The 72,089-nt window shown below is 33.4% G+C and overlaps 2 protein-coding genes across 2 annotated transcripts; both read left to right on the top strand.

The window, feature by feature from the left end:
• The first annotated feature begins 5,941 nt into the window (after positions 1–5,941).
• LOC133193649 (uncharacterized) lies at positions 5,942–8,474 on the top strand. The gene is made up of 2 exons (XM_061329603.1): positions 5,942–6,039; positions 6,635–8,474. Exon 2 carries the CDS (start codon positions 6,647–6,649, stop codon positions 7,685–7,687), a length of 1,041 nt encoding a protein of 346 aa, XP_061185587.1. The 5' UTR covers positions 5,942–6,039; positions 6,635–6,646; the 3' UTR covers positions 7,688–8,474.
• A 9,715-nt stretch (positions 8,475–18,189) lies between these two features.
• On the top strand, positions 18,190–38,319 carry LOC133194054 (sterol regulatory element-binding protein cleavage-activating protein-like). The gene is made up of 24 exons (XM_061329989.1): positions 18,190–18,277; positions 19,092–19,276; positions 19,472–19,628; positions 19,917–20,077; positions 20,491–20,628; positions 21,269–21,348; positions 21,476–21,590; positions 22,229–22,410; positions 23,709–23,835; positions 24,451–24,563; positions 24,889–24,983; positions 25,453–25,551; positions 25,872–26,159; positions 26,555–26,877; positions 29,593–30,100; positions 30,700–30,815; positions 30,991–31,460; positions 31,856–31,992; positions 32,443–32,528; positions 32,866–32,972; positions 33,606–33,781; positions 35,107–35,187; positions 35,830–36,042; positions 36,299–38,319. The coding sequence occupies exons 2-24, from the start codon at positions 19,164–19,166 to the stop codon at positions 36,542–36,544; spliced, it is 4,131 nt and encodes a 1,376-aa protein (XP_061185973.1). The 5' UTR covers positions 18,190–18,277; positions 19,092–19,163; the 3' UTR covers positions 36,545–38,319.
• Positions 38,320–72,089: the final 33,770 nt, after the last annotated feature.

Genomic DNA, 72,089 nt, shown 5'->3' with positions numbered 1-72,089 from the left:
TAGAATGCTTATTACAAGAACAGATTTAACTGAAGATAATAAATTAGGTTAAGGTGTTTTTATCAATACTATGAATTATATTGTCCCTGATGCTTCTTTTGCATTGCCTCCAGCAGTTTTCGAAATGAGGTAAACACGCCATATTGAGGTTTCAGTTTTTCCCATGTTTGAGAGTGTGATTTTTTAAATTCCGGTTTCAATGGGTTATTGGAGGAAGTATCGTAATAAGTTGTAGGTTCTTGGTATGTGTCCCAGTTGAAACTTAGATGTGGCCCCAACAGAAAAGGGCGTTCCTGAGAGTTGATTTGAATCGTAAGCATAGAAAATAAGACCACTGACAGCCACTTCATAATGGTTCCGTGTTCTGTAAATTATGGGACAAATTAAAACGTAATAAAACTTGTACGTATACAGTACAAAAAAAAATCAAAGTTTGCTTCATTACTGCAAGTATATTCCTATTCTTTGTATATTTATTTATGTGCATACGCATGTATAGAACTTATTTTGGAATTACATACAAATATATATATATTTCAAAATTGTCAATGAAATGAATTATACTTTAATTAGAATGTTAAAGTATATTAAAGAAATTAATAAAATAAGCATTGTATTTCAATACATAGCAAAAGATAAAACAGTATAGGATCCTATTAAATATTCAATATCTGTTTCAATCACTGATGTCGCTACTGCCCTTCCTGATATATTTTTAGCAAATGAAATATACAACATGACTAAAGATAGTCATGTTGTATATTCTATTTGCTAAAATAAAGTATATCATGAAGGACATTACGTATATTAGGATTTAACATGAATGTAGTAAAATTCAAAGTTTTGAATTACATGTATGTGTGTGAAAACCAGTATCTATAAACTAAAAAGGAACTTACCAATTCGACAGATATGAATGCGGGATATATTACAAATGCACTGCTTCCTTTGTGAGTCCGTGTCTTTTTTACACGACTATAGCAGCAACTTTTATATCTATGCTTTATACCCTAAAATTTCAATAATGAATAGATAATATAAGTGCATAAAATGTCTGAATCTGCTTCCAAAATTGATTGATCGGACACATTTTAAGTACTTTATTTCTGTCATAATTAATTGTAAATCATATTCAGATTCTAATTAGTTTTGATAACTATTTTTCTCTGTTACCACGAACATCTTCTTAACACAACTTTATTTTGATTGTTCCTTTTTATTTATTTATTTATTAAATTTTATTCATTTAAATGTATTTATTTATTTATTTATTTATTTATTCTATTTGAGTAAGTGGAAGTGATTCACTATAACTAAACATTATTCTTTTATTACCTTAATTGGATATAGTACCAATTAAAGCTTTTAGGAGTTGTTCAATCGAAATGCATAGAGGAGAACACGATGGGAGGGATTAGGAAGGTACATGTTATCGCAGGCGACTCTCTCTCTCTCTCTCTCTCTCTCTCTCTCTCTATATATATATATATATATACATACATATTCACACCAACAGAATAAAGCTAATATAAGAAAGCTGAGGCAATAAATAGTCTAGAGATCTTATCATTCAGATTTTTGTAATAATAGATTAAAAATGGGTAAATTTCAGAGGAAATTCAGACTGGAATATTTAAAAAAGTTTAATGCTCAAACTCTAGTTGTTTATGTATATTTAGCAACACTTTTCTATTTCCCATTTTATTTCATAATCCGAAAAGTTTTCTTACTTATAATATTTTATTGATAAAGAAAATACTGAACATAGCGTGAAAAAATGTGAAATGTAATATGTATTCTGGGGCCATTAGCATAAAAAGTAGATCATTTACCTAGTTACATTTGAAAGTGAATAAAATCACTACAATCATAGGTCTACAATGTACAATAGGTGGTTTTTCATTTTTATCAGTGGAATTTTTTTTTGTTCTCTGAGTAAACATCATCCTTAAGAATCAGGTGTTTTGCTTTGTTCGTATGTGATGAAGATTAAAGTAAAAGTTTTATGATTTATCAAGATCACACTAGAGAAATCAATGTGTTATGCAACCGATAATGTAAGAATTTAATCCAGTTGACTACTAAGTATACAATATATCAAAAATGACAGTATAAATAACCCCAGTTTCAGCCTCCATAGGCTGATAAAAAATCATTTAAAAATCGTTTTATATGTTACCTCTGTATACATGTATTTCTTTATCAAGAATATATTAGGAATAAAAAGAACAAATTTAAATCAGATTTGAAAAAATTTCACAAAATTTACTCGTATATAATTCCCAAAAGGTTTGAAGAAGTTTGACATGAAAAGAAAAGTATGCATAAAACTCTCTTTGTCCATCTTAAAACTCTCATACCAATAGATACAGAAAGGCGTGTACATTGCCAGATACCCTTGCCACCGTGATACACCCCCCCCCCTTTCATATTCTAATGACCAAAAATAAATAAACAAAAGATTAACGTTTTAGAAACAGCTCAAAAAGATCTTGTTGTTTCTCAAAACAAGTTCATGTATCCAAGTTATAAATACATGTACATATGTACATACAAATACGTATTTCTAGAAAGATTGAAAAATACATTTTTAGAATTCTACTTGTAATGAAAGGGACAATACAAAACTTTTTTCTTTTAAATCAAAGTAATGTTTTGATAATGGTCTACATATATGCATGCATTTATGCAATCATAATGAAGACTTAATGATTAAGATGTTGATAAATGAGTCTGTCCCACTCGGAGATAATATAACATCATTAGCAGCAATGAATATATTTGCTTTTTACAGTCTAACTTTTTAAGAATACTTGCTAGCTGTGAGAATTTTATTAATTGCTATATTTGACATTTGACAAAAAAAATGCCATAATTCAGAAGTTTCTTTGGGCTGGTATGAAAAATATTCTCTCTGATGACAAAATATAATACTTAAGACAAGAAATGGTTTGCACTAACTGTGCGACATAAGGAATTTTAAAGCAAGTGTAGGAAAGAGTTTCCTTAACTTTTTTCTTTGCAAATTAATTTGCTTAGAATTATCTTGCACGCACTACATCGCATGTACGATATTAATTTTGTAATGATATCTCTACAATGAAAAGAAATAAGGAATACAATGTTCCACTTAAATTTCTGTGCATAGTGCATCAATGTCATTAAGAGCAATACAAATCGGCATATTAACATTTGGTGTCAATCAGGAAAAATGAAAAAAAAAGTTAAAATAAGGAATGTCCTGTAAGATCGAAAGAGTGCTTGTTAAAAGGGTTTTGAAAAGTAAATGAATACAACGTCTTGAAAAAATAATACTTTTACTGCGGCCTTCAGTTCGTTCTTTATTACAAATGGACAAAATGGCCTAATTTTTTAGGATAATCTGGCATATCACCCCTACTTATTTTTTTTCCTATTTAATTTTTTTTCTTATTTTGGTACACTATTCCGTTTCTCTCTCTCTCTCTCTCTCTCTCTCTCTCATACCACACACATACACAAACACACAGACACACATTTCTGGTTGAATTAAACTCTTCCAGGTTCAGAGATGCACATGAATTACACATATTACACTACTTGTTTATGCACGTTATTCACAGGAGCACTTCAATCAAATATTTTTTTTTATTTGTGTTGATGCACTTTTGAACAATAGCGGTATTTTCCACATTTTGCTAATATATGTTAATTACTTAACCATGTTAACACTAATATGATTTTCAAATTTGTTCTTTTCAATCTGTTTTCTTTGAAGCTGGTTCCTACAAAATTGTTACCAATCATAGTATGGAATCAAAACAAATAAATGATTAATAGCCTTCCTGAAATTAAAGTACAACAACAAAGTACATGTTTATGCTGTGGAGTTTACATTCATTTAGAAGAGCTGCTGTTATCTCTTTTTATGTCTCACGTTGTGAGAAAAATTTGAAAATTTGCGATGTCATCTCTGAAGCAAACGTACATTTTTTGTACAATCCTGTATTCGTGTAGCGGCAATTCAAATTTGGGCAAATGACGAGTCAGCCACGTTTTCTTCTTAATGAAGAATATTTTGATAGAAAGAAAATCGTTAAAAGACATTGACAGTTTTTGTTTTGGTCTTATTATGTTTTTTGATACACAGAGATTATCTAAAGTGTATAAAATGATCAATAAGAAAAATTCCAAATTTAGTTTTAGTGTCTTTAGCTTCATGCGGTGGGCAATTGATTAAGACATCCTTTTTTTTACGGCATCTGAATCTTATGTTAAACTTTAAGGAAGTCTATGCCTTTGTACACCATGACTTTGTTACTTTTCGTACTAAAGAATTCTCTTCTCTTCTTAGCAATAATATAACGTACACTGTATCTTCAGACTGGGACCTTTAGGACCTAAAGGGCCTTGTTTGTAAACCTCGACATCATACCTCTGCGAGTGTGCCTGCCTCACTTCTCAGTTCAAAAAGAAAAGAGAATGTACTGACAGAACAAATTCTGTATTATGCGCTTTGTAGGAGAAACAGTTGTGTTTCTTGGACTTGAGGCTATATGTTTTGTTCCATTTGTTAAGACATTCCTCACAAAGAACGATTTTGGCAACTGTTTCTGTACTGGTTTGACATAGAGAATGCATCTTTTAACTTCTTGTAACTGATAGCGGCAGTAATTTACCATTTCTACGCTTTTTGCAAAAGGCATAAAACAAAAACACATGCAGTATAATTCATACACTTATCCTCCAGTAATTTGATGTTAAAAAAATAAACAGCAATAGAACAAATGGCGTCCCCCTGGAAGGACATGGAAAAATATCAAAACCTAAGAATATGCATTGTATCCAAAGAAATAATTTAATCAAATATGGTATATTTACATGGCCTGTAAAGCTTTGAATATTCACGCAAATGAAATGTAATAAATTTAAGGATGTTTGTAATATCCTCCTTGCACTTGCTATGGTTAGGAACAACATGGTACTCCATTACAAGATCATTTCATAGCTCCCCGGGCTAAGGGTACATGGATCGAAGTTTGTCTGGCTTTCCTTTCCTTACAAGAATGACTCTGAGGTTTTTGAACAAGTGAAGGACCTTACTCGTTTTTATTTTTATAGTGCTTTAATGTATGTAAAATTTCTAGATAAATCACCCATTCGCGAATTATTGTTCTCGCGATTTGACGCCCTTGGGCCTTTTCGCGATATTAAGTACTCGCGTAAAATAAGGAATCTACAGTAGAAGATTAAAGTTTTTAACTACATGTATTTTTCATATGGAATCATAAATTAACAAACCTGAAAGGTAACATTGTCATCATGATTTGCCAGAATCTTAACGTATTGTATATAGTGTAGGATTTTTGCATACAATGATCAAGACAGGAAAACGACTACAGCAGGGGCTTGGATTTAAATTATTGAGACGATTACATGCAGTAAAAATGACCTTTTAAAAATTGTTTAAAATTTAAATGTGACTTCAGGCGGATCGATACGTTTTGACGTGTCATTGTGACGGAGCCATCACAGTTTTTACGACGTAAAGTAAATTTTTATCCAATCAAATGGTGCATTAAAACCAGAATTAAATTAAAGAGAGAAATTTTCCGGCGTATGTTTCTTCTGTAAATATCAGATGAAAATATAATTTGGTACTGACTTTTTTTTGTTGTTCTTTTCAATTACTATTCCTTACTAGTCCTTATTGGGGGAGGGGGGGGGGGCTGGGCTGGGGATGTTTCCTAATATATATTGTGATTCCAATAAATTTGTGTAAGCTTCAAGAAATTTTATTTTCAAGCTCTTATATATGGATTATATTATACATATCCAAACTGTAAATAGAGATTTCATGTTAATTATATTCAGAAAATCAGTAAAAATTAATACTTCTTGGCAATTTGTACAATGTACAATTTTCACAAACGGGCTTCCCTACTCTTTACAACAATGGTTAATCATAAATTAGGGACAGTCTTGACAGACAGATGAACGCAAAATACAAAACCTTAAGGACAAGCTTAAAGGAATATTCACATTAACAGGACAATTAAGGTAAATATGCCACACATCATATTTAATTTTTATAATTCCTTTCTATTAATCAATAAGGGAAGATTATTTATACGAAATATGAAATAATCTGCTTTTTAGCAAATAAGTTATTCCCTAGGTAAAGACACACACTCCCTCAGGCTGAATACGAAACATGCTTTGTTAAAAAAAAAATGCCTGGAAACACTCACGAAGACCTTTCTACGATTGTAAATTAAATGTACATTTTTCTTTCATTGATTTTTTTTTTAATTTGGCAAAATTGTACTACAGATCATTGTAGAATTCTTACTTGTATTTTATTTCCTTTTCACTATTTTTAATGCCGAAAGGAATATGCAAATTAGCTAACAGAAATATATAACCTTGACATAGATTACTATATAAGGAAATACGCACATTCTGCAAGACGTACTAAGTACTTAGCATCTAAGGCTGAACAAATTGTTTTACGAAGAACACATATTTTGAAGTTAGATCAGATTAATAAATAATTAATAAATGAATTAAATACATTAATAAATAATTCAAAGTAAATACTTTATCCTATCATTATATATCTGTATTGTTCTACGCTATCTTTTTTTCATTTCAGTTAGAGAGGACAATGGTCTTCAAATACAGAGTCTATGTGGTACTGTTGTCATCTTTGTGTATGGTCTTGTCTCAGTCTTGCCCAAAAGAATGCATTTGTAGATCAAATGACGTGAAATGCCCAGCGTCCGTCAACTTCCCCGAGTCTTTTCCTTCCAATACTGAGAAAATTGTATTTGATGAAATTACTGCTGTTGAAATTCCACCAAATGCCTTTGCACATCTTCCTAATCTGACCAGTATACACTTTAGTCGCTGCAATTTTGGACAAATTAGCTCATGTGCATTTCCAAGAAAGCATAAAAATCTACGAATTACATTTGATTTGGCTGTCATTGGTGAAGTTAAAGAGGGCGCTTTCAAGGAATTGGGAGTAACTTCCATTTCATTCACGAAATCCACAGTTACTACGATAAGGGCCTATGCTTTCTGGGATATTAAAACCGATTTTAAACTAACATTCACAAATACCACGGTGCACAAAATTGAATCATTCGCATTTTACAATGTTAGTTCAGAGAATGACTTAAAATATGAAGGTGGAACTGTAAAGTACATCATGAATTCTGCAATCAAAGACTGTGTATTTACCACGGTGAAATTGAAGAGAGTCCTTTTTGAAAAATTGGAATGCGACTCATTTCTCGCCATCGTGAAAAACAATCCACAAGTTTCAGACATCGGATTTTTGTGCAACTGCGATACAGAATGGATGAAGACAATCAACCCAGATCCGTTATTTGCAATGATGCTTGCGACCGGATCCTGCAGAGGTCCGGTAGAGCTGGAGGGAGCAAGTATGAAAGACATTCTTGAAAACAACCGAGTACAAAACTGTCCGGAAGTCAGCAATGTAGGAAGAACATGCCAACGTCCTTCACAAGATATCCCAGAATTCACATGTACAGAAAGGATTATCATGGGCCCAAGTGGACCGGATGGATCAGATAACGGATCTGGATCAAAGAAAAAACCACCTGGAGGCCATGCTAGTTTGACGTATCCTTGCTGGACTTTGATTGCAGCTGTTATAATCATATCCCTTAATCTTTAAAGAAAAAGCAAGAAAAGCAATTTTTCTATCCTTAATTGCAATAGTGGAACAGAAAGCCCGAATGTTGACAGAATTTAAGATTACACTTAATTGTAATTTCTGAATTGTCAAACATGGCACTGAATTCGTAAGAAATTATTGTTTACTTCTATAGTCTTTGAAATTTCAACTCTTCTGAGGATAAATGGAAATTAAATCACAAAACTGTTAAAATAAGATTAAATAAAACAGATACATGTATTTTAAAAACATATGGGAAAAAACTAGATTTTTATATTACATATACAATTTTAATACCAATGTCAATGCATCCTCGCAAGCCAGAGGTTCTGAGTCAACACGTTGCCGTTGGACCCCTGTCATATTTCATTCAATATTTGTGGGCTGACTGTAGCGACGTCTTTCGGAAAAATTACAAATCTTGATTGTTTTTTCTTATCTCTCAACCAATCATATTAAGCCATTCTATGATAAACAACTTGTAACACGTGCATTTGAGGTTATCTAACTATTTATGAAAGCTTTAATTTGATTGGAGCTTCTCAATGAGAGAAGCAAGCCCACGGATATTGAATGAAATATGCCAGGGGTCCAACGACAACATGTTGACTCAGGACCTCTGACTTGCGAGGATGATGTCAATGTAACAATATTAAGAAGTCTTCAGTCTTTTCGTCATGAATAAATTTGTGATTTCAAAGTTACATTATTACTGACTGGATGACACTATTGTTCTTCCATACATTGACTCCACTGATTTCTCCAGTAAACATGTTTATGCCACATGTTTTGCTGATCTATTTATGAAGAATCTTCTATTCACTGCATTCTTAATAGGCCTAATTCTGTGGTTTTCATGCTGTTATATCAAGTAATCTGCCCATAAATCTAAAATAAAAGAAATTGAAATTTACAGTTTCGCAGATTATAATCAATTAAATCACTCTTGTTATATCAGTAGGCCAAGACAAATTAATGAACACTTTATTTGTACGCATTTTCCCAAATTAAGTAAGAACCATTTATTTCTGTTCACCAATACTTTGTTTTCTTTGGACATTTTTCCGGAAAGGGGGGATTAAATGCCAGATACACTATGTTGAAAATGAATAGATTACATAAAAATAAAATAAAAATTCAATATTTACACCTTTCTACATATAATTTTCTCAGTGTCAAAAAAAAAATATATTGATCAATCTCAAAAATCAAGCGAAGAATACAAATCGTGTATACAGGACATAAACACAGATCCCTGGAAACACCAAAGATGGAATCGGGTGCCAAGGAGTACCCTGTCGACCTATCACACCCGCTGTGAGCCCTCTGTATAGACAGGGTAAAAGGAGTAATCTGTAAAATGGTATGAAATCAATGGCCTAACAATTTGGCAGAAATACTGTACGTGTATACATAAATTGGCGTATTCAAAACTTAGCGCAATCACTGGGTGTGGAGTTGTTGGCGAAATCATGAATTAGCACTATACATGTCCTTGCGGTATATTGTATTTATAAATGATTTCTTAGCGGTATTCATGAATTAGCGCATCGTTGTCTGCGCCAAAGCTGCGAAAATATGAAGCCCGCTTCTTTAAGTACAGATACAGTGGACAAATACGGTCCAACCATGGGTTGTATTTGGAAACAAGGTCATTATAACGACCATAGAAATTGAAAAATGCTGAATTAATCGATATATATATATATATTTGAAACCCATGTAACATCAACTTATTTATTAGTAGGCTGCCTCTGTTTAAAACTCAAACACATGCTCCTAAATATCGAATAAGTTTGGCGACATAAACACATATGCAGATGATTTTCGAATATTACTAAATAATTAGGAAACGATGAGATTGAAAAACTGAAGTCCTACCGTCTGTCAAATAGTTTGGTTGTTATTTGGTCATTATTACACTTCTATTATTTTTCCGCAAATAAAAATTGATCGTTAGATGTAAATAATTCCCTTAAAATTTCTGTGAACAGAGCTGTTTTGCCGTGCGTTAGTCAAGTGAGCTATTCCCTGCTTCGAAAGCTAAATTCAGGTAATCTGCAATACTCTAGATTTTACTTTTTATCGGTATAATAAAACAGTAAATACTAACCATAAAACAATAAATACTCAAGAGCATGTCTTACGAACAATTTATAAAACAAGGCAGGATATTGACAAATAAGTTAACGATACAAGGACATAAACAAACTTGTTAAAAGTCAACATGTCGTAAATGTTCTGATCGATAGAATGACCTTATTTGCAAATACAATTTGTAGTTAAGTCGAATGGTGACAGACGTCTTTCATACAGATAGGTCATTATTTTCACACTGACATATCTACGGAACTTTCAGTTTAACCGATCCTGACAAGGAGTCCACGGCGGGTGTGACCGGTTCAGTAACTATTTCAAGAGAACGGGAAAATTAGAAAGACTCGGGAATGTTTTAATAGGAATCTGAAACGCAATTTTATTGAGATTTCTAATACACGTTGATTCCTGACTATGTTAAACTTAGCACAGCTATTTGCAAGGACTATATATATATATATATATATATATATATATATATATATATATATATATATATATATATATATATATATATATATATATATATATATATATATATATATATATAAAGAGAGAGAGAGAGAGAGTACTAGGTTTTCTCTTGTGCAGTCTTATCTAAGAACACTCTATTTGCATATATATCCAGACTTGGCCTTATTTTATTACACCTCCAAACAACGTAGTATGAATAGCATGCCTATCTTAGACATGACAAAATATTTCTTTTGGTGTGCAGTGGTGATTCTGACTATTGTTAGATTGACTGAAGGAAGCTTGACTAGAGCTAATTTTGAGGAAAAATTCTTGAAGCTGAAAAATAGAGTTGAACAGCTTGAAGAAACAACACAGAAACAGTCTGATCAGTTGTCAGCTCTCCAGGAAACAGTTTCCAGGTTAACGCGAACCACAGAAAGGCAGTCTAACTTGATTAACTACCTCAGGAAAAATATGCGCGTTTACAGAAGACCTTTTGATAAAGCAAAAAGCAGAATCCACCACTCAGAACTCTCTCAAAGTTTTAAAAGCGATGCTGTTGATGCTGACAAATTCCGGAATTTTGGCAAAGAAGTGAATACAGATGTGAATTTGAAGAATTCTTTCACTAAAATACTTTCTCCAAACTCCTCTGAACCCTTTAAATCTGCAAAAAATTACTTGATGAATAGGAAAGGTAAAGGAAAATGTTTTATACCAAAGTAATAAATTAGTTCATGCTAATTTATATATGTTGCGCACACAACTACTCAACGTTCACAATACTAACGTCATTATGTAGTAAATGTTCTATATCATTCTTATATCAACTTTGAAGTAACAGTAGAGAGAAATTATGTCATCACAATTCACAACCATAAGGGCGTAAGACTTATTACTTATCAATTACCTTTTTAAAGAAAGAATTGGAAAATTTGTCAATATTCCTTTAAATCATAAGACATGTGAGTTCATGTCCCTACACCTTTAATATAAGTGAATTTTACAGAATAAATAGGTGAAATATATTTGTTGTGATCTCTCACAGGAAAACTGTCATAATAGGAATTAATTAGATTGATCAATTTGTTTACAGAACGCTTCCTTCTACCAATATCGACACCAACAACCCCCGTTGAATCAGTAGCCTTTTACGCCTACATGTCAGCTCCAGTTCGTAACGTCGGTCCAAATCATGTTCTCGTATTTGACGTCGTGAAAACCAATGTTGGCAATGGCTTACATAAGAATACTGGCATATTCAACGCCCCTATATCGGGAGTGTATGTTTTCTACTGGAATGTTCGGGTATACAACGAAGAGTATTATGGCATGGAACTCATGGTCAACGAAAACGTAGCTGGTGTCTTTTTTCAACATGCAGCATACCAACATAATTCACAGGGCGGGAATCTTGCTGTTGTCCATATTAGTCAAGGAGACGATGTATTTGTGCGAACCGTTTCAAATCCGATCGATCAGCACGTAGGTGAAATATTCAATGACTGGCACGGACGATCTTCTTTTTCAGGGTGGTTGTTGTTGTAATGAATGAAAATTAAATTATTGATAAGTAATCTTAATAGTTATCATGATACACATTGCCCATTTCCACCACCCCCCCAAGTTTTATCAAACGAATACATGTATATATTTGAAATATTGATACACTGACCATTATTTTGAGGGCGTACTATGATGCATCACTTTGTATATCATGCAAATGGATTTAAATCAAAGATAATTTAAATTAAGAGTACAATTTTTAACTCAACGTATTATAGTAGAGAACTTTTACCCTCAATTTGCTATTGGAACATACATGTAGCTCAGTAAATGGTCTTAATCCACATGCTTTAGTCTGAAAAATCACGTTCTTTAGGCTAAGTGGAGATTTGGGTACTCAATGTCAAATATCCAAATTGGGAAGAAAACTTCAAATACTATAAATATTTCGGCCTAAACAGTGTCAAGCATTTCAGTGGATCACATCTTAAAGAATTCACCTTAAAAAGATACATGAATGCAATTGTTTCTTTTACATCATGAAAATAATACCTTTGCGAACGAGTTCTCTTATAAAAGCTTATAACTGAAATATGTCAAAGGGAGTCTTTCCTTTCTATTAATTAACCATGAAATCATGAATTATCAGCATGCAATTGATTTAAGTTTGAGGTCTCAAGATCTTTGCCCAAGACAAGCACGTTGCAACATCATAATACAGAATTGCAGAGTATTTTATAAAGTGAAACTATTTCTGATAATCATGCAATGAAGGATATGTGTTTATCTTTTTGTCAATACGTAATACATCAATTAAAATGTTCAAAAAATTTTTGCACGACTGGAATAGTTTTGAAATATGCATTGCATATTTATGCCTTCCGTTTTGGAATCATTTTCATGCCTTGAAATTAGGAAAGGTATTAAACGACATAATAGTTTCCGATTTTGTGACTTTCTATCATTGACCCTAAAAACCTTTCCGAACCAAGTCCATGCAGGTCAGTCATTAATGAAAAGGTATTTTAGACGTATGTCTTTATATACGTGTAGTATTACTCCTAAAGAGTCCTTATCTCCTGCGAGTTTTCACATACTATCGCGTGACCTTATTTTTCTCACAAGAACGGTGCAGAATTATTATATTTTTGATATCTACACATGGATATGACGAAATTCTTCCTTGGGTGCGCACTGGCATTACTGACTTTTGATAAGATATGCGAAGGAAGATTGACAGGTGAAAATATTATAGAAGAATTCATAAAGTTGAAAAACCGAGTCGAGAAACTGGAAGAAACAACAATAAAACAGATCAGTCAATTGTCCATCCTACATACAGGAAACAGTGTCCATGCTTAAAAAAACAACACGAAGCCAATCCAGATTAATAACATACCTTCAGAAAAAGACACGTGATTACAGGAAAGCGACCATGAAGCAGAAGATTGGGTTAGGGAATCCAGAAGACAACGAACTTCATCAAACGGATGACATTAAAACTGAAAATTGCACTCAGAAGAACTCCACTGTCAGAGTGCCTGCCAAAAGAAGCCGTTATAATCCCTTGAAACGACAATTGACAAACTCAAATGGCAATATCATTACTCGAAAAGGTTAGAAAAAATTAATACAGAGTTACTAAAAAATTAATTTACATGTACATGCATTTCTAGAATATACATATATGTTTACCAAAGAAAAAAATGCTCGATATTCCTACATACATTGCTTTATATTACAGTATATATATCAAATCCCCAATCTTAATGTGTTCTCGAACAATTAAGGAAAAAACGTCAAAATTTCTTTCAGAACGACTACTGATACCATTATCGACACCAGCACCCAATGCTGAGTCCGTGGCTTTTTATGCATACATGTCATCTGTTGTACGTGACATATCATATTCTGGTTTTTGATGTTGTAAAAACTAATTCTGGTAATGGTTTTCATCAAAATACTGGCGTATTCATTGCTCCTAAGTCAGGGTTGTATGTCTTCTACTGGAATATTCGGGTGTATAATGAGCAGGGCCTCAGCGTGGAACTCATTGTCAACAAAGAAGTGATAGGAGTCCTTTTTCAGCATTCTACATCAAGTCATAACTCGCAGGCCGGGAACCTTGCTGTTGTTCATGTTAATCAGGGTGATGATGTGTTTTTGCGAACAAATTCCAACGATCATCATCTTGTTGGGGAAATATATTCAATGATTGGCACGGGAAATCTTCTTTCTCTGGTTGGTACTTGTAAACTAGGAAGAAAATGATGAGAAATAAATGGATTAATATTTAATTTGTCTTTTCCCATTTAAATAATGTTCATGGTTTCATATGTTCCGTTGTATATAGAAAGCACAGAGACATTCACTTTATAAGAATTTTCACTTGAGCCCCAACCGGCCGGGGTTGAACACTCGATGTACTGTTTCCTAGCAGTACAGGAACAAGGAACAGCACGCTAGACTGCATGCTCGGCCATCTAGTCAAGTCAAAAAATGTGCTTTCGATGCCATGGAATTCTCGCGGCGTCGCCCTACATTTCACAATCACTGAGGGTGGCAGTGCGATACAAGTTTTATTAGAGGATTGTTACCGGTACACATTGCAATGAGATTAATTTTAACATGCGTCTGTGAAACACTGATGCCCCCGTATGGCAGCTTAAAGGTTAAAATTTCTCAAATGCAAGTCAAACTTCAAGTTAAAAGATAAAAAATGTTGGTACCTAAAGAAAGGAATATACCTGTAAAATATGAAAGCCCTAGCACCAACCGTTGAAAAGTTATGGCAAAGGTTAAAGTTTTTTAAAAGTAAGTAAAACGTCAAGGTCAAATGGTACTCAAGGAAAGATCTTGTCACAAGTGATACACATGATCATGAAATGTGAAAGCCCTAGAACCTAGCGTTCAAATGTTATGGCCAAGGTTAATTTTTTTAAAAGTAGGTCAAACTCCAAGGTCAATGCCAAAAATGTAGGTATTCAAATGGGAAGGTCTTGTCACAAGGAATATACACTTGAAGTATGAAAGCCTTAGCACCAACTGTTCATAAGTTTTGGCCAAGGTTAAAATCTTTTCAAAATTAAAGTAGGTCAAACTCCAAGGTCAAAAGGCCGAAGTTGTTGGTTTCCAAAGGAAGGTCTTGTCAAAAGGAATACACGTGTGAAGTATGAAAGCCCTAGCATCAACTGCATGTTCAAATGTTATGGCCAAGTTTAAAGTTTTTTTTAACAGTATAGGTCAAACTCCAAGGTCAAAGGGTCAAAGATGAAGTTTGAAAGCCCAAGCACCAAATGTTCAAAAGCTATGGCCAAGGTTAAAGTCTCGTGAATTTTTGCAAAAATTAGATCAAACTCCAAGGTCGATGTCAAAAGATCAAATATGATGGTACCCAAAGAAAGGTCTTGTCACAAGGAATACCCAGTTGAAATATGAAAGCCATAGCTCCAACCAATCAAAAGTTATGGGCAAGATTGAAGTTTTTGCGGACAAACAGACAGACGGATGGACAAGGCAAAAACTATATGCCCCCGAATCTTCGATTACTGGGGCATAAAAATCTGTACGATTGAAGAATTTATGCACCATGTTTTAAAAGAGCACAAGATGTGTTTGTGAAACACTGATGCCCCTATATGGCAACTTATAGCAAAGGTTAAACTTTCTCAAAATGCAAATTAAATATGTTGGTACCCAAAGTAAGGTTTTGTCTCGAGGAATAAACCTGTGAAATATGAAAGCCCTAGCAGCAACCATTAAATAGATCTGGAAAAGGTTAAAGTTTTTTCAAAAGTATGTCAAACATAAAGGTCAAGGTCAAATGGTCAGAAAAGGCCTTCTCCCAAGAAATACACTGGTAAAATATGAAAGCCGAAGCACCAATCATCCAAATGTTATAACCAAGGTTAAAGTTTCCCAAAAAAGGTCAAACTCCAAGGTCAAGGTCAAAGGGTCAAAGTTTGTGGTATCCAAAGGAAGGTCTTGTCACAAGGATTACACATGTGAAGTATGAAAGCCCTAGCACCAATCGTTCAAAACTTATGGCCAAGGTTAAAGTTTAGTAAAATGTTGCAAAACTGGGTCAAACGTCAAGGTCAAAAGGTCAAATATGGTGGTACTCAAAGAAAGGTCTTGTTACAAGGAATACACATGCGAAATATGAAAGCCATAGCTCCAACCAATCAAAAGTTATGGACAAGGTTAAAGTTTTTGCGAACAAACAGACAGCGAGTATAAATATATATTTATCCAGAAGATTAATCTTAGAACTGTTACATTTCTTTGAAACCTCGCTCTAAAACGACAAAGAATTTATACAGACGGACGGACATGGCAAACACTATATACCCCCAAATCTTCGATACGGGTGCATAAAAAAAATGTTACATAATTATTGAAGAATGACTATGGTTTTTTGTACCGAGCCAATCCAGCTGAGTTTGTTTTGGGTGTCTTATAGAATCATGATGCAACAGATTATCAATTAAAAACCTTTTGTCATTCCAGCCACAAAATGAGTATTGTTTCTAAGTTACGGGATACACAGAGGTCACAGGAAGGTCAGAAAATATGTTAATTTCGGAATTTTCTCATTTTTATGCAAATTTTCATCGATTTTACAACACATTTTGGTTCAGAAAACATAAAGCACAAGCTTGCCTATATCTACCAAAATTTATACATTTCATACACTAGTATCAGATGCATCTTATGTATAAAAATCTCAGATAGGCAAGCTTGTGCTCTGTGTTTTCTGAAGTGAAACGTATGTCAAATTTGACGAAATTCTACCAGAATTGAGGAAATTCGGGAAAATATCCTACTTCTACACCCTCTTGTGGCTTCCCTGTAAGCTTTGAAGCAAAATTAGTGTTTAAGTTCTTGACTACAAACTATCATAGTTTTAACTGTGTTCTGATTTTTACATCAAGTAAGGGGCCAGATTCGGCCGTTACCATACCTTGTCCTTTTAAGCTGTTATATCGCTGTAAATCTTAAACTTTACAAAAGAATATTTATTTAGATGTAGGTTAGTGATTTTGATATAAAAATCCCAACTTTTGTTCTACATGTTCTTTTGTGTATTAGCAGGTAGAATAATACAGATGACACATACAGTAATTTCAAATCAGCTTAGGTAATAATATACATTTGTTGACTGGGTTCGAGGGCAACATGTGTTTTGTCGGACCCAAGAAATCAAACTGTTTGCCTGAGGCCTAACGGCCTCAGGCAAACAGTTTGGTTCGAGGGGTCGACAAAACACATGTTATCCTCGAACCCAGTCAATAAATATTTTGTTATACTTTCATTTATTTATTTACTTATTTATTTTTATAAATGTACATATTGTGTTGGCTTCCATACCAACGAATGCATAAGATTTAGCTGATCCCGCCCATTGTTTGACGTTTGCGTCCAATATCTCACTCTGCGGTCAAACATCGATTTTTATATGACCGCTCAGTAAAACATTAGAAATGTTAGACTTTTTTCAGTATAGATTATTATAGGAACTAATTTTTAAAGGTATAACAACAATTCTTTTTTTTTTCCTAAGTTTACAAAGCGGCATTATGTTGTGATTTTTAATTGAGAAATATAGGTTTTTTGACAAAGTCAACCGCATTCCGAGAACCCTTTACATTTGAACAGTATAAAAGTCAAATATCAAATATCAGCAATTTTAGAACCAGTGTCCACACTGTGATCAAGGTAACTCAATGATATCATGAACTGCTCTCAAATCTTATTTCTGCAAGTACAAATTCAAAATAATTATCAAAGAATTTCAAACCTTAAACTATGATACCGACCATCTTGTCACTATGTTTTTAAAATGTCGGCCTATAACCTTTACATAGCAGAGTCGGGTACGTAGATTGGATTGTTGATTCAGGATTTCATGCTTGGTCGATATGCTTTTCTGTTATGTATATGTATATCCAAAATTTTGAAACCAAAAAAAAAAAAAAGAAAGAAGAAGGAGAGGAGGGAAAAAAAAGGATAATCAACGTCACATTTAGAAAGGTCACGGTGCACAAATGCCTGTAAGGTTGAACAATTTGATTTTTTTTAAAGATTTTTTTTTAACATTCAGACATGCACATGATGCATGTCAAGATACTTTAATAAACTGACTTTAAATTAATCCTTGAATTCCAATTTCTTTGAACATATGAAAAACTCATCTAAAAATTCTATTCTATATAATAAGTACAAAATTTATCGTGGACTGGCCTTTTTTATTGTCTGCATGGAGTATTTGGAAAACCCTTGTCCAAATGAGTCAGGAAACAGAGTTAGTAATCGTACGATCGCTTAAACATGTGTATAAGCCAATCAGAATTTTCGATTGCGTAAATTCTGAACACCGGAAGTAAACCCCCCTGCTGATCATTTTTTGTTGTGAACTGTGTATTTTCATCAATTTTGCTACAAATTAAAAAGACAAGTGTGAAAATTAAATGCATTTAATTTTTAAAAGATAATTTTATGGATTAGAGACAATATTGAGATTATCAGAAGGTAATTGTTAAGGATTTATGTTAATTTATAGATGTTACATGTTTTGATTCCGAATTTCCTCTTTTAAAAAAAGAGATGCCACCGGAGTGAAACACAAATCCTAAATTTAATTTGAGAAAGGAGCTGTTAGATAATGAATAAAATGTTTCAGTCCTAGAGCTCGTTGAACAGACGAACTGTTAAAGTCATTACTATGATTTACCTGTAATTGACTGATTGATGGAATTGGTAAATGACATGTTTTGCGAAATTACATGTCATACAGTTGAATTAAAGTGGGATTCATGGGGGGGGGGCAGTATAAAGCATTTAATGTGTTTTATCATTTGTATCAAGAAATCAGAAAAGCTAAGTTGGCAGAAATGTGCACTTTTCCTCATCATCAGTAACATTATACTAACATACAAGTTTTCTATCCTTTTCCAAATTTTATAGAAGTGTTAGTTGATAGAAATCATGTGGGTTACTGAAAAACATTTGTTTTTCTGCATTTTAGATGAGTTACATTTCCTTAAATCATATTTAATGAAAAATGATATAGCATTCACAAGTAACTCCAACCAATGTATATGCTATGAATAATGTGCATAACTTCCATCATAAAAAATGGCAGATAACTCTGAAAAGGGAAAGAAAATTATTGAAAAAGTTTGATGAATTTCTGAATTGAGTGCCACTGAATTCAGAATCTTCACTGAAAATTTCAACTGACAAAGTCCAGTCAGCATTGGCAGTGGCAAGTAGAAATTTAACAACTCCCTGAATTTGCATACCTGATAAAAATTGATGAATTCAGTCACATTATGTTTTACAGCAACCAGAAAACCACAGAGGAAATGACAGGGGTTACTTAATCAGCTGTGCAGTGTATCCCTCCCCATGAACCATGAAGTCGCTGCAGGAATATGTGACGCAGGTGTTTTACACCCATGGTCTGTTCTGCGCCAGTCATCCCTACTCAATCCTGACAGTAGTCATTTGCATCATGCTTACGTCTTTGTAAGTTTTTGTCTTCTGTGGTGCATTTTATTTTTCCAATTATAAGATCTTTGTAAGAAACAATGAATAAATTATAGAAAGTAAATTTTGTGAAATATATTTTTAGGTTAGGAATTGCCATTCTGTGATAAATCATAAAATTTCATATCAGATTTGGTTGTCACCTTGTATAGACAAATATTTTTTGATCTTCAGTTATCCCCTGGTACACATGCCTCTGCCAGGAAATGTCCCACTACAGCACAGGGAGGCTCTAGCTGATTACAAAGTCCCCTCAGAGAAATCCCCTAAACCCACCACCCCCCAGACAGGAAAAGACAGTCGCCCCAACGAACTCTTCAAACCTCCATGGGTAAAGAAAACATTTGTGACAATAAAACAGTACATGTTTATTATTAGACTAAATGATTATATTAAAAAGAATTATTTTTTAATGTTAGTTTATTATTTAGATTTTAATCCAAAGTTATTTGATTATTTTTAGGTCCTGTAAAATTTAACTTGTTCATGTGTATGCCATAGTGCAAGTGTATTTTCTGTAGACTTTCAATATAGTCAAAGAAAATTTATGCAGAATATGTATAATGTTTTGTATTTGAAGGATTATTTTATAATGTAACTTTACATGAATTTATTCTAGTATCTAGGAGTTCCTGTTGGGTACATCCAGCAAATTGTAGTCAAGGCAACAGTGTCACCATGGAAACAAGAATACATGATTCCAGAGGATGCATTTAGGACACCTTTACTCAGGGTATTTGACATTCTGGAGGAGCTGGACAAATTCAAATTCAAGAATGGGTAAGAATCAGATTAACAGTAGATAGTGGTAAAAATTAACAGATTACTTGTATACAGTCAGTTTCATTAGGATTCTCATTAGAAATATTGGAATTTGTCTTATGAGTACATTTCAAGGGCGTAAACGTTATTTCAATTCTATTACTACAGCTTTTAATCTAGCTGTATTTCACACTTTGCAGTGATTTCACATAATGAAGGCATCTCCTATAGCAATTTCAGACAGAATTATAAATTGGATATTGTGCTGCAATGTATGCCCAGACCTTAAGGCTTAACACTGAAGTGGTGCTTTTGCTCCATTAAAAAAGTATTAAATCCTAGAAATGTTTGATACAAAAGTAAAACATGTATGTTACAGTGAAGGAATATTGCTCATAGACAGTGTACAAATGTCTATATTTACTGAACAGGACTGCTGAATACTCTGTGTCTGATGTATGTCTGCGTGTCGGGGAAGTCCTACCTAAAATCAAGTTCAGAGAATTGCTGCCAGAGTATTCCTGCCTGACGCTCTCACCGGCCAATTTCTGGTTCCGCAAGAAAGAGAAGTAAGCTCTTGTACACCTGAAATAAATTTAGAAACACAAAGATGTTGGTATGCATAATAATCAAACACTTCTTTAAAGTAAATTTATATCTCCCTTTGATTTTCTAACTTTGATACAAGAATTAGTAGATTAAAGAACTTCTCTACTGGAAAATTTATGCTTTTTGCATGTATATGTTTTTAGCTCTCCAAAGCCAAAAGCTTATTATAAGTGAGCTTTTTTTATCGAAGGTTGTACATCATCTGTCTGGTGTCTGTCATTTGTTGTTGTTGACTTTTACATTTTCACTTTTCTCTTTAGAACCACTGTGACAATTTCAAACTTACCACAAATCACCCTTGGGTGGAGGGAATTCAAGTTTTGCAAATGAAAGGCCTTGCCCCTTTTCAAGGGGAGATAATTCAAAAATAGGAAAAATAGGGTGTGATCATTTAAAACATTATCAAAAGAGACAAAATTAAGTGAAAGTCTGATGCAGGATGTAGTATATGAGGGATAAAAGTTTTATATGGAAATAAACACATGATACATGTAAATACCTGGTAGGAAAATTCTTTTTAAGAACAGCAGTGCCAAAGGTTACTCAGGTGAGCATTGTGGCCTATGGACATCTTGTTTGATTATAAACCTTATTATACAGATATTTAGCGGATGGGGAGATTCTCAAAACCTTGTTTAAGCGACATGGACAACCTTTGGAGACACCCCCTTATCTCAGAGGTAAATTTTACATGTATATTACAATCATTTAGAATAAACCTCAAAAAATCTTAATAAAACAGTCACAGTTTTTTGTGTGTGACAAAAATGTCAGGTTAAAGCATTGAATTGTTTTTCTGTTTGACAGACATCTTGTTTGGAATCCCATGGAAGAACTCAGGGATATCTCGTTACTTTATTAGGAACCAACAAAGAACTATCAGCTTTGCCATCTCCATTGCTTTTAAGAATTACAATCAAAGGTAAGATGGTTTGTCAGCTAAAGAGATGTTGCAGTACATCAAAGAATAATTAAGATTATCGTGTGCATTTCACAATGATTTAAGGTTCAATGACCCTCTGAGAAGAGAGATAACTCTCACTGCTATAAATGACTATTATTCCTTTATAAAGTTATTTAAAATTCATAAAATTATTAAGTGAAAAGGTGATTTCTGTCAATTTTTTCCCACAAGATATAATAAAATTGAGTGCATTATTATTAAGATTTCTCTTGGAAAGTTATTAGTATCAAAAAAAAAATTCTTAGAGAACAGAGGGATGGTGAACCTTAAAAACTTGAGTCTTCTTGCATTTAAATTGCCTGTATCCCAACAGTGTTTCATAGTATGATAAACCAGTTTGTGAAAATCTTAAAGGAGTTAAGAGTTTTTGTTTTATGATAAGTAAAAGGATTGTTAAAAATTATTTGAAAGAATTTATTACTTTTTTAATGAATTTCATTATCATTATGAATAATTATCATCCTACTTTTTTTCATTAGATTATTTCTTAGATTTTTTCCATTTTATTGATGAGAAAGCACATGTACAAATAAATCATGATGATGATTTTATTTCTTGTGAAACTTATTCATGTTAATATTTTATCCCTTCACCAGCTTTCTATTGGCTCTGAAGTCACGACTAGAGGATCTGTATCCAGAAACAGCAAGGAATGTTAACAACAGTCAGGTCAACACGATCGTACACATCCACTACCCGGACAGTAAAGTGTTTACAGAACACACCTATCTCATCATCACCTACGTATTCCTACTCATGTACATCTACTTCTCCGTCAGTAAGTAATCTACTCATCATCACCTATGTGTTCCTACTCATGTACATCTACTTCTCCATCAGTAAGTAATCTACTCATCATCACCTACGTATTCCTACTCATGTACATCTACTTCTCCGTCAGTAAGTAATCTACTCATCATCACTTACGTATTCCTACTCATGTACATCTACTTCTCCATCAGTAAGTAATCTACTCATCATCACTTACGTATTCCTACTCATGTACATCTACTTCTCCATCAGTAAGTAATCTACTCATCATCACTTACGTATTCCTACTCATGTACATCTACTTCTCCATCAGTAAGTAATCTACTCATCATCACTTACGTATTCCTACTCATGTACATCTACTTCTCTGTCAGTAAGTAATCTACTCATCATCACTTACGTATTCCTACTCATGTACATCTACTTCTCTGTCAGTAAGTAATCTACTCATCATCACTTACGTATTCCTACTCATATACATCTACTTCTCTGTCAGTAAGTAATCTACTCATCATCACTTACGTATTCCTACTCATGTACATCTACTTCTCTGTCAGTAAGTAATCTACTCATCATCACTTACGTATTCCTACTCATGTACATCTACTTCTCCGTCAGTAAGTTGGCTACTGATCTCATTCATGTATCACAAGTATTGATGTTGATTTGACAAAAGTACTGCTCCTCTGGCTGTTTATTTATAGTGAAACAGAACTCCAGCAAGGCTCTGATGTCCAGTGAAAGGAGTGGTCGTTTTGTCAAAGAAGCACCAATAGCATGAATACTGATTATGATAATTTTGTTTAATGTTTGGCTTTTTATGACTTCTGTAATTGACCCATTTACAATAAAATTTCCTGAATGTGTTAAAACATTTGAAAAATTAAATGTGACAGATCTGTTAAGAGATAATGCTGTTCTACTTGTTAAAAGTTTGAATGCTGAGCTTTGAAAGGTCACATGTCATAATCAATTGGTTTTCCTGTTCTTGGTTGTAATAACTGATTGTAACACATAAAGTCTCAACTAAAGGTTATTGTCTGTAAATAAGCATTGCATGTCTAATTGCTTATACTCTATAAAAGAATTTTTTCAGAATTCATCAGAAAAAATATTTGTAAAGTGAATGAGAAGTCATTCATTTCAATGTAATAGTCACAGGAATAAAATTGATGTAATCCCAAACTGATATTTTCATGTTTAGGTGAATTTAGACATTCACTTTCTCATAAAAGAACTACATGTAAATATATCTCTTAAGATATAAAATAAAACTCCTAATTGTATTGTGTATTTATTTGACAGGGAAGATAGAGATGGTGAAGTCTAAGTGGGGTCTGGCTCTGAGTGCGGTGGTCACTGTCGTAGCCTCACTCCTGATGTCCGTCAGTTTCTGTTCCTTGTTTGGACTCACCCCGACACTGAACGGAAGGTGAGTGTTACTGAATAGTCTCTTTTACAAGGATATTTTATAATTTTGGGTGATTGATGTTAAGGACCCTCTGTACACTAATAAAAAATGTTTTTTGGACTTTGAGAAAATTTTATTGTATAAAGGTGGAAATATTGAGTTGATCTATTTCATTTTCAACTAAGGATACCTGCCATTTTGCCTTAGGGAAAATGTTCAAAGACAACAAAATACTGAAGAACAATAGTCACTGTTGCTTACTTAAATGGGGAAAAAGATTGCAAATGAAGTATTCAGTTACTTCATCTTGATCTAATAATATTGTAATACTTAAGTTGATTACAAACTGTTTATTACACTGTAGAATTTAGTTTATTCAATTTCAAATCAAATCACTCTAATTGCCTAAAATTACCACGAAATTAGAACTCCTCAGTGTGCAATGTATAGAGGGTCCTTAAGTTCATAAAAATGAGCTTTAATGTGTCCTCTTAATACAAAACTTTAATGTCATCTTCAAGAATTTGTATATGTATGATGTGATTTGATTAATAGTGTATGCATTATATCAGTGACTAATACATGTACATACTAGTAGATTGAGAGTGAATAAGTTAAGTATCCTTTATATTTCAGTGAGATTTTTCCATACCTGGTTGTTTTTGTGGGTTTGGAGAATGTTCTTGTCATTACAAAGTCAGTCGTGTCAACACCTGTGGATCAGGATGTTCGATTCAGAATTGCACAGGGTAAGAATGCTACATACTGATGGTTTACAACTCTACTCTAGTGATCTTCCATTCATAGCCTGTTTTAAATAATTTTTTTTGCTCATAAACATCTTTAAGGTGACAACCATGAGTGCGGAATCTTCAATTGTTTACTAGTACATGTATATCGACATTCAATTTTTCAAGTGAAACTGTTAACAGAACAATTTTCTTTGCTGCTAAAGACATAACAAAGTATATACAAGAAAAAATGTATCTTATTCAAAAAGTTTTCCCCAATTTTGAAAAAAAATTGATTGAGAGAAAGAGAGAGATATGCTGAACATGGGAGCTTTTTTTGTAGGAATAAGTCAGGAGGGCTGGTCTATCACAAAGAACCTGGCCACAGAACTCATCATTGTTGTAGGGGGCTTCTTCACCTTTGTACCTGCCATTCAGGTAAGTGACATTTTACCTATAGGAGGAAAAAGTTATTGATAGAGAAGTTTTCTCGTATTGAAAATCAGAAAGGAAAATTTACACATATACTGTGGAATCATCATTATTCATGGGGGACCAATGTTCATGGGTCACCCTTACCCATGAATTTACATTGTCAACAAACTGATCATTAAATCTTCTGTATGTATATCATTACCCATGAAATTATGTTCCCCACAAAACAGTAAAATTTTGAATGCCCATGAACATTTACCCCCCTCCCCCCACCCTTCTCACACTAAATAAAAGATTCCACAGTACCCTCCCAGGTGGAAGGCACTGGGGAAATGACAGTGTGTCAAAGAGAAAATGAAAAGATCTACATGTATGTCATGTCTCAGATGAATAAAAGTTGTCAACAAGGTACCAATATTTACAACTGTCATGGGTGTGGATTTTTTTTTTATCCTTTGTCTTTTTTTCCCAGGAGTTTGCCTTGTTTGCTATGGTGGGACTGCTGACAGATTTTTTCTTACAACACGTTTTCTTTTTGACAACACTGTCCATTGACATCAGAAGAATGGAGGTATCTACAAAAATTCTTACAGTTTATGGCTATGTCCTCTATTTAAACATTCCAACCACTCTGGTGGTACTTTGTATATGACTATATGTGAAATGAAAAAAGAATCAATAAAAGGGATTTTCTATGAATTTTAATGAACTGCTAATGATTTTGGCCTGGTGATTAGATATGGAGTTTTGATGAAAGTTGTACTTGAGAAAACATTAAGAAAGAGCATATAAGAGAGATAAAATTATTAGCAAGAAAGCAGAAAGTGATTATTTATTACCCAGTAATATGTTTCCATGGTTTCAAAGCTGTAAATGATATTTTTATTTTAGCTGACAGATCTTCACAAGAAATTAAGGACATCTGTATCAGACTGTCAAATAGGTCATCCCCCAGGGTCAAAGGTCATTGAGCCACTGGTTCTGTGTCCTGCACGGGGCTTTGTATCGGCCCCAAACCTGTCCACCACAGATAAAACCTCTGTAAAGAAACACCGTAGGACCTCCTCTAATGTGTCCCTCGGTCCACCGTCTTCACTGGCAGATACTGTCCAGACATCAAGACGTTTACGTCTCATTGATTTCTTGGCAGATACCAGAGTTATCCAGCGATTTATCATGGTATGGCAAATAATTTGTAGTTTAACCCATATTTTTGAACACAATTGTATGTCACATTTTTTGTCACATTCTTTCCATAATTCTTAAACAGTACAATTACAATATGCACTTTAAGAAAGGGTGGAAGGCAAATTTGTTCTGTAGGACCTCTCTGTTACATTTTCATTACCTTTGCTAAATTACTCATGAATTTCTAAGAAAATACAATTCATTTTTCCTGATTCATGATTGAAATGTAAACTTTACCAAAAAAAAGAGAGAGAGAGAGATAGAAAAATGGAAGTCAGAGGTGAAAATTGATAATACATTTCATATTAACTAATATTCTTCATTTTTCACCAGTGTTTTTCAGATTATGCAGAAGTTGATAATTGCTATTTTTATTTTTTTTCAAGTTTTGCACAGTGATATGGATTGGATTAATTGTGTACAAAAGTGGAGTACTGGAGCATCTCTCCAACCCTCACCAGTCCAGCACAAAAAACTTATCCCAGGATTCCAGTGGACAGGATATGCCTCCCACTGAGAAACTCTCCAATATTGGAGATAAGGAAGGTCAGAGCACTGCTGGGCAGACTGCCAGTTCTTGGTGGTTCCAGGGTGAATCGGTGGATCCGGAGGGAGTGGTGAGACATAGGGAAGTTGAACTTTGGCAGCAGTTATCTTACAAACACTGGCCCACTCTGTTTGGATACTACAATATAAGTTTGTATGGAAAGTAAGTGAAATAAAGCAAACTGAAAAAGAGAAAAAAAAATGTATACGGTTTACAGTAAAACATGCTTATAGTGAACACGCTTGTAATGAATTGAAGCTTACAGCAAAGTGATTTTCATTCCCTGTGGCCTTAAAATACATTTGGAACTTATTGGATTTAAAGAATTTCATTTATAACAAAGCAGAATCATCCATCCAAGGCACTTCATTATAAGCGTGTTTTACTGTATTTGGAAAGTAGAAATGTAAAAAAAGAAATGCATTGATTTAAGATATACTGTTGTTCACATTCTAAAGATTACTTGACAATGAAACAAAAGTCATATACAGGTGACTCTCGATGGCTCGAATCTCTCGAAGTTCCCGATCTCTCGAAGTGAATCTCTGGTCCCGTTTTTTTACTCTATATAATAACTATGCAAATTTACTTCTGATCTCTCGAACTTCCGATCTCTCGAAGTTCTCTATCTCTCGAACCAAGATCTGGGTCCCATTACACATATTTCATTGTTGTTTACTCTCTATCTGTCGAAGTTTTGATTGCGCGGGTGTACACGCCAATCAAGTGTGAAATTAATGTAACTTTGACTTACCTGGATAACAGTGAACGTCTGGGGCTGGCATGGAGGTGTTAATTGGGTGTTTAAATAGATGACTCTACACCTTCGAGTCGTCAGAGTGTTGATATAATTTAATTTATTGGTTATAATTGGTAAATTATAAGTGAATTGCTTCACAACTTATTTTGACTTGACAGCAAGACGATAATTTTTAGAAAATAATTTAAGAGACGTGTCAATAATTTTCCATAGATTATGAAGTTTTATTATAGTCTACATAATCCCAGTATGAGAAACATTGCACAAGAAATCCTATCTCAAGAATTGAATACCGATTTAATACGAGAAATCTGGTGAAGGACCCGATCAAACCTGGGGGATAACAACACCGACGATTGCTATTCAGGTTTCATGTAATCATGAAATGAGAACAAATAAATATTGAAACTTAAAGAGATCATTTTATTTATTCAAAATACGATCATTGTTGTTGAAATCAAGTGAATTACCTGTAAAATACGAGTGAAAACGTGCAATGACATTATCAACGTATAATTCCGGTATTTATTATAGTAGAAAAATGATGGTCGGAACTGTAAATTCCGGATTTATTCACTTTCTATCTCTCGAACCCCTCGATCTCTCGAACTTTTCTTGCGGTCCCTTGAAGTTCGAGAGATCAAGAGTCACCTGTACTGTATGTGTAATTAAAAAAAGCAGGCTTCATATTTTAGCGGCTTTGGTGCGGACAACAATGCACTAATTCATGAATGCCGTTAAAAATCATTTATAAATACAAATTTTGACGTGGACATGTGTAGTGCTAATTCATGATTACGCCAACCACTCAATATCTAGTGATTGCACTAAATTTTGAATACGTCAATTTCTGTACGAGGGCTGTTCGTAAATTATTGAGACATTGTGTATATTCTTCTTTCTAATGAACGCTTTTCGGTGAAAATTTGCATATACGTTTGACAAACACTAAGAATTAATAAAAGCAAGAAATATTTTTAAAATATTTTATTTCTTCTTTTCAGTGGTATATAAATGTGTCATTGGTAGGGGTACCCGGCGCAGTCATGAAATCAGATATTGAAAATATGTAACACCAACGTTAAAACTCCCAGTGGATCCATAGTGAGAGCGAAAATAATCCAAATTATGTATATATTTTTCGATTCGATCTTGTGCAAGTTTGCTAGAATTTCGATCAGAAAAACGGAGATCATTAAAAAAAATTTAAGCGCGGTAAAGCAATCTGATAATGATGACAAAACGGATTTTGATGTCAAGGCGGAGCAGCAAGCATACCTAAAATTTTGTGTAGCGGTATTGAGAACTCTTGTCCAGACTAAATGACCTGCTAAAACAAAAACAATGCAATAAAACATGTCTAAGGGTTTATTTTTTCATTGGTATGTTTTTTCTCGCAAATAATTCAACCAGAGTAAAAACAAAAGCTTCGGACGACCATCAATTATTACGGATTAAATAATGTTGACCCGCGTTGCATAACTCGGTACTGCATGATACTAAGTCAACTTGTATATGACACTTCGTGTATATTTTACACTGGGGTAGCAACAGCACACGTCTTATTTTGATTTTTGTTTTTGTTTTTTTGAAGAATTGTTTAAGAATTATAAGAGACAGTTTGAATTTTGGAATGTTATATGTAATGACAGAGAAAGTAGATTGAACAATTCCCGATCATTTCACAGTGAGAAAATATCGGCTGACCAGGCAATGAAATGACGTAGCGATGCTGCTCCTGGTCAATAGACATATACTTGTTTATAATTTCACCGGAACATATTTAATTATCCTATAAATTAGAAATTTTGCATAATTGTTTTATTTGTTCTTTATGAAATGTTGACGAACTTTCATGAATTTATCTCTGTCCTTTGTGGAGTAAAAGTAATTGTCTCAATAATTTTCGAACAGCCCTCGTACACGTACAGTATTTGATTTCTACCACAAAAAATATTTCACTCTGGGAAATGCATATATGCAATACATCAAAATATAATTCTGCCTGTAACTCCTTTCAGAATTTTGATCTTGAATTTGGAATAAGATTATTGGATCTTTTTTTCTGAGTTACATGTATTTAATTTAAAATCGTACATAACTATTTTTTATTCCAGATTTATATCCATTTTGCCCAGTCTTCATCTTTCTATTGTGGTGGATCCTAACGAGGCAATATCTCTGAGACACCCCAGTGAAAATGCAGGAAAAACCCCTCAGCAAATTAAACAGGAAATAGAGCAGATCTCCCAAGAACAGTTGTCCGAGGCCAAACGTGTGGAATCCGATGTTCTTCCAGACGACAGCATCAAAGGAATGCTTGAGTCCTTACCAAACTATATCTACGACTCGGATCAACTAAGGAAATTGTATGACCCTGAAGAACTCCGAAAACTGTACCCCAAGTCTCAGCAGGAACTCCTCTCCACCATTCTGTTGGTGCTGTTTAGTGCTATCTGTCTGTCCTATTTTGGTCTGGCATTGTATCACTGTATCTGTCCCAAGAATTATGCCAGGTGGCGCTCAAGATGGTTCAGAGGTCAACAGAGAAAACGGGAAAAGGGTCGTGGGTATTACAAGCAAATCAAGGAGTCTGTTCCCAAGGTCCTTAAAGGTCACCTACAGGTAATAGCATTTATATTACATGAACAACATAAAAATGTTGTGAAACCACTTGATTCCCAAATGTTGAGATTTGGAATTTAATAATGTTGTGTAATGCAAACTCACATATTTTAGCATGGAATATTTATAATACTATGACATGTTTAAAAATTAGATAATTACTTAGAATGTCTGATTTCTGTACTGTCTAAGCAGATAAAATTTACATGTACAGTCAAACCTTGTTATCTTTAACTGGGATAAAGCTTCAAGATATCACAATATTCGAGATAACAAAGGTTATAAACATAAAGAAAAAATGGTCTGGACTGTCAAATCACTTCTACATATCCCTTGCATTTGAGATATTGGTGTTCGAGATGAAGAAGTTCAACTGTACTTTACTTTTATTAATTGTGATAATGCAAAATTTTGTCATGTTTTGCCTATACATGTATATTAATGTGAACCCACACTTTAAGCAATAATGCGTCATTACACACAACATTACAATGAGCTTTATACATTGAAATAATGTATGCCTAATAAAAGTTTTGGATTATGAAGGTTTGGACATAGGTGATCACTGGTGGTCTCTCATTGTGTGATTTGTATTGTAGGAGATAGAATGTGTGGTGACAGATGGTCAGTACATCATCAGTGCCTGTTTGGGGGGTCAGCTCAGAGTCTGGGACTCATTTACTGGAGACTGTGTAACTGTCATCCACAGGAAAGGGTAGGTTCCAAAACTGTATGTTGCTGATATATAGCTTTTGAAAGCACAGATGCTTAACTTAAAAGCAAAATCAAATACTATAGCACTCGGATAAGCTTTTCTCTGAAAATTGGTTCAGAATCATCAGAATCAATTTTCTTTAATGAATGCCCATTTCATCTGTGTAACTTTTTAGAGCCACCCCTCCAGTGAAGCGAAAACCTTGTCTTGGACGGAACATCAATGACAGTGATGCTGACTTGTATGCTGAATACCATGGTAATGGTAGTCATGGAAACGGCAGTGACCCAGAAGAAGTTGACCTTCAGAGAGCTCGGCCCAGACAGAAGGCAATCAGCCATGTACCTTCTCCCCAAGGGAAAAAACTTTTCCATAATCAGCCCAATCTCTCAGGGACAATTCACACCAATTTCTACATGGCTCCTCCATCTCCTGTCAGCCACAGTTCCCCCACCTCTCTGGATCCACCCTCAGTCTTCACCCCGGAGAGCTCTCCCTCACTGGGTAATTCATCTTGCGAGATGAGTGGGTTTGATTTCCAGTCACGGTTTCAGCCTCTCTATGATGAGCATGCTCAGTTCGTACGAGAGAATCCTGTAGAGGAGGATGTTTTCTTAGAAATTAGGTCAAGAAGTTGGAGTGCTGGTGAGTGTATGTTCTGTACAGATAAATTTAATGTGTGTATACTCCATTAAGTTTGAAGATCAGAAATAAACAAGAACCAAATAAACAGTAGTATAAGTGGACTTATGAATTGGTGTCAGACTAATTAATGAACAGAACAAAAGTTACCTAACTTCTGACCATGTGTGGTGTGTTTTAACATACAGTACCTGTATAAAACTTTAAGCTTTCAAATATTTATGTGTATATACATCTACACAGGTTGTACATGAAATGTAACTCTCAAACCTATTGATTGTAAATCCTCCCATTAGCCTCAAATAAGAACAAGTTCCATTGGAGACAAATGACTGAATGGTAAAATCTGTTTCATATATCTTTTCTGATATTCTATATATTTTGACTTCTCTGTTTAGGAGATCATCCTTTGACTACAGAACATGATGCTGCATTGTTTGACTCTGGCTTTGAGGGAAACCAAGCACCTGCAATCTGGTGCCTCTCTTGTTATGAGGGTCTGATTGTAGCGGGCTGTGGAAATGGCAGAATTGAGGTAATCTTTGTAGTCATAACATTTATGAAGGACAGAATCAATCAAAAGTAGACAATTTTCTCAAGGATGAGTGCATGCATGTTAATATGAAAAGAGTTTCATGTAATTTATATAGTGTATTACCCTACAGTAGCCTTGAGATGTGCACTGGTATTTAGTTATTTCAAGATTATTTGAGTCACATACCATACACTAATGATTTCTGTATCTAACAAAAATTTATGCAAACGTGCATAACTATGTCCTACAAAAAAGACCGTGATAACTTGATGTACATTTCATGTATATTTTAGTAAAAAATGTGAATATTTAAGCAAACATTTCTTAAATATTACCTATATAACATACACATCACTTAATTTTTGAGAAATGGGTGTATGTTATGTTCATCTGATGTGCAGAGGTTTTATTGATTGATATACTTAAAATAATATAAATGTCTATTTATAGTTTTGGGAAAGTACGAGTGGCAGCTTGAAGTGTATGTACGGTGATAACAAGACTGGAGTTACTGCCCTTTGTATAATTAATAAAAGGCAAGTTTATTAATGACATCCTTTATGTACATGGATGACCTTCAGGAATTTCGCAAAACTTCATTCATGTGGTCTTTCATTGAGCTATTAATGTCAGCTGGAGAGAAATCAGAACTGTTTAGTTGCATATTCCATCACCATTAAAATGGAAAATATCCAATATATCTAATGTGAATGTTATGTCATATTCCAGTATTACCGTAAAATCAAATCTCACATAGTAATTGTACAGGAGACTGTTACAATTATTTGTGTTCACTTTTCAACATAGGATTTTAAGCGTGATACTCATTATGCAGGAATAAATCATTTCATGATTTTTCGAAATTTATTTTAGGGTGGTTGCTGCCAGACTTGATGGTTCATTAGATTTCCTAGAAATTGAAACATTCCATAATCCTATCTTACCATTAACCAATCCGTCCAATTCACCACATGTCAAAGGTGAGTCTCTTCTTGGTATCTCAGGTTTTTTTTTTATGCTGAATTGAATCGTTGGCAAGTATACTTCAGATACATATACATGTATGTGTACACTGACACATGAAAAACAAAATGACATACATGTAAATCTTTATACTGTTTGTGCATATTTACAGTATACTTTAGAAGCAATAGTTTTCCTGGGGATAAAATTTTGTTGATTTGTCATTTAAAATGGTTTTGTTGGCATTTGATTTCATTGATTCGAAAGTAACCCTTTTCAACAGAGAGTCTTATAAAATTTTGTATGGGATTTAATTTCGTTGATAACTGCTAAAAAAAAAAATAAACGAAATTTAATCCCCAACAAATATTTCTGCTTTTACAGTATATGTACATGAACATATAGAACTTCTGTTCATTTCAGTTACATGTATTAAAAAAGTGTACGTGTACATGTACATGTATTTTAAAAGACTTATATTGTCTTCATTAGTGGTTTTAAGTTTGTTTTAAACTTAATTTTGTTAGATTATTGCCCTGTTCACAGAAGTATCAGGGGAAAAAATCTGCTTTGAATACTTTTAAGCAAATCTGACCTTTTTATTTCTTTAATTGATAGTAATCTTGCAAATTTGTTCAACATTTCTGCAGGTCATATGAGATATCATAGTCAACATAAAGTAGTTCTCATGGACTCATCAAAGAAATGGGAGGAGATTTTACATGTTACCTTAGTGAATAGTGTCAAAGCTCACCAGCAACCAATCGTCAGCCTTAAATGTGAAGGAGGGCGGGTCATTTCTGCCAGTCAGGACCACTCCCTCAAGGTAAAGTTAGCATTTTGTAACTTTATCATTTGATTTATACGTGTATCTATCATTGTTATAAAGATCATTTCCAAAAGTTAATTAAAAATATATTTACTGATGCAACTTTTTTATGACGTCGAGCTCTTGGAGCTCGAACGTCATCTAGCAAGCGCCCAGTTGAAATCACGACCGGATATGTACGCGACCGAATGTGTCAGTCGATGCATCCGCAATAGAAAATAGCAATAGCTATAAACCAATTTCTTTGAAAACGCTCAAAATGAATAATACCTTGAAAATAAAATTGCATCAATTATGTCTGCAATTAATTCTATTGCAAAACAACAATATTATGTTTTATTCTCACATAAGAAAAACGTGATGGTTGTTGCGGATGAATTTCTACAGAAAGGGTGCGTTGAATGACATGAATAACATTTCGGAACGATAACCGTGTAACATAAACAACACAACAGGAGGTAAAATAATTACAAAATTACATAAACACGAATACTACAAGACTAAAAAGATTGAATTTCTAAATCTTAGCTTTACTTATACAATCTTCTAACCAACTCTATCCTAAAAACCGATGATATTGACCAGTATTACTGTATTTCTCCATTTCCTCCATTTCCCAGTATACCGTATACCACGCCCGATCGTAACTCGATCGTAATTGTAACAGAACAGAGTCTTGGTTGTAGTTTAGATGCAATCACTAATACAACGCTTTGACATTGGCAATTAGAAAAAATATTATATAAATTCATGAAATCCTTCATAGTTCATAATTGACTGAAAAGAATATTTGGCATGAACATGTTCGACGATGTCTGGTCAATTCGAACCTTGCTCCATTCGGACCATGACATAAGGCCACAGACTGTAATTGTGATATTTTGTTTAAAACTATTTTTTTATTATGTCTCCTGAGTCACTCACTTGACTTATCGCTATCTTCAAATTCAAAATTATCTTTTGAAATTGTTTTTCTTGTTCGACGTCATTGAAGCCTTTCAGGCTTTTGATTTTAATATAATTATTGTAGGTTCGTTATTTTACGCGTGCATGTACTTAATTTTGTGAAATGACTTGAAGACGGCAAATTGGGAGAACATCAATTCACGAGTGGACTGTTAATAAAGAGTTTTGACATGTATTTTAGCCGTGTAAAAATAAGAGCGAGAAATTTTCATGAAAGCTGCCTGTCACGTAATTACGCAATAATAAAATCCCTGTGTATATTTGGGAATCTACAGTTATGAAGCTTTTTATGTCAATGACTGTAATTATATATATGTTCATAATCTAAATAATGGGTATGGTTTTATGTAAAATAGGTGTTCCGTTTAGAGGATTCCAGGTGCTTGTACACTCTGTACGGACATACCACAAAAATAACAGTGCTGTACGCTGACAAGGTATGTAATTATGTCTCCTTGTACACTCTGTATGAACATACCTCAAAAATAACTGTATGAACATACCTCAAAAATAACAGTGCTGTACGCTGACAAGGTATGTAATCATGTCTCCTTGTACACTCTGTATGAACATACCTCAAAAATAACAGTGATGTACACTGACAAGGTATTTAATCATGTCTCCTTGTACATTCTGTATGAACATACCACAAAAATAACAGTGCTGTACACTGACAAGGTATGTAATCATGTCTCCTTGTACATTCTGTATGGATACCACAAAAATAACAGTGCTGTACGCAGACAAGGTATGTAATCATCATGATCATGTCTCCTTGTACACTATGTACAGATGTACCACAAAAATAACAGTGCTGTATGCTGAAAAGGTAATTCTGTCCCCTTTAACAGTAAACATTAAAATCTTGTTCATCCTACATGTAGTTTGACAAAACAGTGCAAAAGAACATCATACTTCATTATGGATACCTAAAACGATTTCACTAGTTTTTTCAACTTTGAGAGAAAGAACATGAAATTTTAAACTGCAATTATAAGACAGGTTTTTGCTGTTATTTTTTAGTTTTTGTTTTTGTAAACATAACAAACAGAATTATTATCAGTGAAAAACTATTTTAGTCACCACCATTTAATGTGGCTAGTGGGGATGCTGAGGGAACCACCAGACTATGGGACCTCCATACAGGCACCTGTCTTCACAAGGTCAAAGTTCATGAGGCAGCAGTGGTGGCCTTGACCTGTACCACTAAGTATGTGGTCAGTTCTGGACTAGATGACCGACTCTGTGTGTGGGACAGAAAGAGGGGAACTCTGATTCATGAACTGGACATGGTAGAGTGTATTACACAAAATAAAATATGATGTTCTCTGGAAATTAATTTAAAAATGAAGCTGTATTTACAGAAATTAAAGTGCAGTGAAATATGACAAACTTTACAAATGATCTTACAGAATGCTTACTTTTTGCATATTTTTTAACTCTTTTAAGTATAGATCTTTCATTGCACATATAGATGTTTTAAATGTATTTTAGATAAAATTACACTCAGATTGTAATTAAAGAAAATTATCTCTGTTTACTTCATAGGATCCGTGTGGAAACAACTGTATGTCGTTGCTGACCTCTCACTTATTAGTTACTGGAGGTCAAGGACACATCCAGTTAATTGACCTTGACAAAGGTGACATCCTAAGAACTGTGAGTGTGGGATCATTTGACAAGTCTGCCTTTGTGAATCAGATCCATATTGTACAGAACACCGTTATAGTCTGTGACTATGCCAGTGAGATGAAGGTGATACAGTTTCCCACCGTGTTGGAGAAAACAGACTAAAGTTTGAGAGAAAAAAATACTGTTGTTGTTGTTTTTCTCAGACATCAGGTTTGTTGAAAATGAGCAGGTTCTGGTGATTGTTTATTTTTGGACTGTATATGGAGAAAACAGACTATATTGATGGAAAGCAGATTAACAGAAATTGTGTTGGTTCCTCCAATGATTTGCTTGTGAAAATGAAATTCCTGTGTCTGTGACAGCCTGGAATGATTCTGTGATCTCATGTGGTGTGCCAACCCTGTGAAATCTTCATATATATAAAACAAGTTCATACCACTCTGTTCCAATTTTCATTTTTACATTAGAACTAAAACCCAAAAGGCACATTTATAGAAGCCATGTTTTAAAGTGCAATGAAGCTACATGTAGTACACTCAGAAAAACAGGACAGATTTATCATAGATCTTACCTCCGTCATTCAGGATTTAATATTTCATTGAAGGGTCATTTTTCTTTCTATTAGATGGGAGGATATTTTTTTAAACTGGATATCTTCATGTTTCAATGACTCCACTTTATAGACTCAAAGTAAACTTTTTAAATATGAGTTGGAGACTATTTAGTCAAGGTCATGATACATTCAGGTTAAGGTCACATCAAAGGGTCATTTTTTCACTGTAGAATTTTATCAATTCTTGGGAATTGTTTTTCAATCAAATAAAATATATTTTTTTTATGTTATATTATTTTATTAGAAAAAAAGAGGAAAGCAATTGTTAAAGTAGATAAAATTTCAAATTAGATCAATGATTTGTGTTTTCTATAGTATCCTTGTCATATTTACTTCAATTTTCTTAACATTATTTTATATGTCTGTAAGGTAAGAAGGAGATGGCAGCCCTCTTATAAAGTGTCATAAAATGCATGAATATACATATGTCCTGTCTCTAAAATTTTGAACATTTACATGTAGCTGTTACCATGGATAATGCATGTATGACGTGTGCAAGGTTTCTATCATAATTGTGTTCACTGTGTAATGTTCAACATTAAAATGAGGGAGCATTAACACATACCATCATCTATGTACTAGGCTTATGCCTTCTGCAGCTTCAATTTTTCTTCTAGTAACAGGTGCTATATTGACAAGCATTTAGCCAAAGATGATTGTAATTGCTCAAGCTTCATTCCTGTAGAAAAGCTTCTTTAACATTAGTGCTATTCTATAATTGTTGTTACAGTTATATAGATTTAACAATGTTAAAAGGCCTAATACATGTATATATAAATTTATATATATCTGCAGTGATACATAGAAAAAAATCATGATTTGTCAGTGCTATATGTGATTCTTTAAATTAATCTCAAGTTTTAAAGTTATTGTTTCTTTTGTTAACGAGGCCTTAGAAGAAAAGAATATAGTATACATTGTACATGTACATGTATTATATCATGTTTTTACATGCAGTCTGTGTTCCTCAAGTTGTAAAAGCCTTATTTTTTTTTTACTGTACATGTGAGTCAGAAATGGAACAGGGGGTTGATTGTTTTGTGTTTATTTATTGAAGAAATTGTATGATAATACAAGTATATAACAACATTGTGTTTATAAGCTTATAAAGAACATACTTAACATAAATTTCATGTATTATGTCTTTCACATCAACTCTCTGTAGATTAATTTAAAACTTTTTTTTTTACTTTCATCTTCATGTACAAAATTAAAAAAAAAAAAAAAATAGATTCTTGATTGAAATCCAAATTGTATTTCATGTGCTTATTAATTTGTGTAATAAAGAGTTAATTTGCAATTTACATGTTAGATCAGGGTGGATAGGTAATACATTAATTTTTTATGCTTTTTACCATGATTTTCTTATTACATACTGTACTATATCTGATTTTGATAAGAAACACTGTGTTCCAAACTGTTCTGTCGTAAATCATTGTTATATTTTCGTTCACTCCATCGCATGAAAACCAAATACATTCTTTAACATTTAGCTGTGTTTCAAGGTAGTGATTTCCAACAAACTTAAGCACCATCTACATTAGTTTAGTTCTGTTTTCAAGTTGTTTGAAGTCTTCAACATGACAATCATTTGTATTATAATTGCGATCACTAAGTAGTATTTTTTTTTTCAGCTGATGTCATTGCTGTATGAGCTCGAGGTTTCTCTGAATATGTGGTAGTAATTTAATATTCAATGTAAAATATCTATCTTTCAGAGTGTATTTATTTTTATATTTATTTTTATATTATTAAATTCAAATTAATGCAATTGATTACAGATTTAAATGATTTTTTGCCCATTTTTAAAATCAAAAAATGTATTTTGAATATGGAAGCTTTGATTATGTTTGATATACTTTCAGAATGCAGTTCATATACAAAAGAACTCATTAGTTTAATTATTGGTTGCATCTGACATGGCATTGCTTTTTTCAAAGGGGTAAATTGCATGCAATTAGTTTACGATTATTGTAAAAATGTTTCAAAGTAAATATATGACTTTTTTGAACTATTTTCCCACCAGTCTCTCTCTTTCTCTCTCTCTCCCAACATTTAGTAAAAAATAGACACACAAACAGTGAGCTTGATAATATTTCTGTTTATCATGTGTTGTATGAATACATGTATCATTGCATGAGATACTGTCTTTTTACTGTCTTCACATACAATATTTTTGTAAAGTTCATGAACAACTAAATGTCACACATATATGTCAATGATTAAATGCTGTTCAAGCAGAATAGTAAATTGCTGATATGCATGTAACTGTTCATGAGTTTAGAAATTGAAATATGTGCCACTGTGCTTGATATAAAGAAGAATCTCAGATAGGTTTTCAATAATGCTATCAACCAAAATGGACTTTTTTAGGTCACCTGAGTCACTCAGGTGACCTATTGCTATCTGTTTTTGTCCGTTGTCGTGCGACGTCCGTTGTGTTAACATTTGAACATTTTCAGCTTCTTCTCTGAAACCGCTGAACAAATTTCAGCCAATTTTAGCATATGGCATCTATGTGCAAAGGGAAACAAAATTTGTGAATTTCATGGTACCTGCCCCCCTGGGGCCTGAGGGGTGGGGCTAAAACCAACAAAATTAATGCAATCTTTAAAAATCTTCTTCTTTACTCCTGGACATCAAGCAGTCAAACTGTTGGCATGATTGTAATAAGCATTGAGCCCTCTACCAAAATTGTGAAATTCATGGGCCCAGGGTCAGGGGTTCTGGTGCTAGGGTGGGGCTATTTAGATCATATAGTGAAAGTGCATTATTTCTTTGAAAATCTTCTTCTTTACTCCTGGGTATAATTGAAACAAATTAAATACATAGTTATGATAAGCAAGGATGACTCTACCAAAATTTTGAAATTCATGGCCCCAGGGTTAGGCGTTCTGGTGCTAGGGCGGGGCTATATAGATCATATAGTGAAAATGCATTATTTCTTTGAAAATCTTCTTCTCCATTCCTGGGTGTTATTGAAACAAATTGAATACATAGTTATGATAAACAAGGATGCCTCTTCCAAAATTGTGAATTTCATGCCCCTAGGGTCAGGGGTTCTGGTGCTATGGTGGATCTATATAGATCCTTTAGTGAAGGTGAATTATTTTTTTGTGAAAATCTTCTTCTCTGCCCCTTGGTATCATTTAAACAAACTAAGTACATTGTTATGATATGCAAGGATGCCTCTTCCAAAACTGTGAATTTCATGGCCCCAGGGTCAAGGGTTCTGGTGAAAAGGGGGGAGGGGGGCTCTATTGAATATATAATGAAAAAGCAAAATTTCTTTGAAAATATTCTTTTCTGTTTCTGGTTAAAAAGCAAAGAAGCTAAGTATATACACTGTAGTTATGATGAGCAAGAGTGCTTCTTCCAGAGAAGTGAATTGCATGACCCCTAGGTCAGATGTGCTTGTGTAAAGGTGGGACTCTTGACAATATAGTGAAAATGCATTAATTCTAATAAATAATCCTGTCTGCTCCTTAGTGTTAAGCAGATAAGCAAAGTGATTACTTATCATATGTTGAGCAAACTTCTGGTTCCAGGGTGAGAGGCTCTGGTGGGGAGGGGGCTCTATTGATAGTATAGTGAATCTGTAGTAAAAATGCATCATTTCTTGAAAAATCTTCTCTGCACCTGGACATTTCAGAGGCAAAACGAGTAAAAGTTTTAATAAGGAAGGGTATTTTTACCAGATTTTTGAACATCTGGACCATTTGGTCAAGTGTTCTGGCCCTTGCCAGGGCTCTATTAATTTGTATTCTACTGAGAGGAGTTATTCCCCTTTGCAATTTACTTTTGATAATTAATCACTGTAAATAATGTACTTGAAAGGTTAATAGAATAAGAGAATTATGCAAGAATTTTTATTGTATAACACAAAAAGTACTTTCATAGTTTTAATGATTAGATAGACTTCTAAGTAATAGACAATTTATGAACTGTAAATGAATACTAGACTTATTATTTTGTTGATCCTGATCACCCTATTTTTCTTGCTTTTAGGCAACAAAGCTTCACCTTTCAGTTCATTTTATACTCTATGAATCCTCTAGATTGTTGTACATGTATTATACTCAGGTGACCATTAAGGCCCTAGGGCCTCTTGTTTTTCAAGTAAGCCATAAGCTTAATTTTTCCGTTTATGGACAATAACAGATCCATTTAAGCATACAGCTTTCGGTCTTATCTGTAATAATCAATTTCGACATGTGCTCCTAACATTCTTGAGAACCATGGGAATGCAGTGGTGGATTAAAGGAGGGGGCACTCATCCTCCCCCCCCCCCCCCACCCCGAAATTGTTTGTCATATTCAAGATAAATCATGTTTCCATCTTTGAAAAGAAATGAATTATTAGATAAAGAGGTATAAATAAATTTATTTCTATATTCTCTTAAGGCAAGAGATTCAGGGGGCTTGATTAATTCCTACGCTATGTTTCTGCAGACCTCAAAGTATTCACAGTTTTATTAATTCTAATCATTAATCATGAATGAGAGGAAATAGCAAGAGTTTCTACAGAGAGGACTTCATTTTTTGCTCTATTATATCTCAAAAATACAGGAGTGCTCAGGGGGTGAAGCTTCAAGTGGCCCCTAAGACCTTCTGCCAGCTGGTGCCTCCCCTAAGTTCAAATCCTGGATCCACCCCTGCTTTATCTTTTGAGCACTTCATCAGTGGACTCCAGTGCCAAATGGGGAAATGTAAACACTTTTTCTTGGAAATGTTCACATGCTATTTAAAAAGATTTGAATGATACTTAAAAAAATTACTAGGGCCACAATGTTTACCTGAGTCACACACTTGTCCGGCTTTTCTTGAGAAGATTATTAAAAGGGGTTTTTTTCCCTCTATATTCCTGAGATTGCTGAATTGCAAGTTCATTGAATAATTAAGCCCAGACCGATCTCTTGGTCTGCACTTCTTGATGGTGCTTGCATATTAATATGAACAACTATGATTCTGTGATTCTGCTGTTTCTGAGAGGAAGATTTTTAATACCCCCCCCCCCCTAAATATTTCCATGTAAAACTGAGAATCTCCTATTGTGACACAACTTACCCAGGCAATCATTCGAACAAACCGGTCGTGGTAGCTTAGTATAGTAGGGCACCCGCTTCGTGATCGGGAGGTACTGCATGGGTTCTTTTCTCGTTCCTGTGTCAAACCTAAGACGTAAGTTTTACATTAGGTAGTGACGGGTCCTTCGTCAATAGCCCGGAATGAAACGGTAGAAGTGAAAGTCACGGGTTTTTTGAATGAGACCTTAAAAACCGAGGTCCCATGTCATGATAGGCGTTGACACGATGAAGAACCCTCACTGCTCAATGGCCTTTAGTGCAAAGTAAAGGTCTAAATTTGAAGCCCTTCACCGGTATATGTCGACATCTCATATGCCTTAGAAATTCTAGAAGGAGACGTAAAACAACAACTACCACTCATTTGAACAAATTTGAGTCTGTACACAGGTGAATCTGTACTCAACTATGCTTGCATTTTAAAATCAATTAATGACTTATCATGACTCTGCTGTTCTTGTGAACAAGTGTATATATATATTTATATATATATATATATATATATATATATATATATATATATATATATATATATATATATATATATATATATATATATTGGATGAAATCCCGCGCGCAAGCGCAGGGAATTGAATTTATACCACTACCGACTGAAAAATTCCAATAATATATGTTGTAGTTTTTACTGACAGCCTACAAGCATTCCTTCATAGCAGGAAGAAACAGTTTAGTCCCTCCCCCCCCCCCCCATCCCCCGGTTCCTACGGCCATGATTGGTCTACTGGTTCTGGGAAAAATCTAGAATGTGAAAAGTTAACGTGCATATGTTCATACATCAGATGACAGACGGACATCCTTCGATCAGAAAAGATCGCCCGAGCCAAGCTCAGGTGGGCTAAAACGGGGATACCGGTATAAACATAGTGCCATGTGGTTCCTGCCATGTGCCTATTTAAGCGCTAGCGATCTTTGTGTGAGTGATGGGCAGTTTAACTTTTTTAGCATCTTGATGGACTCCGGTACCAAAATGGGCAATATCACCGGAGGGGGGTCCATAACTTTAGTTACAGTCATCCCAAGATGGTAGGAGCAAAAATTTCGTTGATATATCTTCATGCATTTACATGCTAAACCTGCACAGCTCTTTTTCAGACGTTTTGTTTAACTTTGAAGCGCGCAGCTTTCACAAATTTGTTTTGAAATAAATATCGACGTTGGAAAATATCCCTTTAATGGCCGTAAGTTTCCTGTGTGATGAGGGTAACTGAATATATTAGAGGCGCCATATCTGATGAGCATATACATGTATATCAGCAGGTGCGTGCAGGCTCACTCAAATATTTGGTGTTAAGTAACAAATCCGTCGTGATATGCTGCAGAAATTAATATGTTTTGTGTCACTAATGTATAATTTTTGGTACGTACATATACTGTTGTACCTCTATAAATTTAGGTCTGAGTATTGCATAGAGATTTCGTATTGCAATATATTGCGATATTTCTAACTGTATCTCCTATATGTGTTGCAATATTTTCAATCAAAATTAAAGTGGTATTTTCTTATTTTATTAACTTCCATTTACATGCAGAATGTATGTAGTCACATCCTTGTAATTGTTATATCTTAATTCGTACGAAAAATGCATTCTTAATCATTGTAAAGAATAAGTTTTCTTACTATTTTGATCCTACAAAATTAACACGATCACAACTCTGATCATTTACGCAGACAATACATTAGTTTCCAGAACAGAAAATATATTAAGATTCAAAAATCTGAGGTAAAAATTTATTTTAAAAAGAACACTATATCAATATGTTTCCCTTAGAATACGAGCGATTTATTGGAGCAAGCATAAGGTTGACAGGTTGCATATGCAGTACAATGCATGTACATGCATGTGCAGATACATGAAGCAGGTTTGCTCACGTGTCTTTATTGCCTGAAACAAGCAGAAATATTAGCCCACCACCACCCTCCAGAAATCTCCAATTTATACTTGTCTCTCAAATGCTTAGCAGTTATCTTGTGAAATTTGCATAAGGTAACTCTGGATGTACTCAAATGATCTCCCTTTGAAGGACATAAGTACAACGTTCATTGGAATAAAGCTAATGTAAATGCAAAGAGTCGGTGACGAGATGGCGAGAGTTAACCTTCATCTTGAAAAACACACAAAGTACTGTTCAAAGACTACAAAATTTCCCTGATATTAAGCCCTTCTAAACAAGCACGATATTAAGCCCTTCAAAACAAGCTCGAATTCGTTAAATGTTACAAAGATTTAGTGTTAATGCATTTCAGATTTTACAAATGCACGTAGTATATTGCCAGGAAAGGTAAACAAAATAAATTTCATAATACACTTTACGTTACACTTAGTCAGAAATATTATTTTCAGATATAAATGGTATCAAAATCGACAGAATAATAAAATGGAAGTTTATGTCTATTGTGAATTTTTGAGGCCAATTGAATTCTCTCTCTCTCTCTCTCTCTCTCTCTCTCTCTCTCTGATTTCATGCTTGAAATTTTGCTTTGCACTAAAGGAATTAAAGTATAAATGCACACAATTGAAAATCAATTGCCCTTGAATGAACATTAAAAATATCAAGTAATCTTCATTGGTATGTTGAACAAGTATTTTGCAGCAGTGGTGTCTTAAGATTTGGAGATTTTTATTTGGCTTTGGTTTGTGTCTTATGTGGTTAAAATAATATCTGGATTTCACAATTATTTAGGCCTCAAAATTATTTACGCATGAGCTTTTTGTCAAGATTACGAATTTCACGCAGTCTGATACATCGTTGATAAATTTCATAAATTTTATTATTCAAAAAGTAATCGGGGGTTCTTTATTGATTTTGTAACGGCAATGCGAAGTAATGTATCTAAGATGAATGCAAAAATGCAATTTTATGACAGTTTTCATGAAAAATACTTATCTACATAAGTTCACAAAGCCTGCTAGAGTTTTCACGCTTTCGATTGACAGCGAGAACGGTTTCTGGTCACGTGATGACTAGAGTTCAATTCACAAAACAGTTACTATTCAAAGACTGTAACAATGACTTTGTATTATATTCTTCACAACAGAAAGAAAAGTTTTGTGTCGTTTTTAATTCAACAATGAGCATGTGCCTTTTTTAGTCACATCCTTGTAATTGTTATATCTTAATTCGTACGAAAAATGCATTCTTAATCATTGTAAAGAATAAGTTTTCTTACTATTTTGATCCTACAAAATTAACACGATCACAACTCTGATCATTTACGCAGACAATACATTAGTTTCCAGAACAGAAAATATATTAAGATTCAAAAATCTGAGGTAAAAATTTATTTTAAAAAGAACACTATATCAATATGTTTCCCTTAGAATACGAGCGATTTATTGGAGCAAGCATAAGGTTGACAGGTTGCATATGCAGTACAATGCATGTACATGCATGTGCAGATACATGAAGCAGGTTTGCTCACGTGTCTTTATTGCCTGAAACAAGCAGAAATATTAGCCCACCACCACCCTCCAGAAATCTCCAATTTATACTTGTCTCTCAAATGCTTAGCAGTTATCTTGTGAAATTTGCATAAGGTAACTCTGGATGTACTCAAATGATCTCCCTTTGAAGGACATAAGTACAACGTTCATTGGAATAAAGCTAATGTAAATGCAAAGAGTCGGTGACGAGATGGCGAGAGTTAACCTTCATCTTGAAAAACACACAAAGTACTGTTTAAAGACTACAAAATTTCCCTGATATTAAGCCCTTCTAAACAAACACGATATTAAGCCCTTCAAAACAAGCTCGAATTCGTTAAATGTTACAAAGATTTAGTGTTAATGCATTTCAGATTTTACAAATGCACGTAGTATATTGCCAGGAAAGGTAAACAAAATAAATTTCATAATACACTTTACGTTACACTTAGTCAGAAATATTATTTTCAGACATAAATGGCATCAAAATCGACAGAATAATAAAATGGAAGTTTATGTCTATTGTGAATTTTTGAGGCCAATTGAATTCTCTCTCTCTCTCTCTCTCTCTCTCTCTCTCTGATTTCATGCTTGAAATTTTGCTTTGCACTAAAGGAATTAAAGTATAAATGCACACAATTGAAAATCAATTGCCCTTGAATGAACATTAAAAATATCAAGTAATCTTCATTGGTATGTTGAACAAGTATTTTGCAGCAGTGGTGTCTTAAGATTTGGAGATTTTTATTTGGCTTTGGTTTGTGTCTTATGTGGTTAAAATAATATCTGGATTTCACAATTATTTAGGCCTCAAAATTATTTACGCATGAGCTTTTTGTCAAGATTACGAATTTCACGCAGTCTGATACATCGTTGATAAATTTCATAAATTTTATTATTCAAAAAGTAATCGGGGGTTCTTTATTGATTTTGTAACGGCAATGCGAAGTAATGTATCTAAGATGAATGCAAAAATGCAATTTTATGACAGTTTTCATGAAAAATACTTATCTACATAAGTTCACAAAGCCTGCTAGAGTTTTCACGCTTTCGATTGACAGCGAGAACGGTTTCTGGTCACGTGATGACTAGAGTTCAATTCACAAAACAGTTACTATTCAAAGACTGTAACAATGACTTTGTATTATATTCTTCACAACAGAAAGAAAAGTTTTGTGTCGTTTTTAATTCAACAATGAGCATGTGCCTTTTTTAGTCACATCCTTGTAATTGTTATATCTTAATTCGTACGAAAAATGCATTCTTAATCATTGTAAAGAATAAGTTTTCTTACTATTTTGATCCTACAAAATTAACACGATCACAACTCTGATCATTTACGCAGACAATACATTAGTTTCCAGAACAGAAAATATATTAAGATTCAAAAATCTGAGGTAAAAATTTATTTTAAAAAGAACACTATATCAATATGTTTCCCTTAGAATACGAGCGATTTATTGGAGCAAGCATAAGGTTGACAGGTTGCATATGCAGTACAATGCATGTACATGCATGTGCAGATACATGAAGCAGGTTTGCTCACGTGTCTTTATTGCCTGAAACAAGCAGAAATATTAGCCCACCACCACCCTCCAGAAATCTCCAATTTATACTTGTCTCTCAAATGCTTAGCAGTTATCTTGTGAAATTTGCATAAGGTAACTCTGGATGTACTCAAATGATCTCCCTTTGAAGGACATAAGTACAACGTTCATTGGAATAAAGCTAATGTAAATGCAAAGAGTCGGTGACGAGATGGCGAGAGTTAACCTTCATCTTGAAAAACACACAAAGTACTGTTTAAAGACTACAAAATTTCCCTGATATTAAGCCCTTCTAAACAAACACGATATTAAGCCCTTCAAAACAAGCTCGAATTCGTTAAATGTTACAAAGATTTAGTGTTAATGCATTTCAGATTTTACAAATGCACGTAGTATATTGCCAGGAAAGGTAAACAAAATAAATTTCATAATACACTTTACGTTACACTTAGTCAGAAATATTATTTTCAGACATAAATGGCATCAAAATCGACAGAATAATAAAATGGAAGTTTATGTCTATTGTGAATTTTTGAGGCCAATTGAATTCTCTCTCTCTCTCTCTCTCTCTCTCTCTCTCTGATTTCATGCTTGAAATTTTGCTTTGCACTAAAGGAATTAAAGTATAAATGCACACAATTGAAAATCAATTGCCCTTGAATGAACATTAAAAATATCAAGTAATCTTCATTGGTATGTTGAACAAGTATTTTGCAGCAGTGGTGTCTTAAGATTTGGAGATTTTTATTTGGCTTTGGTTTGTGTCTTATGTGGTTAAAATAATATCTGGATTTCACAATTATTTAGGCCTCAAAATTATTTACGCATGAGCTTTTTGTCAAGATTACGAATTTCACGCAGTCTGATACATCGTTGATAAATTTCATAAATTTTATTATTCAAAAAGTAATCGGGGGTTCTTTATTGATTTTGTAACGGCAATGCGAAGTAATGTATCTAAGATGAATGCAAAAATGCAATTTTATGACAGTTTTCATGAAAAATACTTATCTACATAAGTTCACAAAGCCTGCTAGAGTTTTCACGCTTTCGATTGACAGCGAGAACGGTTTCTGGTCACGTGATGACTAGAGTTCAATTCACAAAACAGTTACTATTCAAAGACTGTAACAATGACTTTGTATTATATTCTTCACAACAGAAAGAAAAGTTTTGTGTCGTTTTTAATTCAACAATGAGCATGTGCCTTTTTTAGTCACATCCTTGTAATTGTTATATCTTAATTCGTACGAAAAATGCATTCTTAATCATTGTAAAGAATAAGTTTTCTTACTATTTTGATCCTACAAAATTAACACGATCACAACTCTGATCATTTACGCAGACAATACATTAGTTTCCAGAACAGAAAATATATTAAGATTCAAAAATCTGAGGTAAAAATTTATTTTAAAAAGAACACTATATCAATATGTTTCCCTTAGAATACGAGCGATTTATTGGAGCAAGCATAAGGTTGACAGGTTGCATATGCAGTACAATGCATGTACATGCATGTGCAGATACATGAAGCAGGTTTGCTCACGTGTCTTTATTGCCTGAAACAAGCAGAAATATTAGCCCACCACCACCCTCCAGAAATCTCCAATTTATACTTGTCTCTCAAATGCTTAGCAGTTATCTTGTGAAATTTGCATAAGGTAACTCTGGATGTACTCAAATGATCTCCCTTTGAAGGACATAAGTACAACGTTCATTGGAATAAAGCTAATGTAAATGCAAAGAGTCGGTGACGAGATGGCGAGAGTTAACCTTCATCTTGAAAAACACACAAAGTACTGTTTAAAGACTACAAAATTTCCCTGATATTAAGCCCTTCTAAACAAACACGATATTAAGCCCTTCAAAACAAGCTCGAATTCGTTAAATGTTACAAAGATTTAGTGTTAATGCATTTCAGATTTTACAAATGCACGTAGTATATTGCCAGGAAAGGTAAACAAAATAAATTTCATAATACACTTTACGTTACACTTAGTCAGAAATATTATTTTCAGACATAAATGGCATCAAAATCGACAGAATAATAAAATGGAAGTTTATGTCTATTGTGAATTTTTGAGGCCAATTGAATTCTCTCTCTCTCTCTCTCTCTCTCTGATTTCATGCTTGAAATTTTGCTTTGCACTAAAGGAATTAAAGTATAAATGCACACAATTGAAAATCAATTGCCCTTGAATGAACATTAAAAATATCAAGTAATCTTCATTGGTATGTTGAACAAGTATTTTGCAGCAGTGGTGTCTTGGGATTTGAAGATTTTTATTTGGCTTTGGTTTGTGTCTTATGTGGTTAAAATAATATCTGGATTTCACAATTATTTAGGCCTCAAAATTATTTACGCATGAGCTTTTTGTCAAGATTACGAATTTCACGCAGTCTGATACATCGTTGATAAATTTCATAAATTTTATTATTCAAAAAGTAATCGGGGGTTCTTTATTGATTTTGTAACGGCAATGCGAAGTAATGTATCTAAGATGAATGCAAAAATGCAATTTTATGACAGTTTTCATGAAAAATACTTATCTACATAAGTTCACAAAGCCTGCTAGAGTTTTCACGCTTTCGATTGACAGCGAGAACGGTTTCTGGTCACGTGATGACTAGAGTTCAATTCACAAAACAGTTACTATTCAAAGACTGTAACAATGACTTTGTATTATATTCTTCACAACAGAAAGAAAAGTTTTGTGTCGTTTTTAATTCAACAATGAGCATGTGCCTTTTTTAGTCACATTCTTGTAATTGTTATATCTTAATTCGTACGAAAAATGCATTCTTAATCATTGTAAAGAATAAGTTTTCTTACTATTTTGATCCTACAAAATTAACACGATCACAACTCTGATTTACGCAGACAATACATTAGTTTCAAGAACAGAAAATATATTAAGATTCAAAAATCTGAGGTAAAAATTTATTTTAAAAAGAACACTATATCAATATAGTTCCCTTAGAATACGAGCGATTTATTGGAGCAAGCATAAGGTTGACAGGTTGCATATGCAGTACAATGCATGTACATGCATGTGCAGATACATGAAGCAGGTTTGCTCACGTGTCTTTATTGCCTGAAACAAGCAGAAATATTAGCCCACCACCACCCTCCAGAAATCTCCAATTTATACTTGTCTCTCAAATGCTTAGCAGTTATCTTGTGAAATTTGCATAAGGTAACTCTGGATGTACTCAAATGATCTCCCTTTGAAGGACATACGTACAACGTTCATTGGAATAAAGCTAATGTAAATGCAAAGAGTCGGTGACGAGATGGCGAGAGTTAACCTTTATCTTGAAAAACACACAAAGTACTGTTCAAAGACTACAAAATTTCCCTGATATTAAGCCCTTCTAAACAAGCACGATATTAAGCCCTTCAAAACAAGCTCGAATTCGTTAAATGTTACAAAGATTTAGTGTTAATGCATTTCAGATTTTACAAATGCACGTAGTATATTGCCAGGAAAGGTAAACAAAATAAATTTCATAATACACTTTACGTTACACTTAGTCAGAAATATTATTTTCAGACATAAATGGCATCAAAATCGACAGAATAATAAAATGGAAGTTTATGTCTATTGTGAATTTTTGAGGCCAATTGAATTCTCTCTCTCTCTCTCTCTCTCTCTCTCTCTCTCTCTGATTTCATGCTTGAAATTTTGCTTTGCACTAAAGGAATTAAAGTATAAATGCACACAATTGAAAATCAATTGCCCTTGAATGAACACTAAAAATATCAAGTAATCTTCATTGGTATGTTGAACAAGTATTTTGCAGCAGTGGTGTCTTGGGATTTGAAGATTTTTATTTGGCTTTGGTTTGTGTCTTATGTGGTTAAAATAATATCTGGATTTCACAATTATTTAGGCCTCAAAATTATTTACGCATGAGCTTTTTGTCAAGATTACGAATTTCACGCAGTCTGATACATCGTTGATAAATTTCATAAATTTTATTATTCAAAAAGTAATCGGGGGTTCTTTATTGATTTTGTAACGGCAATGCGAAGTAATGTATCTAAGATGAATGCAAAAATGCAATTTTATGACAGTTTTCATGAAAAATACTTATCTACATAAGTTCACAAAGCCTGCTAGAGTTTTCACGCTTTCGATTGACAGCGAGAACGGTTTCTGGTCACGTGATGACTAGAGTTCAATTCACAAAACAGTTACTATTCAAAGACTGTAACAATGACTTTGTATTATATTCTTCACAACAGAAAGAAAAGTTTTGTGTCGTTTTTAATTCAACAATGAGCATGTGCCTTTTTTAGTCACATTCTTGTAATTGTTATATCTTAATTCGTACGAAAAATGCATTCTTAATCATTGTAAAGAATAAGTTTTCTTACTATTTTGATCCTACAAAATTAACACGATCACAACTCTGATTTACGCAGACAATACATTAGTTTCAAGAACAGAAAATATATTAAGATTCAAAAATCTGAGGTAAAAATTTATTTTAAAAAGAACACTATATCAATATGTTTCCCTTAGAATACGAGCGATTTATTGGAGCAAGCATAAGGTTGACAGGTTGCATATGCAGTACAATGCATGTACATGCATGTGCAGATACATGAAGCAGGTTTGCTCACGTGTCTTTATTGCCTGAAACAAGCAGAAATATTAGCCCACCACCACCCTCCAGAAATCTCCAATTTATACTTGTCTCTCAAATGCTTAGCAGTTATCTTGTGAAATTTGCATAAGGTAACTCTGGATGTACTCAAATGATCTCCCTTTGAAGGACATACGTACAACGTTCATTGGAATAAAGCTAATGTAAATGCAAAGAGTCGGTGACGAGATGGCGAGAGTTAACCTTTATCTTGAAAAACACACAAAGTACTGTTCAAAGACTACAAAATTTCCCTGATATTAAGCCCTTCTAAACAAGCACGATATTAAGCCCTTCAAAACAAGCTCGAATTCGTTAAATGTTACAAAGATTTAGTGTTAATGCATTTCAGATTTTACAAATGCACGTAGTATATTGCCAGGAAAGGTAAACAAAATAAATTTCATAATACACTTTACGTTACACTTAGTCAGAAATATTATTTTCAGACATAAATGGCATCAAAATCGACAGAATAATAAAATGGAAGTTTATGTCTATTGTGAATTTTTGAGGCCAATTGAATTCTCTCTCTCTCTCTCTCTCTCTGATTTCATGCTTGAAATTTTGCTTTGCACTAAAGGAATTAAAGTATAAATGCACACAATTGAAAATCAATTGCCCTTGAATGAACATTAAAAATATCAAGTAATCTTCATTGGTATGTTGAACAAGTATTTTGCAGCAGTGGTGTCTTGGGATTTGAAGATTTTTATTTGGCTTTGGTTTGTGTCTTATGTGGTTAAAATAATATCTGGATTTCACAATTATTTAGGCCTCAAAATTATTTACGCATGAGCTTTTTGTCAAGATTACGAATTTCACGCAGTCTGATACATCGTTGATAAATTTCATAAATTTTATTATTCAAAAAGTAATCGGGGGTTCTTTATTGATTTTGTAACGGCAATGCGAAGTAATGTATCTAAGATGAATGCAAAAATGCAATTTTATGACAGTTTTCATGAAAAATACTTATCTACATAAGTTCACAAAGCCTGCTAGAGTTTTCACGCTTTCGATTGACAGCGAGAACGGTTTCTGGTCACGTGATGACTAGAGTTCAATTCACAAAACAGTTACTATTCAAAGACTGTAACAATGACTTTGTATTATATTCTTCACAACAGAAAGAAAAGTTTTGTGTCTTTTTAATTCAACAATGAGCATGTGCCTTTTTTAGTCACATTCTTGTAATTGTTATATCTTAATTCGTACGAAAAATGCATTCTTAATCATTGTAAAGAATAAGTTTTCTTACTATTTTGATCCTACAAAATTAACACGATCACAACTCTGATTTACGCAGACAATACATTAGTTTCAAGAACAGAAAATATATTAAGATTCAAAAATCTGAGGTAAAAATTTATTTTAAAAAGAACACTATATCAATATGTTTCCCTTAGAATACGAGCGATTTATTGGAGCAAGCATAAGGTTGACAGGTTGCATATGCAGTACAATGCATGTACATGCATGTGCAGATACATGAAGCAGGTTTGCTCACGTGTCTTTATTGCCTGAAACAAGCAGAAATATTAGCCCACCACCACCCTCCAGAAATCTCCAATTTATACTTGTCTCTCAAATGCTTAGCAGTTATCTTGTGAAATTTGCATAAGGTAACTCTGGATGTACTCAAATGATCTCCCTTTGAAGGACATACGTACAACGTTCATTGGAATAAAGCTAATGTAAATGCAAAGAGTCGGTGACGAGATGGCGAGAGTTAACCTTTATCTTGAAAAACACACAAAGTACTGTTCAAAGACTACAAAATTTCCCTGATATTAAGCCCTTCTAAACAAGCACGATATTAAGCCCTTCAAAACAAGCTCGAATTCGTTAAATGTTACAAAGATTTAGTGTTAATGCATTTCAGATTTTACAAATGCACGTAGTATATTGCCAGGAAAGGTAAACAAAATAAATTTCATAATACACTTTACGTTACACTTAGTCAGAAATATTATTTTCAGACATAAATGGCATCAAAATCGACAGAATAATAAAATGGAAGTTTATGTCTATTGTGAATTTTTGAGGCCAATTGAATTCTCTCTCTCTCTCTCTCTCTCTGATTTCATGCTTGAAATTTTGCTTTGCACTAAAGGAATTAAAGTATAAATGCACACAATTGAAAATCAATTGCCCTTGAATGAACATTAAAAATATCAAGTAATCTTCATTGGTATGTTGAACAAGTATTTTGCAGCAGTGGTGTCTTGGGATTTGAAGATTTTTATTTGGCTTTGGTTTGTGTCTTATGTGGTTAAAATAATATCTGGATTTCACAATTATTTAGGCCTCAAAATTATTTACGCATGAGCTTTTTGTCAAGATTACGAATTTCACGCAGTCTGATACATCGTTGATAAATTTCATAAATTTTATTATTCAAAAAGTAATCGGGGGTTCTTTATTGATTTTGTAACGGCAATGCGAAGTAATGTATCTAAGATGAATGCAAAAATGCAATTTTATGACAGTTTTCATGAAAAATACTTATCTACATAAGTTCACAAAGCCTGCTAGAGTTTTCACGCTTTCGATTGACAGCGAGAACGGTTTCTGGTCACGTGATGACTAGAGTTCAATTCACAAAACAGTTACTATTCAAAGACTGTAACAATGACTTTGTATTATATTCTTCACAACAGAAAGAAAAGTTTTGTGTCGTTTTTAATTCAACAATGAGCATGTGCCTTTTTTAGTCACATTCTTGTAATTGTTATATCTTAATTCGTACGAAAAATGCATTCTTAATCATTGTAAAGAATAAGTTTTCTTACTATTTTGATCCTACAAAATTAACACGATCACAACTCTGATTTACGCAGACAATACATTAGTTTCAAGAACAGAAAATATATTAAGATTCAAAAATCTGAGGTAAAAATTTATTTTAAAAAGAACACTATATCAATATAGTTCCCTTAGAATACGAGCGATTTATTGGAGCAAGCATAAGGTTGACAGGTTGCATATGCAGTACAATGCATGTACATGCATGTGCAGATACATGAAGCAGGTTTGCTCACGTGTCTTTATTGCCTGAAACAAGCAGAAATATTAGCCCACCACCACCCTCCAGAAATCTCCAATTTATACTTGTCTCTCAAATGCTTAGCAGTTATCTTGTGAAATTTGCATAAGGTAACTCTGGATGTACTCAAATGATCTCCCTTTGAAGGACATACGTACAACGTTCATTGGAATAAAGCTAATGTAAATGCAAAGAGTCGGTGACGAGATGGCGAGAGTTAACCTTTATCTTGAAAAACACACAAAGTACTGTTCAAAGACTACAAAATTTCCCTGATATTAAGCCCTTCTAAACAAGCACGATATTAAGCCCTTCAAAACAAGCTCGAATTCGTTAAATGTTACAAAGATTTAGTGTTAATGCATTTCAGATTTTACAAATGCACGTAGTATATTGCCAGGAAAGGTAAACAAAATAAATTTCATAATACACTTTACGTTACACTTAGTCAGAAATATTATTTTCAGACATAAATGGCATCAAAATCGACAGAATAATAAAATGGAAGTTTATGTCTATTGTGAATTTTTGAGGCCAATTGAATTCTCTCTCTCTCTCTCTCTCTCTCTCTCTCTCTCTCTCTCTGATTTCATGCTTGAAATTTTGCTTTGCACTAAAGGAATTAAAGTATAAATGCACACAATTGAAAATCAATTGCCCTTGAATGAACACTAAAAATATCAAGTAATCTTCATTGGTATGTTGAACAAGTATTTTGCAGCAGTGGTGTCTTGGGATTTGAAGATTTTTATTTGGCTTTGGTTTGTGTCTTATGTGGTTAAAATAATATCTGGATTTCACAATTATTTAGGCCTCAAAATTATTTACGCATGAGCTTTTTGTCAAGATTACGAATTTCACGCAGTCTGATACATCGTTGATAAATTTCATAAATTTTATTATTCAAAAAGTAATCGGGGGTTCTTTATTGATTTTGTAACGGCAATGCGAAGTAATGTATCTAAGATGAATGCAAAAATGCAATTTTATGACAGTTTTCATGAAAAATACTTATCTACATAAGTTCACAAAGCCTGCTAGAGTTTTCACGCTTTCGATTGACAGCGAGAACGGTTTCTGGTCACGTGATGACTAGAGTTCAATTCACAAAACAGTTACTATTCAAAGACTGTAACAATGACTTTGTATTATATTCTTCACAACAGAAAGAAAAGTTTTGTGTCGTTTTTAATTCAACAATGAGCATGTGCCTTTTTTAGTCACATTCTTGTAATTGTTATATCTTAATTCGTACGAAAAATGCATTCTTAATCATTGTAAAGAATAAGTTTTCTTACTATTTTGATCCTACAAAATTAACACGATCACAACTCTGATTTACGCAGACAATACATTAGTTTCAAGAACAGAAAATATATTAAGATTCAAAAATCTGAGGTAAAAATTTATTTTAAAAAGAACACTATATCAATATGTTTCCCTTAGAATACGAGCGATTTATTGGAGCAAGCATAAGGTTGACAGGTTGCATATGCAGTACAATGCATGTACATGCATGTGCAGATACATGAAGCAGGTTTGCTCACGTGTCTTTATTGCCTGAAACAAGCAGAAATATTAGCCCACCACCACCCTCCAGAAATCTCCAATTTATACTTGTCTCTCAAATGCTTAGCAGTTATCTTGTGAAATTTGCATAAGGTAACTCTGGATGTACTCAAATGATCTCCCTTTGAAGGACATACGTACAACGTTCATTGGAATAAAGCTAATGTAAATGCAAAGAGTCGGTGACGAGATGGCGAGAGTTAACCTTTATCTTGAAAAACACACAAAGTACTGTTCAAAGACTACAAAATTTCCCTGATATTAAGCCCTTCTAAACAAGCACGATATAAAGCCCTTCAAAACAAGCTCGAATTCGTTAAATGTTACAAAGATTTAGTGTTAATGCATTTCAGATTTTACAAATGCACGTAGTATATTGCCAGGAAAGGTAAACAAAATAAATTTCATAATACACTTTACGTTACACTTAGTCAGAAATATTATTTTCAGACATAAATGGCATCAAAATCGACAGAATAATAAAATGGAAGTTTATGTCTATTGTGAATTTTTGAGGCCAATTGAATTCTCTCTCTCTCTCTCTCTCTCTCTCTCTCTCTCTGATTTCATGCTTGAAATTTTGCTTTGCACTAAAGGAATTAAAGTATAAATGCACACAATTGAAAATCAATTGCCCTTGAATGAACATTAAAAATATCAAGTAATCTTCATTGGTATGTTGAACAAGTATTTTGCAGCAGTGGTGTCTTGGGATTTGAAGATTTTTATTTGGCTTTGGTTTGTGTCTTATGTGGTTAAAATAATATCTGGATTTCACAATTATTTAGGCCTCAAAATTATTTACGCATGAGCTTTTTGTCAAGATTACGAATTTCACGCAGTCTGATACATCGTTGATAAATTTTATTATTCAAAAAGTAATCGGGGGTTCTTTATTGATTTTGTAACGGCAATGCGAAGTAATGTATCTAAGATGAATGCAAAAATGCAATTTTATGACAGTTTTCATGAAAAATACTTATCTACATAAGTTCACAAAGCCTGCTAGAGTTTTCACGCTTTCGATTGACAGCGAGAACGGTTTCTGGTCACGTGATGACTAGAGTTCAATTCACAAAACAGTTACTATTCAAAGACTGTAACAATGACTTTGTATTATATTCTTCACAACAGAAAGAAAAGTTTTGTGTCGTTTTTAATTCAACAATGAGCATGTGCCTTTTTTAGTCACATTCTTGTAATTGTTATATCTTAATTCGTACGAAAAATGCATTCTTAATCATTGTAAAGAATAAGTTTTCTTACTATTTTGATCCTACAAAATTAACACGATCACAACTCTGATTTACGCAGACAATACATTAGTTTCAAGAACAGAAAATATATTAAGATTCAAAAATCTGAGGTAAAAATTTATTTTAAAAAGAACACTATATCAATATGTTTCCCTTAGAATACGAGCGATTTATTGGAGCAAGCATAAGGTTGACAGGTTGCATATGCAGTACAATGCATGTACATGCATGTGCAGATACATGAAGCAGGTTTGCTCACGTGTCTTTATTGCCTGAAACAAGCAGAAATATTAGCCCACCACCACCCTCCAGAAATCTCCAATTTATACTTGTCTCTCAAATGCTTAGCAGTTATCTTGTGAAATTTGCATAAGGTAACTCTGGATGTACTCAAATGATCTCCCTTTGAAGGACATACGTACAACGTTCATTGGAATAAAGCTAATGTAAATGCAAAGAGTCGGTGACGAGATGGCGAGAGTTAACCTTTATCTTGAAAAACACACAAAGTACTGTTCAAAGACTACAAAATTTCCCTGATATTAAGCCCTTCTAAACAAGCACGATATTAAGCCCTTCAAAACAAGCTCGAATTCGTTAAATGTTACAAAGATTTAGTGTTAATGCATTTCAGATTTTACAAATGCACGTAGTATATTGCCAGGAAAGGTAAACAAAATAAATTTCATAATACACTTTACGTTACACTTAGTCAGAAATATTATTTTCAGACATAAATGGCATCAAAATCGACAGAATAATAAAATGGAAGTTTATGTCTATTGTGAATTTTTGAGGCCAATTGAATTCTCTCTCTCTCTCTCTCTCTCTCTCTCTCTGATTTCATGCTTGAAATTTTGCTTTGCACTAAAGGAATTAAAGTATAAATGCACACAATTGAAAATCAATTGCCCTTGAATGAACATTAAAAATATCAAGTAATCTTCATTGGTATGTTGAACAAGTATTTTGCAGCAGTGGTGTCTTGGGATTTGAAGATTTTTATTTGGCTTTGGTTTGTGTCTTATGTGGTTAAAATAATATCTGGATTTCACAATTATTTAGGCCTCAAAATTATTTACGCATGAGCTTTTTGTCAAGATTACGAATTTCACGCAGTCTGATACATCGTTGATAAATTTCGTAAATTTTATTATTCAAAAAGTAATCGGGGGTTCTTTATTGATTTTGTAACGGCAATGCGAAGTAATGTATCTAAGATGAATGCAAAAATGCAATTTTATGACAGTTTTCATGAAAAATACTTATCTACATAAGTTCACAAAGCCTGCTAGAGTTTTCACGCTTTCGATTGACAGCGAGAACGGTTTCTGGTCACGTGATGACTAGAGTTCAATTCACAAAACAGTTACTATTCAAAGACTGTAACAATGACTTTGTATTATATTCTTCACAACAGAAAGAAAAGTTTTGTGTCGTTTTTAATTCAACAATGAGCATGTGCCTTTTTTAGTCACATTCTTGTAATTGTTATATCTTAATTCGTACGAAAAATGCATTCTTAATCATTGTAAAGAATAAGTTTTCTTACTATTTTGATCCTACAAAATTAACACGATCACAACTCTGATTTACGCAGACAATACATTAGTTTCAAGAACAGAAAATATATTAAGATTCAAAAATCTGAGGTAAAAATTTATTTTAAAAAGAACACTATATCAATATGTTTCCCTTAGAATACGAGCGATTTATTGGAGCAAGCATAAGGTTGACAGGTTGCATATGCAGTACAATGCATGTACATGCATGTGCAGATACATGAAGCAGGTTTGCTCACGTGTCTTTATTGCCTGAAACAAGCAGAAATATTAGCCCACCACCACCCTCCAGAAATCTCCAATTTATACTTGTCTCTCAAATGCTTAGCAGTTATCTTGTGAAATTTGCATAAGGTAACTCTGGATGTACTCAAATGATCTCCCTTTGAAGGACATACGTACAACGTTCATTGGAATAAAGCTAATGTAAATGCAAAGAGTCGGTGACGAGATGGCGAGAGTTAACGTTCATCTTGAAAAACACACAAAGTACTGTTCAAAGACTACAAAATTTCCCTGATATTAAGCCCTTCTAAACAAGCACGATATTAAGCCCTTCAAAACAAGCTCGAATTCGTTAAATGTTACAAAGATTTAGTGTTAATGCATTTCAGATTTTACAAATGCACGTAGTATATTGCCAGGAAAGGTAAACAAAATAAATTTCATAATACACTTTACGTTACACTTAGTCAGAAATATTATTTTCAGACATAAATGGCATCAAAATCGACAGAATAATAAAATGGAAGTTTATGTCTATTGTGAATTTTTGAGGCCAATTGAATTCTCTCTCTCTCTCTCTCTCTCTCTCTCTCTGATTTCATGCTTGAAATTTTGCTTTGCACTAAAGGAATTAAAGTATAAATGCACACAATTGAAAATCAATTGCCCTTGAATGAACATTAAAAATATCAAGTAATCTTCATTGGTATGTTGAACAAGTATTTTGCAGCAGTGGTGTCTTGGGATTTGAAATTTTTGGTTTGTGTCTTATGTGGTTAAAATAATATCTGGATTTCACAATTATTTAGGCCTCAAAATTATTTACGCATGAGCTTTTTGTCAAGATTACGAATTTCACGCAGTCTGATACATCGTTGATAAATTTCATAAATTTTATTATTCAAAAAGTAATCGGGGGTTCTTTATTGATTTTGTAACGGCAATGCGAAGTAATGTATCTAAGATGAATGCAAAAATGCAATTTTATGACAGTTTTCATGAAAAATACTTATCTACATAAGTTCGCAAAGCCTGCTAGAGTTTTCACGCTTTCGATTGACAGCGAGAACGGTTTCTGGTCACGTGATGACTAGAGTTCAATTCACAAAACAGTTACTATTCAAAGACTGTAACAATGACTTTGTATTATATTCTTCACAACAGAAAGAAAAGTTTTGTGTCGTTTTTAATTCAACAATGAGCATGTGCCTTTTTTAGTCACATCCTTGTAATTGTTATATCTTAATTCGTACGAAAAATGCATTCTTAATCATTGTAAAGAATAAGTTTTCTTACTATTTTGATCCTACAAAATTAACACCATCACAACTCTGATTTACGCAGACAATACATTAGTTTCCAGAACAGAAAATATATTAAGATTCAAAAATCTGAGGTAAAAATTTATTTTAAAAAGAACACTATATCAATATGTTTCCCTTAGAATACGAGCGATTTATTGGAGCAAGCATAAGGTTGACAGGTTGCATATGCAGTACAATGCATGTACATGCATGTGCAGATACATGAAGCAGGTTTGCTCACGTGTCTTTATTGCCTGAAACAAGCAGAAATATTAGCCCACCACCACCCTCCAGAAATCTCCAATTTATACTTGTCTCTCAAATGCTTAGCAGTTATCTTGTGAAATTTGCATAAGGTAACTCTGGATGTACTCAAATGATCTCCCTTTGAAGGACATAAGTACAACGTTCATTGGAATAAAGCTAATGTAAATGCAAAGAGTCGGTGACGAGATGGCCAGAGTTAACGTTCATCTTGAAAAACACACAAAGTACTGTTCAAAGACTACAAAATTTCCCTGATATTAAGCCCTTCTAAACAAGCACGATATTAAGCCCTTCAAAACAAGCTCGAATTCGTTAAATGTTACAAAGATTTAGTGTTAATGCATTTCAGATTTTACAAATGCACGTAGTATATTGCCAGGAAAGGTAAACAAAATAAATTTCATAATACACTTTACGTTACACTTAGTCAGAAATATTATTTTCAGACATAAATGGCATCAAAATCGACAGAATAATAAAATGGAAGTTTATGTCTATTGTGAATTTTTGAGGCCAATTGAATTCTCTCTCTCTCTCTCTCTCTCTCTCTCTGATTTCATGCTTGAAATTTTGCTTTGCACTAAAGGAATTAAAGTATAAATGCACACAATTGAAAATCAATTGCCCTTGAATGAACATTAAAAATATCAAGTAATCTTCATTGGTATGTTGAACAAGTATTTTGCAGCAGTGGTGTCTTGGGATTTGAAATTTTTGGTTTGTGTCTTATGTGGTTAAAATAATATCTGGATTTCACAATTATTTAGGCCTCAAAATTATTTACGCATGAGCTTTTTGTCAAGATTACGAATTTCACGCAGTCTGATACATCGTTGATAAATTTCATAAATTTTATTATTCAAAAAGTAATCGGGGGTTCTTTATTGATTTTGTAACGGCAATGCGAAGTAATGTATCTAAGATGAATGCAAAAATGCAATTTTATGACAGTTTTCATGAAAAATACTTATCTACATAAGTTCGCAAAGCCTGCTAGAGTTTTCACGCTTTCGATTGACAGCGAGAACGGTTTCTGGTCACGTGATGACTAGAGTTCAATTCACAAAACAGTTACTATTCAAAGACTGTAACAATGACTTTGTATTATATTCTTCACAACAGAAAGAAAAGTTTTGTGTCGTTTTTAATTCAACAATGAGCATGTGCCTTTTTTAGTCACATCCTTGTAATTGTTATATCTTAATTCGTACGAAAAATGCATTCTTAATCATTGTAAAGAATAAGTTTTCTTACTATTTTGATCCTACAAAATTAACACCATCACAACTCTGATTTACGCAGACAATACATTAGTTTCCAGAACAGAAAATATATTAAGATTCAAAAATCTGAGGTAAAAATTTATTTTAAAAAGAACACTATATCAATATGTTTCCCTTAGAATACGAGCGATTTATTGGAGCAAGCATAAGGTTGACAGGTTGCATATGCAGTACAATGCATGTACATGCATGTGCAGATACATGAAGCAGGTTTGCTCACGTGTCTTTATTGCCTGAAACAAGCAGAAATATTAGCCCACCACCACCCTCCAGAAATCTCCAATTTATACTTGTCTCTCAAATGCTTAGCAGTTATCTTGTGAAATTTGCATAAGGTAACTCTGGATGTACTCAAATGATCTCCCTTTGAAGGACATAAGTACAACGTTCATTGGAATAAAGCTAATGTAAATGCAAAGAGTCGGTGACGAGATGGCCAGAGTTAACGTTCATCTTGAAAAACACACAAAGTACTGTTCAAAGACTACAAAATTTCCCTGATATTAAGCCCTTCTAAACAAGCACGATATTAAGCCCTTCAAAACAAGCTCGAATTCGTTAAATGTTACAAAGATTTAGTGTTAATGCATTTCAGATTTTACAAATGCACGTAGTATATTGCCAGGAAAGGTAAACAAAATAAATTTCATAATACACTTTACGTTACACTTAGTCAGAAATATTATTTTCAGACATAAATGGCATCAAAATCGACAGAATAATAAAATGGAAGTTTATGTCTATTGTGAATTTTTGAGGCCAATTGAATTCTCTCTCTCTCTCTCTCTCTCTCTCTCTGATTTCATGCTTGAAATTTTGCTTTGCACTAAAGGAATTAAAGTATAAATGCACACAATTGAAAATCAATTGCCCTTGAATGAACATTAAAAATATCAAGTAATCTTCATTGGTATGTTGAACAAGTATTTTGCAGCAGTGGTGTCTTGGGATTTGAAATTTTTGGTTTGTGTCTTATGTGGTTAAAATAATATCTGGATTTCACAATTATTTAGGCCTCAAAATTATTTACGCATGAGCTTTTTGTCAAGATTACGAATTTCACGCAGTCTGATACATCGTTGATAAATTTCATAAATTTTATTATTCAAAAAGTAATCGGGGGTTCTTTATTGATTTTGTAACGGCAATGCGAAGTAATGTATCTAAGATGAATGCAAAAATGCAATTTTATGACAGTTTTCATGAAAAATACTTATCTACATAAGTTCGCAAAGCCTGCTAGAGTTTTCACGCTTTCGATTGACAGCGAGAACGGTTTCTGGTCACGTGATGACTAGAGTTCAATTCACAAAACAGTTACTATTCAAAGACTGTAACAATGACTTTGTATTATATTCTTCACAACAGAAAGAAAAGTTTTGTGTCGTTTTTAATTCAACAATGAGCATGTGCCTTTTTTAGTCACATCCTTGTAATTGTTATATCTTAATTCGTACGAAAAATGCATTCTTAATCATTGTAAAGAATAAGTTTTCTTACTATTTTGATCCTACAAAATTAACACCATCACAACTCTGATTTACGCAGACAATACATTAGTTTCCAGAACAGAAAATATATTAAGATTCAAAAATCTGAGGTAAAAATTTATTTTAAAAAGAACACTATATCAATATGTTTCCCTTAGAATACGAGCGATTTATTGGAGCAAGCATAAGGTTGACAGGTTGCATATGCAGTACAATGCATGTACATGCATGTGCAGATACATGAAGCAGGTTTGCTCACGTGTCTTTATTGCCTGAAACAAGCAGAAATATTAGCCCACCACCACCCTCCAGAAATCTCCAATTTATACTTGTCTCTCAAATGCTTAGCAGTTATCTTGTGAAATTTGCATAAGGTAACTCTGGATGTACTCAAATGATCTCCCTTTGAAGGACATAAGTACAACATTCATTGGAATAAAGCTAATGTAAATGCAAAGAGTCGGTGACGAGATGGCGAGAGTTAACGTTCATCTTGAAAAACACACAAAGTACTGTTCAAAGACTACAAAATTTCCCTGATATTAAGCCCTTCTAAACAAGCACGATATTAAGCCCTTCAAAACAAGCTCGAATTCGTTAAATGTTACAAAGATTTAGTGTTAATGCATTTCAGATTTTACAAATGCACGTAGTATATTGCCAGGAAAGGTAAACAAAATAAATTTCATAATACACTTTACGTTACACTTAGTCAGAAATATTATTTTCAGACATAAATGGCATCAAAATCGACAGAATAATAAAATGGAAGTTTATGTCTATTGTGAATTTTTGAGGCCAATTGAATTCTCTCTCTCTCTCTCTCTCTCTCTCTCTGATTTCATGCTTGAAATTTTGCTTTGCACTAAAGGAATTAAAGTATAAATGCACACAATTGAAAATCAATTGCCCTTGAATGAACATTAAAAATATCAAGTAATCTTCATTGGTATGTTGAACAAGTATTTTGCAGCAGTGGTGTCTTGGGATTTGAAATTTTTGGTTTGTGTCTTATGTGGTTAAAATAATATCTGGATTTCACAATTATTTAGGCCTCAAAATTATTTACGCATGAGCTTTTTGTCAAGATTACGAATTTCACGCAGTCTGATACATCGTTGATAAATTTCATAAATTTTATTATTCAAAAAGTAATCGGGGGTTCTTTATTGATTTTGTAACGGCAATGCGAAGTAATGTATCTAAGATGAATGCAAAAATGCAATTTTATGACAGTTTTCATGAAAAATACTTATCTACATAAGTTCGCAAAGCCTGCTAGAGTTTTCACGCTTTCGATTGACAGCGAGAACGGTTTCTGGTCACGTGATGACTAGAGTTCAATTCACAAAACAGTTACTATTCAAAGACTGTAACAATGACTTTGTATTATATTCTTCACAACAGAAAGAAAAGTTTTGTGTCGTTTTTAATTCAACAATGAGCATGTGCCTTTTTTAGTCACATCCTTGTAATTGTTATATCTTAATTCGTACGAAAAATGCATTCTTAATCATTGTAAAGAATAAGTTTTCTTACTATTTTGATCCTACAAAATTAACACGATCACAACTCTGATTTACGCAGACAATACATTAGTTTCCAGAACAGAAAATATATTAAGATTCAAAAATCTGAGGTAAAAATTTATTTTAAAAAGAACACTATATCAATATGTTTCCCTTAGAATACGAGCGATTTATTGGAGCAAGCATAAGGTTGACAGGTTGCATATGCAGTACAATGCATGTACATGCATGTGCAGATACATGAAGCAGGTTTGCTCACGTGTCTTTATTGCCTGAAACAAGCAGAAATATTAGCCCACCACCACCCTCCAGAAATCTCCAATTTATACTTGTCTCTCAAATGCTTAGCAGTTATCTTGTGAAATTTGCATAAGGTAACTCTGGATGTACTCAAATGATCTCCCTTTGAAGGACATAAGTACAACGTTCATTGGAATAAAGCTAATGTAAATGCAAAGAGTCGGTGACGAGATGGCCAGAGTTAACGTTCATCTTGAAAAACACACAAAGTACTGTTCAAAGACTACAAAATTTCCCTGATATTAAGCCCTTCTAAACAAGCACGATATTAAGCCCTTCAAAACAAGCTCGAATTCGTTAAATGTTACAAAGATTTAGTGTTAATGCATTTCAGATTTTACAAATGCACGTAGTATATTGCCAGGAAAGGTAAACAAAATAAATTTCATAATACACTTTACGTTACACTTAGTCAGAAATATTATTTTCAGACATAAATGGCATCAAAATCGACAGAATAATAAAATGGAAGTTTATGTCTATTGTGAATTTTTGAGGCCAATTGAATTCTCTCTCTCTCTCTCTCTCTCTCTCTCTCTGATTTCATGCTTGAAATTTTGCTTTGCACTAAAGGAATTAAAGTATAAATGCACACAATTGAAAATCAATTGCCCTTGAATGAACATTAAAAATATCAAGTAATCTTCATTGGTATGTTGAACAAGTATTTTGCAGCAGTGGTGTCTTGGGATTTGAAATTTTTGGTTTGTGTCTTATGTGGTTAAAATAATATCTGGATTTCACAATTATTTAGGCCTCAAAATTATTTACGCATGAGCTTTTTGTCAAGATTACGAATTTCACGCAGTCTGATACATCGTTGATAAATTTCATAAATTTTATTATTCAAAAAGTAATCGGGGGTTCTTTATTGATTTTGTAACGGCAATGCGAAGTAATGTATCTAAGATGAATGCAAAAATGCAATTTTATGACAGTTTTCATGAAAAATACTTATCTACATAAGTTCGCAAAGCCTGCTAGAGTTTTCACGCTTTCGATTGACAGCGAGAACGGTTTCTGGTCACGTGATGACTAGAGTTCAATTCACAAAACAGTTACTATTCAAAGACTGTAACAATGACTTTGTATTATATTCTTCACAACAGAAAGAAAAGTTTTGTGTCGTTTTTAATTCAACAATGAGCATGTGCCTTTTTTAGTCACATCCTTGTAATTGTTATATCTTAATTCGTACGAAAAATGCATTCTTAATCAGTGTAAAGAATAAGTTTTCTTACTATTTTGATCCTACAAAATTAACACCATCACAACTCTGATTTACGCAGACAATACATTAGTTTCCAGAACAGAAAATATATTAAGATTCAAAAATCTGAGGTAAAAATTTATTTTAAAAAGAACACTATATCAATATGTTTCCCTTAGAATACGAGCGATTTATTGGAGCAAGCATAAGGTTGACAGGTTGCATATGCAGTACAATGCATGTACATGCATGTGCAGATACATGAAGCAGGTTTGCTCACGTGTCTTTATTGCCTGAAACAAGCAGAAATATTAGCCCACCACCACCCTCCAGAAATCTCCAATTTATACTTGTCTCTCAAATGCTTAGCAGTTATCTTGTGAAATTTGCATAAGGTAACTCTGGATGTACTCAAATGATCTCCCTTTGAAGGACATAAGTACAACGTTCATTGGAATAAAGCTAATGTAAATGCAAAGAGTCGGTGACGAGATGGCCAGAGTTAACGTTCATCTTGAAAAACACACAAAGTACTGTTCAAAGACTACAAAATTTCCCTGATATTAAGCCCTTCTAAACAAGCACGATATTAAGCCCTTCAAAACAAGCTCGAATTCGTTAAATGTTACAAAGATTTAGTGTTAATGCATTTCAGATTTTACAAATGCACGTAGTATATTGCCAGGAAAGGTAAACAAAATAAATTTCATAATACACTTTACGTTACACTTAGTCAGAAATATTATTTTCAGACATAAATGGCATCAAAATCGACAGAATAATAAAATGGAAGTTTATGTCTATTGTGAATTTTTGAGGCCAATTGAATTCTCTCTCTCTCTCTCTCTCTCTCTCTCTCTCTGATTTCATGCTTGAAATTTTGCTTTGCACTAAAGGAATTAAAGTATAAATGCACACAATTGAAAATCAATTGCCCTTGAATGAACATTAAAAATATCAAGTAATCTTCATTGGTATGTTGAACAAGTATTTTGCAGCAGTGGTGTCTTGGGATTTGAAATTTTTGGTTTGTGTCTTATGTGGTTAAAATAATATCTGGATTTCACAATTATTTAGGCCTCAAAATTATTTACGCATGAGCTTTTTGTCAAGATTACGAATTTCACGCAGTCTGATACATCGTTGATAAATTTCATAAATTTTATTATTCAAAAAGTAATCGGGGGTTCTTTATTGATTTTGTAACGGCAATGCGAAGTAATGTATCTAAGATGAATGCAAAAATGTAATTTTATGACAGTTTTCATGAAAAATACTTATCTACATAAGTTCGCAAAGCCTGCTAGAGTTTTCACGCTTTCGATTGACAGCGAGAACGGTTTCTGGTCACGTGATGACTAGAGTTCAATTCACAAAACAGTTACTATTCAAAGACTGTAACAATGACTTTGTATTATATTCTTCACAACAGAAAGAAAAGTTTTGTGTCGTTTTTAATTCAACAATGAGCATGTGCCTTTTTTAGTCACATCCTTGTAATTGTTATATCTTAATTCGTACGAAAAATGCATTCTTAATCAGTGTAAAGAATAAGTTTTCTTACTATTTTGATCCTACAAAATTAACACGATCACAACTCTGATTTACGCAGACAATACATTAGTTTCCAGAACAGAAAATATATTAAGATTCAAAAATCTGAGGTAAAAATTTATTTTAAAAAGAACACTATATCAATATAGTTCCCTTAGAATACGAGCGATTTATTGGAGCAAGCATAAGGTTGACAGGTTGCATATGCAGTACAATGCATGTACATGCATGTGCAGATACATGAAGCAGGTTTGCTCACGTGTCTTTATTGCCTGAAACAAGCAGAAATATTAGCCCACCACCACCCTCCAGAAATCTCCAATTTATACTTGTCTCTCAAATGCTTAGCAGTTATCTTGTGAAATTTGCATAAGGTAACTCTGGATGTACTCAAATGATCTCCCTTTGAAGGACATAAGTACAACGTTCATTGGAATAAAGCTAATGTAAATGCAAAGAGTCGGTGACGAGATGGCGAGAGTTAACGTTCATCTTGAAAAACACACAAAGTACTGTTCAAAGACTACAAAATTTCCCTGATATTAAGCCCTTCTAAACAAGCACGATATTAAGCCCTTCAAAACAAGCTCGAATTCGTTAAATGTTACAAAGATTTAGTGTTAATGCATTTCAGATTTTACAAATGCACGTAGTATATTGCCAGGAAAGGTAAACAAAATAAATTTCATAATACACTTTACGTTACACTTAGTCAGAAATATTATTTTCAGACATAAATGGCATCAAAATCGACAGAATAATAAAATGGAAGTTTATGTCTATTGTGAATTTTTGAGGCCAATTGAATTCTCTCTCTCTCTCTCTCTCTCTCTCTGATTTCATGCTTGAAATTTTGCTTTGCACTAAAGGAATTAAAGTATAAATGCACACAATTGAAAATCAATTGCCCTTGAATGAACATTAAAAATATCAAGTAATCTTCATTGGTATGTTGAACAAGTATTTTGCAGCAGTGGTGTCTTGGGATTTGAAATTTTTGGTTTGTGTCTTATGTGGTTAAAATAATATCTGGATTTCACAATTATTTAGGCCTCAAAATTATTTACGCATGAGCTTTTTGTCAAGATTACGAATTTCACGCAGTCTGATACATCGTTGATAAATTTCATAAATTTTATTATTCAAAAAGTAATCGGGGGTTCTTTATTGATTTTGTAACGGCAATGCGAAGTAATGTATCTAAGATGAATGCAAAAATGCAATTTTATGACAGTTTTCATGAAAAATACTTATCTACATAAGTTCGCAAAGCCTGCTAGAGTTTTCACGCTTTCGATTGACAGCGAGAACGGTTTCTGGTCACGTGATGACTAGAGTTCAATTCACAAAACAGTTACTATTCAAAGACTGTAACAATGACTTTGTATTATATTCTTCACAACAGAAAGAAAAGTTTTGTGTCGTTTTTAATTCAACAATGAGCATGTGCCTTTTTTAGTCACATCCTTGTAATTGTTATATCTTAATTCGTACGAAAAATGCATTCTTAATCAGTGTAAAGAATAAGTTTTCTTACTATTTTGATCCTACAAAATTAACACGATCACAACTCTGATTTACGCAGACAATACATTAGTTTCCAGAACAGAAAATATATTAAGATTCAAAAATCTGAGGTAAAAATTTATTTTAAAAAGAACACTATATCAATATAGTTCCCTTAGAATACGAGCGATTTATTGGAGCAAGCATAAGGTTGACAGGTTGCATATGCAGTACAATGCATGTACATGCATGTGCAGATACATGAAGCAGGTTTGCTCACGTGTCTTTATTGCCTGAAACAAGCAGAAATATTAGCCCACCACCACCCTCCAGAAATCTCCAATTTATACTTGTCTCTCAAATGCTTAGCAGTTATCTTGTGAAATTTGCATAAGGTAACTCTGGATGTACTCAAATGATCTCCCTTTGAAGGACATAAGTACAACGTTCATTGGAATAAAGCTAATGTAAATGCAAAGAGTCGGTGACGAGATGGCGAGAGTTAACGTTCATCTTGAAAAACACACAAAGTACTGTTCAAAGACTACAAAATTTCCCTGATATTAAGCCCTTCTAAACAAGCACGATATTAAGCCCTTCAAAACAAGCTCGAATTCGTTAAATGTTACAAAGATTTAGTGTTAATGCATTTCAGATTTTACAAATGCACGTAGTATATTGCCAGGAAAGGTAAACAAAATAAATTTCATAATACACTTTACGTTACACTTAGTCAGAAATATTATTTTCAGACATAAATGGCATCAAAATCGACAGAATAATAAAATGGAAGTTTATGTCTATTGTGAATTTTTGAGGCCAATTGAATTCTCTCTCTCTCTCTCTCTCTCTCTCTGATTTCATGCTTGAAATTTTGCTTTGCACTAAAGGAATTAAAGTATAAATGCACACAATTGAAAATCAATTGCCCTTGAATGAACATTAAAAATATCAAGTAATCTTCATTGGTATGTTGAACAAGTATTTTGCAGCAGTGGTGTCTTGGGATTTGAAATTTTTGGTTTGTGTCTTATGTGGTTAAAATAATATCTGGATTTCACAATTATTTAGGCCTCAAAATTATTTACGCATGAGCTTTTTGTCAAGATTACGAATTTCACGCAGTCTGATACATCGTTGATAAATTTCATAAATTTTATTATTCAAAAAGTAATCGGGGGTTCTTTATTGATTTTGTAACGGCAATGCGAAGTAATGTATCTAAGATGAATGCAAAAATGTAATTTTATGACAGTTTTCATGAAAAATACTTATCTACATAAGTTCGCAAAGCCTGCTAGAGTTTTCACGCTTTCGATTGACAGCGAGAACGGTTTCTGGTCACGTGATGACTAGAGTTCAATTCACAAAACAGTTACTATTCAAAGACTGTAACAATGACTTTGTATTATATTCTTCACAACAGAAAGAAAAGTTTTGTGTCGTTTTTAATTCAACAATGAGCATGTGCCTTTTTTAGTCACATCCTTGTAATTGTTATATCTTAATTCGTACGAAAAATGCATTCTTAATCAGTGTAAAGAATAAGTTTTCTTACTATTTTGATCCTACAAAATTAACACGATCACAACTCTGATTTACGCAGACAATACATTAGTTTCCAGAACAGAAAATATATTAAGATTCAAAAATCTGAGGTAAAAATTTATTTTAAAAAGAACACTATATCAATATAGTTCCCTTAGAATACGAGCGATTTATTGGAGCAAGCATAAGGTTGACAGGTTGCATATGCAGTACAATGCATGTACATGCATGTGCAGATACATGAAGCAGGTTTGCTCACGTGTCTTTATTGCCTGAAACAAGCAGAAATATTAGCCCACCACCACCCTCCAGAAATCTCCAATTTATACTTGTCTCTCAAATGCTTAGCAGTTATCTTGTGAAATTTGCATAAGGTAACTCTGGATGTACTCAAATGATCTCCCTTTGAAGGACATAAGTACAACGTTCATTGGAATAAAGCTAATGTAAATGCAAAGAGTCGGTGACGAGATGGCGAGAGTTAACGTTCATCTTGAAAAACACACAAAGTACTGTTCAAAGACTACAAAATTTCCCTGATATTAAGCCCTTCTAAACAAGCACGATATTAAGCCCTTCAAAACAAGCTCGAATTCGTTAAATGTTACAAAGATTTAGTGTTAATGCATTTCAGATTTTACAAATGCACGTAGTATATTGCCAGGAAAGGTAAACAAAATAAATTTCATAATACACTTTACGTTACACTTAGTCAG

This window comes from Saccostrea echinata, unplaced genomic scaffold, assembly GCF_033153115.1.
Source record: "Saccostrea echinata isolate AGI-Se365-2 ecotype Australia unplaced genomic scaffold, CSIRO_AGI_Sech_v1 ptg000028l, whole genome shotgun sequence".
Lineage (NCBI taxonomy): Eukaryota > Metazoa > Mollusca > Bivalvia > Ostreida > Ostreidae > Saccostrea > Saccostrea echinata.
This window is presented reverse-complemented; position numbering and strand designations above follow the sequence as displayed.

Bases quoted from the DNA above. Each gene is read 5' to 3' on its own strand.
- LOC133193649 (XM_061329603.1), top strand. From the start codon at position 6,647: ATGGTCTTCAAATACAGAGTCTATGTGGTACTGTTGTCATCTTTGTGT.
- LOC133194054 (XM_061329989.1), top strand. From the start codon at position 19,164: ATGAAGTCGCTGCAGGAATATGTGACGCAGGTGTTTTACACCCATGGT. The intron at 20,078-20,490 runs GTAAGAATCAGA...TTTACTGAACAG, and splicing joins AAATTCAAATTCAAGAATGG to GACTGCTGAATACTCTGTGT. The intron at 31,993-32,442 runs GTAATCTTTGTA...GTCTATTTATAG, and splicing joins GTGGAAATGGCAGAATTGAG to TTTTGGGAAAGTACGAGTGG.